The sequence below is a fragment of the Anguilla rostrata genome, chromosome 5 (genome assembly GCF_018555375.3).
Source record: "Anguilla rostrata isolate EN2019 chromosome 5, ASM1855537v3, whole genome shotgun sequence".
Taxonomy (NCBI): domain Eukaryota; kingdom Metazoa; phylum Chordata; class Actinopteri; order Anguilliformes; family Anguillidae; genus Anguilla; species Anguilla rostrata.
Genome location: NC_057937.1, coordinates 15,162,472 through 15,234,560, shown reverse-complemented (window position 1 = coordinate 15,234,560; position 72,089 = coordinate 15,162,472). Strand labels below are relative to the sequence as shown.

At 48.0% G+C, this 72,089-nt stretch overlaps 1 protein-coding gene across 1 annotated transcript; it reads right to left on the bottom strand.

Moving 5' to 3' along the window:
• Positions 1-25,677: 25,677 nt before the first annotated feature.
• LOC135254802 (F-box/WD repeat-containing protein 7-like) lies at positions 25,678-59,527 on the bottom strand. The gene is made up of 11 exons (XM_064335316.1): positions 59,097-59,527; positions 54,079-54,161; positions 49,506-49,647; positions 45,683-45,817; positions 44,778-44,901; positions 44,336-44,472; positions 43,053-43,166; positions 33,463-33,644; positions 32,552-32,777; positions 30,451-30,661; positions 25,678-28,231 (listed from the first exon to the last, which is right to left on the bottom strand). Exons 1-11 carry the CDS (start codon positions 59,133-59,135, stop codon positions 27,963-27,965), a joined length of 1,662 nt encoding a protein of 553 aa, XP_064191386.1. The 5' UTR covers positions 59,136-59,527; the 3' UTR covers positions 25,678-27,962.
• Positions 59,528-72,089: the final 12,562 nt, after the last annotated feature.

Genomic DNA, 72,089 nt, shown 5'->3' with positions numbered 1-72,089 from the left:
TAGTTTTATTGCTTTACTTCAGGCTCGTATAAGGGTATGAAAATGGTCTTCTGTGCAACGTCAGCTCTGTAGCTCAACGCGACCTTACTTTCACCCCTCTGTTCTGTCTCTCCATATATCACCAGCACGCTAAACTTTATTAAGGACCTGTAAATCTACATCAGGTCCATTGCCGAATTGCTAAACCAATTTCCACAATCCTCAGTTTGATTTATCAGCACAGACAACTTTGTAATATAATAAGAGGAGGGGTGATTAAAGTAAAAAACCAAACAAAAATGCAAATTCTATTCAGTTACGCGCGACGAGCACACGATTTGTTGCTCTATTCTCTTATCTCGGTAAAAGCTTTTCCTCTAGCTGAGACACGGCGCCCGAGGCAGATATGAAGAGGAAGGAGAGAAAGTCTACCTGCCTCTCCGGACTCGGTGCTAGGTTACAGCTCACGCTGCGCCAAGGCTGCTCCACGCCAACGCACCGATCCATCAGTTCTCAACGTGGCCCGTGGAATTAACACTACAGGGATGATTGATTCACCACGTATCTATTAGATTCTCTACACCCAAAGCAACAATAGTTTCTCATCAATAAAAGCGTGGCATCAATGAAATATTTTTTCTTCACTGCAGGGTGCAGTACAGATCGGTTTTACAGAGAAATTGAAACGAAGGGCTGGGACTCCTCGATTTCACAGACGTGACAGGCATTATTGATTTTGTGTACCGACGTCCACGACTATCAGCGTGGTCTCATTTAAAAATCCATTTCGTCTCGTCTCTGGCCGAGGCAATGGCGGCTTCCCAAAAGGTTGCTTTGCGTTGCGTTGTTTGTTGAAATAATAATTGGCAACAGGATAACCCGGGGAGTTTTTTTGCACTCTGTTCCGTTGATTTTTATCTCGCGTCTTTCTGCCATTCGCTTCTTGGTGAAGATCCGAAGCTTGATCTGACCGGACAGCCTGCCTTGAGGGCTTTTTCCACAAACCTCCATCCTGACAGGGAACCACGGAGACCGCCCTTTGATGTTAGGTGTATTTTTCTTTCCTTTCTTTTTTTGTATTCTCTCCCAATCCAGTTGTAATTCATCCTGACAAACGAACAGGTGCAACTAGGTGAAACGTCGAATGTTTACCAAAATTTGACGTGAGATTTTCCTCTGTTGTTTTGTCCTGCTGAGTAACAAAACCATGCGAGGACATCCAGGCAGCAGCCATTGCAGAGGTCAACACACCCAGTCCGGAGATCTGTTCAAAGCCCCTGCGTATCCTTCAATTTCTTATAGACCAACAACACAAACTGTCAAACCACCCAAAAACATTTTGGAAACCAGATAATTACATAATTTATATAATCATTCCCGTAAGGTATTTATATTTATAATCCATGCACCAGAAGATTTTAGTAACCAGGAAGGCCTGGACTAATAGTTTGTTTGGTCTACAATTTGTAGGGGGCCAACAGAGACTGCATTTGAACAGGGACGAGAATGTCATGCCAGCTACGCCCCTGGGCGTGTGGCAGTCCTCCTATAATCCTTCCTCATGGGCAATCCTATGGCCAATTATGCATTGCCCTGTGGGTCAGCCAGCCATAGTCTCATGGCTGAGAGCAGACAGTGTGAGGGTTTTCATACACCCAGAAACCCAGGGCTTTGAGCAGGGTGAGCTACCCAGCCTCCCCATCCCTTCCATTTCTCATGCCTATATTTCATCTCCAGTAGTTTTGGTTTGGAAATTCACAATGAAAGCAAAGCGTTGTTTCTGAATTTTGGCCACATTAACCTCCTATCACAGCGCTCACCTGGGAACCGCAGCTGTTCTCTAATTTGGCCCAGGTTTATATTGCTGCTTTTCCCATTGCAGTTGCATAGCAACGCCTGGAAAAAAAAAAAAAAAAACATGGCAGGAAATCAAAGTGTCACAGTCACAAGTTACTCCATTAGGGTAACTAATTTACACTTATTTTCAGGGTAATTCGCTTAGCCAAATACAGTAGTTTTGGGCCATTAGGCTATGTTAATGCACCTTTAAATATGTAGCTGAAAGATTTGAATGGGAAAGTCATAAACTCTATTCTGTCAGATTTAATGGACATAACTAGAACACTGAAGCTTGACTACACAGGTGCGCATGTCTGTGCTTGAGTGCATTTGACCTGTTCTCTGGTAAAAAGGCAAATAAACATAAATGCATAACTGTCAGTATTTAAAGTTAGCAAGTAAGATGTATTAAGCTGTCAAAGCAATAAACTGGATTTTTTTTTTTTTTCTAACTTTGACACTTTAGTAGGATTACAGAAGCATTCTGAGGGCCTGTGTTGTGACATTTGTTTCGCAGCAACATGTAAACAGACATTTTGCCTGTCAAAACAGGTGGCAGGTAATTGCCTTTCATATAAACACATAAAATAGGGAATTCTGCCCAGGTTTTTTTAAAAATATTTTCTTTTGCTGTGGGTTAGGCTTGGTGCTGATTCTGTTTTGTTACACAGTAATTGTCCACCTATATCTATGTAATGGCATGCCATAATTTTAATATCACCAAGATGATTTCAGAGTTATGACGTGCTATATATCCAAGTCATACTGCTCTACAAAATTTTAGCCTTTCTTTTAAGGATTTAATATTTCACTGTCTCGTGGTTCTGCAGTTGATAATACCAATTTACCGTCCATGTCATTTTACATGGCAGAAAGCCATAACAGATGTACAATGTTAGAAGTTACAAAACATCTTCATTTCAGGATACCCATTCAAATATGGATTTGAGTCTTAGGAAAACAATAAAAGACTGGGGATTCAGTCAGTTGTATTGCTATTAATTATGCTTCACTTTCTGAATATCTTTTTTAAATTATTATCACAACTAAAAAAACAATGCACATTTTTCAGCTGACTTCCTGTTTCAAGTGTAGACATCATAAACCATATATATAAGATCTCATCTCCGGTCTTTGAAATAGAATTTTATTGAATTTTGTCTAGTCCACTCTATTTAATGGAGTTCCCTCTATTTTCTCGAATAGTCATTTAAGAGAGCATGCTTCTAATTACCGAAGACACAATAGTTGACTAATGTATTAATTGGAATCTAATTTAGGGATATTGTTTCCCTTTTTAGTCATTGTAATTTAATCACATATTTCTAAAATTAAACCTGCACACATCCTTTCTGCAGCTTCACACCGTATCAAGATCAAAACATCAAAAGATTTTTTTTTTTAAACCTGGATCTAATGGAGAATGTGCAGCAAGCTGTTCCCTCTCTGCCTGCTCTGCAAATGGGACTTTTACTGCCTTTTCTGCAGTAAATTTCTCAAGGACATCCAGAGAATGAGGACAGTTAGTAATACAGAGGGAGCCTTCTCATATCAGTTCAATTATAGAGATGTATTGGTGGGGGAGGTCACAGGGGTGGGGGGGGCATGTGGGATCTATATACACCTGTGTGGCCCCTTGAGGAAATGTTCAGACCAAACACAACGCAACCAGATCACTGATTTCAACAGAATGCCTTGTAATTAATTGTCAATTACTGGTGGTTTGGTGAAATGCCATTTTCTTGCTTGTGCATGACAGTGGATCTGGTGAGAGTATTATTTTTCATTCTAAGAGAGAAGTTATCTTGAGAAGTATGCTTATTGTTTAGAATAAGAGTGAAAATGATTAATTACAACTTCAAAGAAAACCGACAGCTTGAAATTCCTTGTGATATAGGAATTATGAATGCCTTATTATTCCTGAGTTACCTAGCGTAATGTAACTATGTAGCTAGCTACATCCCCAAACCTCTTGCTAAAGAGATATCGTATATGTACTAACAAAAAAAGGCAAACCATAAAATACAGTTAATCAAAGCTCACATTACAAATAAGCTGTTGGCCAGCCCTAATATTTGGTAATATAGTTAATCAGTGAAGTCTCAGTTGAAGTTTTCATGTTGTGTGTGACTAATCATTATAGCCATAATGTTAAAGCTTGATATATAGTGTCTATTTTAAATTTGTTTATTTTTTGGTCATAAAACGCAAGCCTGTATGTGGCCCTTTTTATTCTCAAATAGATTTTCATTTTATTTTCCCAATTGTTATTTTATGAAGATACAAATACACATCATCAAAAAATGATTTACATAAAGAAAAAAGTCCATTAATGGAATATGATGCTTTTTTCATTTTGCTTTATTATTTATTCATTTATTATTCATGACATATATTTCAACATCATATAAAATGCAATAGACTCGAAGCATAAATGATGGTTCTCGCATTAAATTATACCACTGTCCTCTGTGGGCTCCGGCTGCAAGTTGCAGGGAATCAGGAGGAAAAGGACTCCATTATGGCTCAGCGATATTGGGAAGGACATGATTTTCCCTGCAAACCCACAGCACTCCATCAATGTTGCTGTGATGCAGGGGTGATGAGATAAAGTTGCTTCAATGTTATATAAATGGTGCGCAGAGGTTATAGGTTGTGGTAGGGTTATTAAAAGCGTGCACCAGCAACACAGAGCTCGCCGTGGCTGTGTTCAATTAATCTGTGGGTGGCTTTTCTCACATTTTTTTCCTTATGTTTTACGTGGAGAAATAATGAATTCAGGCTGTTAAGTGGTCTGACTGCCTGAGTGTCACGTACTTTTGGGTTGCTGTCTGCAAAAGATCAATAACATATCTTACTACAGTCATTTTAAGTCTATCTCTAATAGGAGCTTGAACTACACTAGGAATTTTCTGGGGAAAAAAATGCATCTGAAAGTGATCCACACTGGATGATGTGACTGTATTTGGTGATTTATGAACAAGCATTTCCGACCAAAAAAATGTTTTCCTGGGGAACATTTGTGATGACAAAATTTGGAAGGAAAAAGAGAGAGAAAACGAGAAATAACCCAGGTTTGGGGCTTTATTTGGTGGACGTGTAAAACTGTATCTGAATTCTGTGTGTTCACATGAGGTCAGAAGGTACAGAAATTAATGTTCTTAAGGGTTGGGAGTCTGTGGACATTGTGGTTATTTTTGTAGGAAACACTGAAGTGCCAAACCCTAGGTGCTCTGTGTGTATGGGCCATGGCCCACAAAGCCATAACTAGGCAGATGGCATACCTGTCAACCAAATAATTGCTTTGTTGTGGCATATAAAATGAAGCTAAGTCACCTACCATCCTTATGACTTGTAATGCAATGATTAGTGCAAATCAGCAGGCAACCTCTTTTAGGGATGGCAGCATTTTATATAGGGTGACATTGCCTGTTGCTTTTCTGCCCACCTGATGAGAACAGGAAGCATAGTTGAAACACTGCGTCTGTTTGTTCTGCGCAAACAGAGCCGCGCTACAAACCGGTCGCTTTGGAAATCCAGCGACGCGTGGGCATCGCTCCACCGTGTTAGCTCTTTTCATTTCCCGCACACCTGGAAACTAATGGCTTTGCTCCTGCACTGCACAGCGACACACTTAAGATCGTCAAAACATCAAACATTATAATCCTTTGATTTTCGCGTCCTTTTGTTCATATGCAACGCTTTCAGCATTTGAACATATTCTAGCTGTTGACGAGTGATTATGAATACGGGTCAAAGTGTCAGTGTAATTTCAGTCCGAATTTAGATAATTCTGTAGCATTCATCCTCTGCAGGAAAAGGGGTTTAGCAGTGACTGGGCCAAAAGAGGACCTTCAGCTGACAACACTAATTCCACATGCAGTTCATATCCATACGAATCTAATTATGTAAATATGAATCATTGTTGTACAATTCAATGACAGCGAATACATGTTCCCTTTAAGATCAGAGTGCACCTCTGGCTAATACCTGCACAACATGTGTTGTGTTTATCTTTTAATTGAAAAGAGGCAGATAAGAAACGAGTATCACACACATTTTCAGCTCTGCGTTCAGGTCAATGGAATCTGCATAGAAAGATCGTGCACGTACTTGAATAATGAATTGCAAAGCTTCATGTTGAAAGAGATTATAGCCGTCTCTCTTAATCTGATTTGCATTTGAATGACGTTGTGAGTTAGCGAGCTTTAAGCCTGGCACCGTCTTCTCGAGTGTGCTTTCGATGCGCAAACCTTGCTCATTCAGTTAGAAATTACAGTGCAGCTAGCATAGAGAATGGCTGTTCTGAAGAAGGCCTTCCATCCCGGAATGAATGGGTGAGAATCAATCAGATTCAAGCGCACTGGAAATAGAAACGTCATGCAGCTTTGTCCAGAAACCACGAAATGACGCATGTGACATTGCTTTTGGGTTTCGGAGGGGCAGCGTACGCTGGCATATTTCTCTCCATAAAAACGGAGAGACAGTGTGTTGTGCAGTCGGCGTTCAGCGGGTGAGACAGCACCGGCAGCCGACAGAGAGACCCATTATAATGATGACAGGCACAAGGACGTCTCTCCGCGGAGGAAATCTCCCTTCTCCTTCGGTGCGCGGCGTGATGAATCCCGCGCACGCACAGCCGCCTCAAAGCCCCACTTTTTTTCAAAGAGAATTCCACAGAACGAGCTGCGGGGAAACGCAGCCTCTCCCAGCACAATCCTGCCACCTGAAATTTCCATGCACTCCGAAACTGTCTAAGGAACTGAAGTCTGTTATGTGTATGTGTGTGTGTGTATGTTTATATATGCACCTAAATAACTGAGAACATCCTTATACACACACACACACACACACACATACATAAATACATATGAGTGTGTGTGTACAGTATGTATAAAAGGATGTTCTCCCAGTTATTTAGGTGCATACTACTCTGTGGTCTCTCTAATATTGACATAAAACCCAGGTTTTCAATATGATTTTCTCCTAACTCCATCATGTGAAATTTGCAATGAATAATTGTGTGGAGATTGTTGAGAGAATGTACGGAGAGCTAACAGAACTATGCAGACTGGTGGGGAGGAAGGAATACAGACGGTTGCATACAGACGGTTGTTGAAACAGAGGCTGTAAGCAGTGCTGGGCTGGAGAGCTGCTGCAATGCTTGATGGGTACTGGCAGCCCGGGGAAGGACAACTTTGGCCCCTGTCAGTGTTCTGCTGGGCCGAGCCTCCACAGAGAACAGCTGTGTGGAAGTACCCTTTCAGTGATGCCGACATGTCCCACTTACCAAGAATGCACTGCTGATGTAACGTTTTCCTTAAAGAGAAATGGAGTGAAGTGCATTATGGGTTACCTGCTGAGTGCGGTGCTTAATGATGTTTGCCTTCAGAGCCGAAAGGAGGCTTAGTAAGAGGCTCTTCATATGAGTTCATAAATTGAGAGCAAATTCCTTCAAATGAGTCTCTGACTGGAGCAAAAGGTATTGTGCTGTGGGCATTGTTTTCACATGGGAATATAGAGCATTGAATAAAGCTTATTTTTAATTCCAACTGCTCCAGAAATGTATTGCTATTGCAGAAATGCAGTACAAAAAATGAATAAAGGCATATATGAAAAAAGACATTCACATTTTTTTGTGGTGGATCTTCAAAGCCATCCTCTGTTTGAACTATTGCCTAGCTATGGCCTGGAGTAAGGACTGTTGCACTGTATGGAGGGAAGTGGGAAGCATTCAGACAGAGAGAGAGAGAAAGTGAGAGAGAGAAAGAGGGAGAGAGAGTATGATAAAATATTATGTTAGAATTTATATTATTTTCAATAAGCTTGTCTGTATGTGAAAAATGAGTCATACTCTCTGACTCTCCCTGATTGGGAGAAGTTATTGTTAGCTTCCTCTAAGTTATGGCAACCAAGGCTGGAATCATGGGGAAGGAGGGGTACAAAACAGTCTGACCGCAATTAAAGAAAGGAAAGTGCCTGTGGGGTACAGTGAACCTGTCCCTCTAATGTCGCCAGATGGTAGGGGACCTCGTCAGGCCCAAAATAAAACTGTCAGCTTCAAGTGGACCCCACAATGAATAAGGGACCGAAAGGAAAAAAATAAACTCAAAAGAACTGTTCAGGAAGCATAAAAATAAGCAGACAGCTGCTGTCGTCAGCGAGGACAGACCCATTCATCCATTATTCACCGAGTGTCAGTTATCGCCGTAATTAATTGGTGTCATTAATAAATTATGCAGCAGATAAACGAGTTTTAATTACGCTGATGTTTTATTGTTCTGCGTGATTATGCTTGTTGGGTCCCAGATATGGTGTGGCTTATGTAAGCTGTCAAATAAGCTTTTGTCTCCTTCATCTGTTGTAAGGAAATGCTACTTGTACCAACGTGATTTTGAATGCATTGGTGTGTATGTGTGAGTGTCCATGCATATATGAGTGCGTGCATGCATGTGTATGCATACAAAAGTGTCTGTCTCATGTATATGTGTGTACCCGTATGTGTGTGCACATGCATGCGTATGTACTATGTGTGAATGTACATAGATACACTACATTTCCAAAAGTATGTGGATAGTCCTTCTAATTGGTGGTTTTGGCTATTCTAGCCACGCCTATTGCTAACAGGTGCATAAAATCATGCTGGCCCAAATAGTGGCAACAGTAAAGTTTGGTGGAGGAGGAATAATGGTCTGGGGCTGTTTTTCATGGTTTTGGCTAGGCCCCTTAGTTCCAGTAAAGGGAAATCTTAATGCTACAGCATACAATGACGTTCTAGAGAATTGTGAAATTCAACTTTATGGCAACAGTTTGGGAAAGGCCCATTCCTGTTTCAGAATGACAATGCCTCTGCGCACAAAGCAAGGTCCATAGAGAAATGGTTTGCTGAGTCTGGTGGCGATAAACTTGACTGGCCTGCACACAGCCCTGACCTCTACCCTATAAAACACCCTTGGGATGAACTGGAATGCAGGCTGTGAGCCGGGCCTTACACTCAACATCAGTGCCCAGCCTCACTAATGCTCTTGTGACTGAATGGAAAAGAATCCCCATGGCCATGTTTCAAAATCTACTGGAAAGCCTTCCCAGAAGAGTGGAGGATATTACAGCAGCAAAGGGGGAGCCCAACTCCATATTAATGCCCATGGTTTTGGAATGAGAAGTTCAACAAGAACCTATGGGTGTAATGTTCAGGTGTCCACAAACTTTTGGAAATGCAGTGTATGTGTACGTGTCTGCATGCGTGTGCCTGCCTGCATGCGTGTGTATGCACGTAGGCGGTGTGGTTGTCAGTGCAGATTTAGATGTTATGTTGAAACTGCAGTCAAGAATCTTTATTCCAGAAAACTGCTAGGTTCTTATTCAAGGCTACAGAAGAGAGAACAAATACCACGGCCTCTGAATGCAGGACTGACAAGAGGCACAATTCCTATTTTATCTCCCTCTCTTTCGACAGGACAGGATTGACCTTTACCGAGAGAGGGAATCAAATTAAATGCAAGAACATACAGTGTGGGATGACTGTATTTCCTATAGGCACCAGGAGGAGCAAACATGGGCATAGCTTTCAAAAGCCATTCATTTCACCTGTGCATATTACATTAGCATATTTATTTGCTTAGCACTCTCCCTTATGCAGCCAAACCAAAACGCTATAAGCACACACAATGTGTGCTTTTTCATTTATAGTGTTTGACATTTATTATACCGTGTCAGGCTAAGTACTGAACCTTTCTCGGGTGCTCAAGGGATAACTCACCTGGGAAGTGAACCTGCAACCTTGAGGTTAAAGCTCATCACCTTCATGACTCCCCGCCCCCATAGCAATCTCCTCTGGCAAGAATGGGAGGTAGGCTTCAGGAATAATGGCGTGTAAACCCTCTCCCGACCTCTCTCTCCTTGTTACTCACAGTAGTTTTGTTGTACTCTGCATTGAGACCGCTAGTGCATGCAAAATAACTACTGCTGTCTGCTACCTTCTCACCCTCTGTCCCAGCTGGCTTGTATTTTAAAAATAGCCAGACTAACAGATAGTTTTAATTTATATCAGATGCTGTGCAGTTGCATCTGAATTATTTCTTTATTTCTTTTTTTAATGGAGAGCCAGCTGAGGTGACAAACGTGATGTTAAATTTGGGAGCCTGTCTCTGAGATGAGGCTTGCAGGTCAGAATTTTGGCTGTTCCCCTGATTTGACTGAGGCTGGGAACTCCATGTGCTCTTCAATGGCTGTGTGTTGGGGGGGGGGGGGGGGCTCAGGCTCAAGAAGCATGCAGCGAAAGGACAGCTGGCTTTCTCTTCCACACCAGTGGCCAATTTTCGCTGGGTTTAAAAAAAAAAAAGCATATACACAATCCCATTCCATCACAGTCATTGGTATGCCTCCTGCACCACAATCGCTGGGGTCACATGACTCGAGATGGTCCGGTTTGGCATAATTTCTGATGATTTCTAACAGGATGGGAGTTTGTCAACAGCATTACAGATCAACCCATCCACCAGTCTCAAAACCGCTATCCAATGATGCTCTACAATTTTTGGAGGCCTTGGAGATAAGGAAATGCAAGAAAAGAGGTATCTTCACCTGTGACACACCCAGCTATATTTAGTGCTGGTTTGACTGATCGTAAGTCTGTATATTGCACATAAAATGGCTTCTGGAAAAAAGCCAGGTTTAGTAGTTCTAAAAGAGAAAGAGAAGAAAGACGACCAGATTCGAGGTGACTGGACACTCTCCCACAAACGAGAAGAGGAGCGCATGTCGCGCGTGTCGAGCGTGTCAGCCAGATCGTGACTCAGATCTGCTTGGCGGCTTGGCGGAAAATGCATGCATCCCCGTAATGCAGCAAGCAAATTAGTGGTCTTGTCTGCAGGCCCCGGGCACTGTACCTTTGTCTAAATACCATAAAAGGCCGTCAGGAGAAAAAAGTCTTTGTGACGCAACCTCTCTGTGTCTTTTTAGGTTATAGAGAAGCTCACAATGGCTCAGCACTTATTAGCCTTCTGTGTCGTCTCCATGTGCTCATTGTTGTTTTGTGTTTAGATTGCTATTTGCATCGATAACCACGAAAATGATGCTGCTACACAAATATATACGTTCCTATTCCTAGTGGTTTCAAATGGATTGGTTTTTTTTGATGACTGGCAAAGAAAACAGATGGGAGCATTTCATTGTATAAATGAGATGAATGTAATAGTACTAGCACGGGGGGGTAGCCAACAAACCTCTTGGTTTCAAATGCTTCTTTAGTTTTTTTTTTCTGTTAGTCTGTGATCAATTCTAAGCCAATAGGCTTTGTGTGTGTGTGTATGTGTGTGTTTGTGTGTGTGCGTTTATGTGCAGAACAATGGAATGGGTAATAAAGAACACATTTTTAAAGAGGGTGCCTTTGGTTTTAAGAGTTCGTAGATTTTTCAAAAGAAATTCCACTTTGATTTGCAATTGCCAAACCAGAACAAAGAAAAAGAAAATGAATGAAAGTAGAAAAGCATGTGTATGACAGATCTCCTGCTGCAACAATCTGTGGGAGACTTATTCTGTGGAGTAAGATTATTGTAATCGCACTGTTGAAAAGGAAATAATTTGCAAAAACAATTTTATAGTTTTACTTTGTTTCAGTTATGGTTCCAGGCATGGCATGCGGCAAGAGATTAGCAGTTAATTAGTTGCTATTTTTTTGTTGAGCTTTTCATCAATCAGCTGCTGTTTTCAGAGGGTAAATTATATTCAGTTGAGTGTCTATTATGCATAAATTTTTCATTCATAACAAAATTGCAAGAATTTGTTCTTAAACAATATTTGTCTACCCCCAAATATATATTGGTTGAAAATGTAAACCACTTTAGAAATGTCAAATGTTAGTCAGATGAATGATGTCATTTGTGCCTTTCACAAGATTTCTCAAGTTTTGATGATATTCAGTTAGCACTTCATCATCCTGCACAGTGTTTTAAGATAATACATGTTCACTGAGTTACAATAGTTACAAAATTTAAGAGAGACTTACTAACTTTTCTGCTTAGTTACACAGTTTTTCCACCGAGTTCTTTAACATGTCACGTAATTTAGCTTAACGTTTAAAATGGTGTTTTCTTATCTTACAATGAGTGACATTTGCGAAATAGCAATTTTTCATTTGGATTTACCTTTGGAGACTTACACCACATAACATTTTTGCACTTTAAATTTGGCAAACCCCCTTGAATTGATTGTGAGCCAAAATAAGCACTTCTGAGATGCACAATGTCTACGTATTTATTGCTCCTTTTGCAAAATATTGCATTCGAACAAAATGTACCCGTCACATCACTGACCTATTCTACTGTTTTTCGAATCTTGCAACATATCTAGTAGTTGAAAATGTTGCTCTGAAATTGGTCTTGTCACAATATTGTCTTAGTTTATAATCGCTGCTCAGATAGCATAAATGGAAACAATGTTTGTTCTTAAGTATTTTCTTTTCCTCCAAGGGAGGATATCACTGTGCTAGACTTGTTATAGTCCTGACAAATGTAACTTATGCCAAACAAATATTTATTATCCTCTATATTGGAACAATGATGACTTTTCCTTCTCCTTAAACCACAGTGTATTCTGTGCTGTGTACATGTACTCATCAAACGGGTCTGCGGTGCACAGTGCGGTAATGACATCATCCACCCACAGCCGCATGCCTCTCCGATGAGAAGAAATGTCTGCCGATAACCACAGCCAGCAGACTGCTGCTCAGAATCCCATCGGCTGAAGTTTTGAGAGACGCGCCTCGGGCAGCCTGAGTGGGTTCGATAAAAACGAAACCGCCTCTCTTCTCTCGGGCGTTGCACGTACGGTTTTTAGTGTGACATCGAAATTGATGACATCACGCTCAAAAGCCCAGAATTCTTGACTGCTGAAGTGAGCGGCAAGAACTCTCTTCCCGTTCGCGCTTCGTTGTCAATTACAGAGACGTACCTGTCCTCAATCTCACCTGCCCCAGAGAAGCATAAACTCAGGCTACAGTAGCTGTAGGGTACCACGAGAAACCTGAAACAAAATACATCTTACTGCAGAAAGCTAGCCAGTGAGCTTAAAACTGGACTGTCTACCACACATTCTGCCATTAATTAGACTAAACCAACCATTTCCTTGCTTATATGGTCATGTCATCAGCAGAGTAGCAGTATTGTGAGCGTATTGAAGAAACAAAGATCAGGCTTAGTATTGAAACCCATGCCCATAACATTCTGTAAGACCAATTTAAATTGCTGGCATGCGGTATGTAGATACGCACCTGCTTCAAGCCAAATATAAAGTGTTCTTTCTCAGAGCTGAATGCACTGTATGTTGCTCAATATGCTTCTCTTGAAATTGAGCACTTTATTTAAAAGAACACTTTCATTATTTGGTTTAATGGAGTTTTTCATTTTTGCTTCTTCAAGGACATCATGTGTTCAAAATCAAGGACAGGCAATCCTTTCCATAGTTCTGCACTCACTTGCATTATTTCCTATTGACCAAGGAAGGTTGCAGTTATTGAGTGGCCAGTGCATGGAAAAACATGACCTGACACGGGTGCTTGTACTAGTCCATACGCTTGTACTAGTCCATACACAGTCAATTCAACATTTGCAGCTGTTTTCAGTGGTTTATCAGCATAAATTCAGTATTTAACAAAAAATATTTTGTAACATTCAGATTAATCTCTTTAGAACAGAGGCAGGGACTCTAGCATAATCCAAAATGGAGCAGAATCGTCCTGGTGGTGAAGTTGCCTTTAATATTGGGTGTCATCAGCACCCCCCCACCCCCTCCCCACACACAGCAGCCAGAAAGTATTCAACCACTATTTGTTGGTTCTCAATATACTTTGTGATTGATGCAGTTCCACTGCCCACAGAATGCAGAGGAACCACACAACCCTATTCATCCTCTCCAATTACATACCTCCCAAACGGTCTCAGCTGGAGCCTGGAGCATGGACCCTTTAATACGCAATCCCTCCGAGTTTCACAGACGGTCAGACGTGCCCGTGTGGTAAACTGGCGGGGGGGCCTCATGCCGTTTGTCTAGACTACGGATTACAGAAAGACGGAGTTCACCAAGAAGATGACGCGGAGCGATGCGGCTGATGGAGGGAAAAAAAACTGGAATGGCGAAAACAAACTGAGTAACTCTGGGAAGTTCCTTGAATAACATTGCCTTTCACACCTGAGTGGTTTCTTACGAGTATTCTTTTTTTATGAGTTTCTTTCTTTTCTCTATAGCTTCAGTGTTTGGAAATAGTTTGGTCGCAAAAAAAACTTCACTGTTTGGTTTAAGTACTCACAGTTTTGGATAACTACTGTCACAAACAATGTGCTTGTGCTCAACAGACAAAAACAAAGGGAAGTTGAGAAAACATTCATGCATACCTAAGCAACACTTTATCCTGAGAATACTACTTTGCAGCAGGTACTTACAGTGCCGTACCAGAATCCATGACATTTCATTCTCACCTCACCTTTTTAGCGCAAGTGAGACTGAGCTTTTTTTTAAGCTGCCATTTACTTTCATGGCTTTTCCATGGGTTTGCATTTAGAGTGAGTAAATGGGAGGTCAGGAGTTCACTGGCTGTTACAGCCTCCTTGCATTAATCCTGCTTCACCTTAAACTGAGAATTTCATCATGGTGAAATCCAATCCATTTTTCTAGGTGCAGGATGAAACTCATCTTATTTTCTCCAACAAGCTTCATTCCGAACAACTCCGCTCCCGTTTGTACTAATACTCTGGTTGAATTTGTGGCCCGTCTCCAATCGATGTTTCATACTGCGGAATTTGTGTCCCTACGTTTCTTGCGTGATCTCTAGTCGTTTAAAGCTGTTTCCATTACCCACAGGTGCAAAGGTCAAGTAGAGCTCCGATTCATTCATTTTGCCTGTGATGAGCCTGGCTGACATTTCGTTTAATTGAACAGACCTCTTCCAATGTCTCCATCATCCAATATAAATCTGGAAACAAATCCGATTGCTTCGATCATTATAACAGACAGAACAGGTATAAGTCTGTACAAACTCCACTTTACAGTGACTACAGCCTAACTCATTTGAAGGAATTTATCTCCTTTGTCTTGCGATTGGTGATTCGAACGGCAAACACCAACCTCCCAATTAACCAGCTGCAGTGTAAACAGAAACCTTTGGCTGGCTCTTTTCCACATTGAACTTAAGTCTATAACAGTTGTTTGCAAACTGGCCTTCATTTTGGCTCTGCACATCTTTGGCTCAGAGCCACTGCTGTTGCCATTATAATCAAAGCCTCAAATTCGTACCACTTTATTGTACATTCAGTCAGTTAAACCCCAAATAGAACAAGAGTCAGAAAACATTACGCTGGGCCCTTTGTATCAAACATAGTGTGGTGACATTATTTTACTGCCAAAACATTTTGATAGCTGAAAAAAACATGGAAATATATAATTGAAAGTGTGCCTCGTAGACCTAAGTCCTAAAATGTGGCTAATACGGGTGTGTAAGTTAACCAGAAACCGGTGCGTAAGTTATAAGGAAAAATACAGCGTAGGGAAAAAGGAACTTGCACATTGCCAGGTACAAAAAGGTAACATGGAATATTCCCTGGTTTGTATCTAGCAGTGCACGAGTCCCTTCCCCATGAAACAACAACAACAACAACAACATCAAAAACACAAATTGTAAGAAGGTAAATTAATCTGTTTAACAGATCTATGGAGCAAGATAAGGTATTGGGAGTGTATAACTGAACATGTCCCACCATCATCCTGTCAATTCCTCTTTCAGGTAGGAGTTTGACCTTTCACTTTTTCTGTTCATGCCCTTCTGGAGCAAGGCAAAATGGACTCCACCCCTCTACAGAGAGAAACCAATGAGGCCTCACAACAGTTCACAACCCTGAATTATGACAACAGGATCAGTATTTATATGCCTTTCTAGTGTGACTTCCAGAGCTTACATTTGACATACGCTTTTATGCAGCCAGATATTTTCACCAAGGAACTCAATGTTACCGTTGCCCACTGGGGATTTTAGCATCAAATTACATTTTAAAGCTGTAATCCTTAATTTATTCATATAAAAAATGCCATATTTGATACCTTTTCACACTGGAATTTTTGTAGCAATAACCATTCAATGAATTTGCATTCTGTAATTGCTCCTCTATAAGCTACTTTCCATTGGTACCATAGGGTGCAACAATCACAGCAAGCATTTGAATGTGATGATGCACACTCTTCCATCATGGTGAATATGGAAGAGCAAGCTCCTAGCAGAGACTTCATGTAATTAATACAACTTTAGATAAAAGATTTTTGATGGGTTTATATTGTGCTGATCAAAATATTGGCTAACCTCCTCCTTTTCTTAGTTTTACAGTTGTGGATGAAAATTTTTTAAAAAGTGACCATATCTGGCCTACTTAATATATCGTACACAGTCTGACATTGTTGCCTAACATTAGCTCCTAACAGTAGCCAAATGAAACTGGCCTTTTGTACAGAAAGCACTTCCTGAGCTTCCTTTGTACACTTAAATTTTTTTCAGATAGATATTTTTAGAATATGTCTGCCATAGTTTTGGGTCCTATGTTGTAGAATAAATATACATTTTGGTATTCTGCTGGTGACTTGGCCCTCTACTTGGTGTCTGTAGTCAATATCAGTCTGTTACATCAACACAGGCACTCACTGTTTGGACAATGCAATTATTTTAAATGATTTTTGAACTGCGCTGTGATGGTAGTGTGGTATTGCGCAGTAATTTATACATTGAACGTTTTGGCAGAATGATAATTTGGCTGATGCAGGTGATTCTATGGAAAAGAGCCTTCAAATGATCTATGAAATGAAATATCACATTCGATTCACTGCACAGAGATCCGCTCTGGGTGTGACACACCTGGCTGCAGAGCAGGGATCAAGGTTTGACTGCCATTTATCTAAAAAATGAATAGCTGTCACCCAGCCGTTGTATGTAATTTATACAATCTTCACAACTAATCTTGTGTGTTTCTGAGCCATTTTAATCACTAGCCTGACTTATGATTGGTTTGGAAACGACGTTCTTGTAAGGGACACTCGGTAGACGCTGCAATTATCTCAAGTGGCCACCACACATGCATGAGCCCGACTGAACTGCGATTGACTAGCATCGCGTTCCACTGCTGCGTGCGTAAATTAACGGAACGTTTCGTTCCGAAGGGAAAAAAAACACTTTCATCTGAACCGAAGCCCCCCCACAAAAGCCTTAAATATACGGTGGGGCTGGAAATAGCTGTCATTTGCAGACATTTCTTCATTATTGCACTCATACCCCCACAATGCCCCTGTTCCTCTTCCCGCCCCTGCAGGTTCTGCTTGACCCGTTTTGCGGCGTCCTAAGTAATGGTTCCAGGTGACTTCTGGCGGCGATGAGCAGACCTGTCATAATGGATCACGCTGATGGCACAGCGAGTCTACGGTGAAGCCGCACCTCCCCTCTCGGGGCGATGGGGAAAGGAACAGTTCATAATTTTCAGCTTTACTCATTTCTTGGTGCATATCAAGATATAAAAAACGAAGGCTACTGAAATAAATGGAGCATTTCGCTTCCCCTTTCACTATCTGCATAGTTTATAGGCAATAAGCTACCCTGTCACCTCCTGAGAGTCAGGCCGAGACCAACAAATTTAGAAATTAGGCTGCAACAGAATATTTTTTACTTCCCTCTTGTATATTCTATAGGTACTGAATGTGCCACTAAATGGCTGTGGCTATTTAGCACATCTACAAAGAAAGATTTTAGAGTTCACTGCTGAGAAGCTCCTCGCCCGGTGGGTGAGTGATTCGAACAGGAACTTTTCAAGGGCAGTTTCCTCCGACGGACTTTAAAAACTTCATTCAGATTACTTGCGGTGCTTGACACACACAATCACACATTTCATTAGTTTGCTTAAAGGAATTATGAGCGAACTCCGGCTTTGTGAAAAACGAAAAACACGCACGGTTTTTAAACCGTGCTGCTGCGTATCCAAGGACTGGAGGACATTCCCCGCAGGCAGCTTCTTGAACACACAGCTTAATTTCAATAGCCTAGATGTAGGCCTAATAAAGCATTCGAAAGATGTATTCTACGCTTGTGGGTTTTTCTTTAATGTTTTTAAAAAAAAACTCAACAGATTGTATTGTGCAAATCCCCAATGTGTGTTCGTTTGTGCTATACCATTAATAAATGCAGTTGTCAGTATGTATCGATAAAAAACGTAGGTTTCATTATGCGCAAAAGTCACTGTTGTTGAATTCCCCGTTTTCCTCTTATGTTCCGAATATTATTGTGAAGAACAGTATAAAAGAAAAACTGTACCCCTCACCTTTCCCCGAAATGCGGCAGTCATCTTACCCATACACTGATTCCCAGTACATTTTGTGTTCAGACTAGTTGTCATTTTAAATAAAAATTTCATGCACGGGGCCCTCGGGTTTGTAATTTTACCACAAGCTTGTTAGGCAGCTCCCACCTGTTGATCTTGTATGAAAAAAAACAGAGTCTCTGAGGAGTTCCTTCACAACACAGCGACACACGCTACTGCAATCTGGTGTTTTTCTCACGATGAGAAAACGCCCTTAAACAGTTAAGAAAACAGCTAGGCTACTTAACATTACAGGCAGAGTGTCGTTCATGCGGGCGTCGTCTAGGGTGAGAGGATTACAAAAATCCTGGTGGACGTGAAATCTCTCACTCAAAAATCTAACTAATTTGACCTCACTGTAAAATTATAATGTGTTCAGAGCAGTAATACTGCCGATTCTTAGATGATTCCAAGGCTAAACAATAGGGCTCGCAGTGGTTTATCCATAACTATCGAGGACTGATGAACGAGGTGCCTTCAGCACCTAATGCAATATTAATGCATTGTTTTTTTTCTTATTACCGCAGTTGTACAGAATGAATGGCCTCTAACCGCACGCTCGGGGAGACAAAAAATAAACCTCTCGCTGTTATTTAATTTGCATTCATTTGGACTTAATGTTATTTCATTTCTTATCCTCTTTCTGTAAACGGATTCAGTAAATGAACTTTCCCGGGGAAGACGGCTCAAACAGGTTCTCGCTCGCTCTCGAAAACGAGCCGTAATCGAGTTTGCATCAGCACTGTTTTTATTGGAGGGGGCTGAGTGATATAAGGGCCCGTTGTCTGGGTTTTCCTAATGCGTCGGTGCTGAATTCCATGCTAAAGTGATGAAAAAAAACCTCACTACATCAAAGTTAACAACCCGAAAATGCAAATGCTGGGAAACAACTGCCTCCGCCTCAAGAGTTGCTTCCATTAGAAGCCATTTCCCTGCGCTTTAATTTCCTAATTTCCCCCTAATCCTTGTGTGCACCTCTTTTAGTCATTAGATCGGTTTCTCTGTAGCTCTTCGACACATATACATTGTTTGTGACAAAAAAATTTTTTTTTAATTATATATATATATATATATATATACATATATATACATACATATATATATACATATATATATATATATATATATATATATATATATATATATATATATATATATATACATATATATATATACATATATATCTTTGTCCCAAACAAAGCACCCACCTGGGTGATGCACAGCAGCCATTTTGCACCAGAATGCTCACCACACATGGTTATGCGGAGAGGGAGATGACATTTTTTTTTTTGCCAATGAAATCTGGGTATGTTTAAATGGCAAGTTTGAGAAAGCCAGGTTGTGAATTTAGCCAGGACACCGGGGAACCCCCTACTCTTTGCGACAAGTGTCATGGGATCTTTAATGACCACAGCGAGTCAGGACCTCGGTTTAACGTCTCATCCGAAAGACGGCATCTCCAACAGCACAGTGTCCCCCCCTCACTGCACTGGGGCATTGGGGTTTATTCGACCAGAGAGAAGATTACCCCCCTGCTGGCCCACCAACACCACGTCCAGCAGCAACTTAGTTTTCCCCGGTGGTCTCTCGTCCAAGTACTAACCAGGCCCACACTTGCTTAGCTTCAGCCATTCGGCAGGAGCAGGGTGCACGGTGGTATGTCGGCACAGTATGCATGCTGAAAGTGTTACGCACCGGCAATAAGGTCCTTCAGACTTTACACTTAAGAAGGTTCTTGTTTTACAACAAAAAAATATTTTGCAATGCCTAAGTCTCAACAGAAGTGCTTTGTCCCCACACCATTTTATGTTGAAAAAAATAAAAAAATAAAAAAGAAACTCACTTTGTGTTTGAGCTTCTGTTACTTTGTTTCAGTAATATTTTGTGTAATTCTGACTCTTGGAAAACAAACTCCCAGGGATTACCTCTCAGAGGAGACCAGGATTATGCCTGAATTCAAAAGGGTTTAGGAAATAGTAACCATTTCAATTTTTTATTTTGGGCATGTCATTTTCTGGCTTTTGTTTAAAAAGGGAGCACTACAAAAGGGGCTAAGAGAACATCATCAATAGTTGATTAACCGATATGAGATATTCAGGACAAAACACCATCAATTCTTATCCAAGGGGACTCGACAAAAGGAAACAACTGTGATCATCTTTCAACCGCGCAATCATTATCAGCCATTATCAGGCAAGTCATTTTCCCCGAAGGTCATGCTAACACAATGAATATTTTGCATCCTTTTGGACACGTTTGAGGATTTATTTCTTTATTTTTAACCAAGTGAGTTTATCACTCATCCCATGGGTAAGCATTCCTTTCCCCATTCACTTTGATCATCTCTTTCAACCTCACATTAGCATGCCAGTGATTTCACACCCCGAAGGTCACGGTTTTGTAATGAGTAGCACTTTCTGACCTGTCCGCATTACATACTAATAAAAGAATTAGCGTGGCGACAGGTTGACATCTAGCACGGGGCATGAGTTTGGCGTCTGATCTGGAACCGGCGCGTTTCTGATACCTGCCTCTATCCCGGATCGGACTGAAAGAAAGGCTCGTTGAAAACTGCCCGGGACAGGTGTCTGACTAAACCCTGAAACACCTGCGGATCAAAAGTCAAACACGGTTCTGACCCGCACGACCCCCTCCTCAGTCGCGTTCCGTCTCACCGGAGTCCGCGAGCTTTGATGTCGGGGGCTGTCATCTCTTCCCCTGCACCTCGTTAATGACGGCGGCCCGAAACACCGCGGATCACAGTCTCCTTTAATGACGAGCTGACGAATCCCCTCAGGTACAGTGATATGCATACTCTGGCTTTCAGCAGCGCCATAATGGATAAACGCACTGTGCCTTTCTTCATTATTACCTAATTACAAGCTTTGCTTAAGAGCACTGCGAGGGCTCCGGAATTCATTAATTGAGATTTGTTACCGAGGCGAATGGAAAAAAAAAAAGGGGGTTGTAAATTAGCCGAAAACAATGATCGATTAAAGAAACGGAGGAAACGCCAAATGCTTAAAAAAAAAAAAAAAAAAATGACAGAAATGTCAAACGCACAATAAAAATGATAATAGAGAAATAATTCACCGCTGATTCGACACGCGGGTCGCAGCGCAGAGAGCAATTTTATATCGCGTGTGGTGAAAACATTCATTATAAGCAGCGGTTTCCGTGCAATTTGGAAGAAACACAACATGGAAAGGTCAAGGGCACGCAGCCTACTTTGCTCTGATGTTTCTCTGCGTTTTGAAGGGCACCTTAAAACACACACACACACACACACACACACACGCACACACGCACACACAAAACGAGACGATGCAGAATATGGCTCTTCAAGGGGAAGATGTTCTGTCCACCGCAGCAACTTGTGTAGAATTGCAAGGGATAGTGTGCAAACTGAAGAGAGAAATATATTCCTCAGAGTCATGATTATGAATATATGATCAGTGTGTTTCAGGGGACTATACATTGCACATTGTGCCACGAGGGTAGAGAATTATTCACAAAAGAAAACCATCTCGATAGATAATTTATGTAGGGTCCCTTGGCTGCATTCTTTAAGCATTTTAATGTGTTTGAGAAAAACAGGCGAATGCAAAGAGAGTTCTCAATGGTGGTAAACCTCGAGCACACACAAGTGCAAAATGTACCCCCCTCCCCTGGCTTCAGGAAGCCTGTATTTCGGTTCAGATGCAGATTGGCTTGGTGGACGGACGGTCTGCTGGCAGTAATGTCAGGTGTAATGGGGACTCCACGCTGTGGGAGAGGTCACTGTACTACGCCAAAGAGAACACACGCAGGCCTGCCCACGCTGCCCCTTTAACACTCCAGACCCCGAGTGATTTAATTATGCGCTAAAGTGTGACAGGTAATTTGCCTCCATCCCTCTGTTTACACAGCCTGAAGGGAAGGGGGGAAGGGGGATGGGAGGAAGGAGGGAATGGGTAAGGGAGGGCCGGAGCAGTGATCTCTCTCTCTGCGCGGTGCCGAACCTGGAACAGGGGAAAAGCAGTGATTTTGGGGCCCGCAGACTGAACGCCTCAGTCCTCACTTTCAAAAGACAGCGTTACACATTCGCCCCTCCTATGGCTCAAGCGCATGATCGTCTCAGCTCTTGCTCCCGGTGAAAACACGGTTAAACCGGATCGCCGTAAAGACCGCGAGACGGACATTATAAGGGTGGGGTTTGAGGTCCCATACTGCACGAGGACGAGGCCAACGATCGACGCCGTGGAACACGGGCGTGCCAGAAAAGACGCTTGAAGATAATGCGCCAAGTAAACACCCCGACTGCTTCCGTTTACACAGTTCCTTAGTCATAGTAAATGAACAGCATGTTCACTGAGCTTCGAGTCAAGAGGAAAATTACACACACGCTCATTAAAGTCCAGGCGCCGGTCCGTGATTGGCACAGAGCTGGGGTGACCCTCCCCTGTTTACTAAACGAGTCCAGACAGCATCACCGCGACTTGGACCAAATTATTCCGGCTGGCCCCGAGCCACTACGAGTATGAACGAACTGGAACGGCCATGTCTGTGTGCCAGAAACGCTGTGCCCTGTCTCCCAATCTGATCAAAAATTCAGGGGGTTGGGGTGGGGTGGGGTGGGGTGGGGACATTTGGGCCACACTGAGCACAGCCTCACAGCGCACGATAAACGGCGCTTCGCATGTGAGCATTTGGAACGCGCGCAGTTAGGATGTTGGATTATTGTCTTGCCAGCACAGCAGGAAATGCCTCTGAAAAAAAAAATGCTAATGGCAACTCTGACTCAATCAGACGTAATCCATCAGAACTCACGGGGGAAACTGCCGCAGATAATTCCTGGATCATATTCACGAGCGATGAAAGAGCATTTAGACGCGCTCAAGCTTTGCTCGCGAGTTGCTGTCACAGAGGTCACTGTCTGGCGATATTAGAGCAATGGCGCGGAACGCGACGGACAGCTGTCGAAGCCATCAGGGCGGCGTAGCCCCGCCTCTGCCTCCTGTGCCGTGGGTCAGGGGGAAGTTCAGCATGGATACATACGTCGTTAGGAAACACTGCCCCTTTCAAACGTTTGTTTTATTCCCTCCATTTTCCACATTTTTGGCCAATTGACTCCAATTGTGTGCAGGCAAGCCCAGAACACGACAGGGTCATTCCGGGGCAAAAGCAAGCCTCCTAGATCACTGAACATTTAAAGGGGGGGTCTAACGTGGCTCCTGACTCACCCTCAGCATGGCTGGCCCTCTCTGCCCTGAGGGCCCCGCTGTCCTCCGTAAACCGACCAACCAACACGCAGAGCCGCTTTTCCCTCGACAACGGCTGCCTGCTCTCCGACACTGCGGCAGCCCGCCTACGCGCACATACGTGATTTACTGTCTCACCGACGAATCAGACGGAGGAGACTAGTCCCGAGCCCTGCGGCCAGTCTGAGTCCTGCTCATGCTGTGGGGGAGGGGGGGGGGTCTGGGGCAGGGAAGAGGGGAAGGGAGGGGGGCACGGGGAACGCTCATCTCCTGGTCACCCACCAATCAGAAGAGGACGTGCAAGAATGCAGAACAAAGGGGGAAGGGGGGAGGAGCATGCTGGGAAACCACCACAACCCCATTTCTCCCCATTATCCCCCCACCCCCCTGCACCAAAACACACTCATCCAATATCAGGGCCCATCCATGTCATACACTTCAGATGAACCCCCACCTTTCAACTCCATGGAGTGTCATCATTCACAAGGCCAACCCCCACCTCCTGGGGGCCCCCTGCCGCTGCCTTCGCCCCCTCCCCCACTCTCGCCTCCCAGCGAATGAAGTGCATCCATCACACAGGCTGCCACAGAAATGTGTAAACTCAATTAATTCAGAGAATAAATCACACAAGACCAGAGAAGAAAAAAAAGGGGGGGGGGAGGAGTGATGGAGGACGAATTAGAATATCAGGCAGATGAATGGACAATCATTGCAATCAAACTGAATAATTCATCAGACATGCGGTGGAAGAAAAGACTAATTTCTCCATAATTAAGTACGCTAAAAATCTACACCAGCTCAAGTAAGAGAGACGCCCGAGCTGATTAGCTACCTCTGCACCCCCTCACTCGCAAACCTCCAGTTCCTGGTTACTTGTTTACAGGCTAAACGTTAAGCCGAAACAATCTGTCCATCACCCCCTCTGGGATTTCCATCGATTGGTCTTGCTGGTCACATGATCCCGTTTGTGCGCTAACCCCGCTCGGCCAAAGTAAAGGCTTATTTGGAAACAAATAAAAGCCAGTAGATAAAGCGGGGCTTTTGGTCCCTCTTCCTACGGTCAGGTCTTTTGTGAGCAGTATGAGCTTTATTACAACCGTGTATCAGGCTGACAGAGGCAGGCTAAAAACTCCGGGACGTCACAGGAGCAGGAAATTAGGATGAGGGATGCCCCCCATTTGCGGTCCGCGCAGAGAAATCCGCAGAAGCCTTATGTGAATCCTTCATCACAATCATTTTGTAATCAGCATTAAGGAATAACACTGGGATGTAATGTTAAGGGCACATACATCAAGCGGTAAAATTCCCAGTGCTGGCCTGACAGCCACAATGCTGGTATGAAATTGCGAACACTGTAAAAGGACTGCACACTACAGCCACTGAGGGTAACCTTCAGCCCGAAATTCATTTATTATGTAAATGTCTATTTTACCGCAAGGGCCATGGAATGCAGCCATCGCTAGGCAACAGGCAGGTGACTTGTCAGCGGCATTGTTGCCTTGTCTGCTGCCTTACAAGCAATCAGGGCCGAGCCATTGAGCCGTATCCATCGGTTACCCACTCGTTCATTCAGTCCTCCCACCGACCCATCCACGCAAGCCCATTCATTCCTCTGAGCTTTGGGCATGTGCACGCGCACCTTCAGATCAAAAGCAAAACTCCACCCCCCCCCCCACCCCCCTCGCTACGCTGTCTGGACCAACAGACCCAATCGAGATGATACTAGTTTCACAGGCTCTTACTCTGAGGTTTTTCAGCACCAAAACATAAAGGAAAGTTGGGCTGAAATGTTGGCCGAATCGGGTGTGTGGGGGTGGGTCTCACATAAAGACTTAAATCCAGACACTCTCCTATTAATTAAGAGTCAAATCTACAGACACTTTTCTATTAGTGAAAATATGCTATGTAGAATGCAGTTAAAGTCACTCTGGATAAATGCCTGTAATGTAATGTAATGTAATGTAAAGATAAATCCACACACTCTTCTAATAGAGAGAAGTTAAATGCACAGACACTCCCCTTTAAGTGTAAAGGTTTGGGCAGAGGAGGAACCACAAGATCGAGTGGATGGACAGCAGTCAAATTGGCGGTTGAATTGTCACAACATCTGTATGATGTTATGCACGCACACACGCACAGACAGACAGACAGACACACACACACACACACACACACACAATAGCCTTTGTGCTGTAGAAGCAGCTGATGGTGTGTGAAAAGTACTAGCTTCATAAAAGATGTAGACTGTAGAGGCTTTATTGAACACAGTGACAAATACAGACACCTGAAATGCTTGAAATGAAAAAAGAAAAACCCACATTTTATTGCACTTAAGTTTTAAGAAAATAAAAATTCTAAGTGAATCAAATACAGGATCCCTTTAAGTGTTCTTCTTCTGTCTGTTACGTCAGGCAGTTACATGAACTGAAAAAACAAAACAAAACAAAAAAAACAACAAAAAAAAAAAACACCCTGCAACATCTGATTTCACAAACCAGATTATAAATTAAACGGGAAAAAAAAATTAACGGAGAGCAAAAAAAAAAAAAAAAAAAAGAAAGAAGAGGATTGTTTAATATACAGTGTTATACCACTTTCACAGTTCAGCTTGAGTTGTGTGACTCCGGGTTGAATGAGACAAATCATTTGGCTACTCTATGATATTCTCAGTGTTGGCCTTGCGATGCCTTTCTATTCGGGACGCTGATACGAAGCGAACGCCTTTTCCGACGTCGACGGCTACCCCGCGCCGCTGCGCGCTAACGCGCTCCTCTTCTCGTCGGCTTCGCGCTTTAGGGCCGACGCGCTTGCGAGGAACCGCCACGCCGCGCGTTTGAAGTGCTCGCGCGCGCTCACAAACGGTCTCATTCGTATGCGGAGCGCTCGCTCGCTCGTATCTGTTCTCCCTCAGCTGCTCTGATCCTTTTCGCCACGGCCCTCAAAGTGTAAAGATTTTCCCCACGGGACAGGCCGGAGGCCTCGTCCTTAGGAATGTGTTCACAATTCGCACCAGAAACGCACACAGGCACACGCACGCGCACGCGCGCACACGCACACACGCACACGCACACACACACACACTCCGAGGAAAAAAAAAAAGAAAAAAGAAAAAAGTATAATCTGCACGCTCATTTCCATCTGCCAGTCTCTGATACTCTTTCCTCACAGCCTCGTAGAGGCACACTGGCTCAATGTCTGAGTGGCAAAAAATAAAAAATAAAAAATAAAAAACTCAAAAAAAAAAAAAAAAAAAAAAAACGTAAAAATTCTTTTCCCATGTTTTCTGGTTTTTCAAAACATCCAAACGAGAGTCAATTTGGAATTTAGCCTGGGACTAAAACGTCACAGCAAAAATAAAAGAGTTCCACCTTTCCTGTCGTTTAGCAGCATCAAGTTTGGCCACTGGGTATACAGTACTGGGGGGTGAGGGGGTGGGGTGGGGGGTGGGGGGGTCAGTAGGGGGGGCGCTATTTCCGTCAGCTCGGGGAAAGGACCGCCTCCCGTTTTTCCGCGTGTAGCACCAGCGGCGAGAAGCGAAACCCGGTCGCCCTGTCCACACCCTCAGGCCCGCCCGTCCACGGCAATACATCCAGCTTCAGTTTGTTTCAACACACACAAGAAAAATATATATAAGCAAGAAACGGCAAAAACGGAGAGAGAAAAGGGCTTAATACTGGGACTGATTGTGGTTGGCAACAGCAGGCAGAAAACTCTGAACGTGAATCTCTACGCTGAATCTCGCACACGTACAAACAAAACCGAAATTCACAGCCTTATTTACCTGTGGCATTCAAACCAGGAAACAAAAGAAAGAGTGAGAGAGAAACTGCAATAAAAAAAATGAACAACAAAAGGGCTGCACTGAGACACGGGGAATCCTGGTCTGACAATCAGTTCTTGGCAAAAAAAAAAAAACAAAACAAAACAAAAAAAACCTTGTATTTCTCCACAATAAGAAGCTCTTTCATTTTTTAAAAGTTTTAGTTTTTAATATTTTTTTTTTATACACTATTTACCATTTCTTACACGGCAACTTCCGTTTCCTTCCCTCTTGACTTAAATGTATACATCAGCGATTTCCATAAATTTGCTTGGCTGTTGTGGTGGGGGAAAAATATATATGTATATATATATATTTATACATCTAAAGAGTTTGGCCAGGCTTGAGCACGCAAGTCTCTGAGCAGAGCTGCCGGAGTCACAGCAGGAAGTCCCTGGGGAGCTTTGACAGCGCCATCCACGCTCCTCCTTTCTCTCCTCTCGTTTTTTGCTTCCTCCTCCCTTCTTTCTCTTCTCCCCGTCCCGACGCTCCGCTGTGGTGCGGAGGTAGGCCTGCCCCGCCCCCCTCCCCATCTGCCCCGCCCGCTCCGACGGCGGGAGCGAGGAGGGGGAAGGGGGCGGGGCGACGAGGGGGGGGGGGGAACGGGGCCCGGGGCTCGTCGAAGCGTCCGCGACGTCGCGCGTCGAGAACCCCCCCACCCCCCCCGGGGTGCCCCGGCCGTCGTGTCTGCCCCTCCCCCTCCGCTCACTTCAGGTCCACGTCGAAGTCGAGCACCAGGAGCTTGGTCTCCTCGGTGCCGTTGCGGCTGCCCACGGCGCACACCAGCTTGGTGTTGGAGGCGCGGATGCGCCACACCACCCCCCCGCTGCCCCCGCTCTCCAGGGTCACCAGGTTGCGGATGAACTCGCCCGTTTTCAGGTCCCACAGCTTGACCGTCCCGTCGTCCGAGCTGGTGATCACAAAGTTCTTATTGAACTGCAGGCAGGTGACTGCGCTCTGGTGCTTATGGGGACCTGTGGGTGAGAACACACAGGCAGACAGACAGAGACAGAGAGAAAGAAAGAGAGAGAGAGAGGGAGGAAGAGAGCAAGAGATAGAGACCATTAGACCATGAACGACACAGCTTCCCACAGTGTGACCACATTAAGACTAACCAGATGACTAATTCCTGCGTTCCTTCCGTCCTCTACTTCCTAACAACAGGAGGTTCTGGTGCTACATTACAGTACAGAACATCCACACTGCCACAGTACAGCACTTAGCCAAGCCTCTACATGAATCTACGTAAGATGTATGAATTTAGAACGGTTTCACTTTCAGTGGTAGAAGGACAGTAAATTTAACCATATGAATACAGAGTTGATTATCTGGGGGCTCTAAAGAATCTGTCGCACGTTAGTCTGAGGCTGCTTATGGGGAACCGCAGCGGTGAACGGGGATTGGAAGCCTGAATTATGACGCCACAGAGGGCGGGGTTGCCGGGAGATCTCCCACAGCAGCGTCAGCGTTTCCGGGCTGTGGCCCAGCCGCGCCGGGGCCGGGCATAAACCCGTCATTAGAGTAAATGATGAGAAGCGGGGCCGTGCGGGGAGGGGCGGCGGCGGCCGAGGAGCGGCCCATCGCGGGGCAGACTGTGCCGGAGACGCCCGAATGGGGGCTCAAACCGAGGCACTCAAACCGCGACGCTCTGCACCGCCGCTACAGCTGCTGCCAAGGCGCTCCGCTGCTGCCAGCTGTGTGTGTGTGTGTGTGTGTGTGTGCATGCGTGCGCGCGTGTGTTTGTGTGTGCGTTACACGGTCCATCTCCCAAAGTCCTATACATATGTCTGCGCACATTCAGTACGTCAGTAATGATCTTTCGCTGGTCTGAGTGTTTATAATGAGGATCATACACTAGCAGTGTATGACGCAATAGCAGTCTGAGCTCTGTGAGCTGGGTGGAGCTCTCCTTCTCTGGGTAGTGATGTCAGGATCAGGGATCACAGTGTAAAAAAAATACCTTGGATCACTGTTAACTGCACCACGCCCACAGACACATTAACACACGTGCTTCTTCATACACATATGCATGCTGAAAAATATGCAGGCTCAGACGCTCACACACGAGCACACACACACACAGACATATACACACACACATGCTTGCACACACACACATGCACTAGCGCTATGCGCGCACAGCCTCGTTTCGTACGAGCGCGTATCTGAGGCGAAAAGGCTCCGATTTGCACTTCAAAGCCGTACTGAGTAATCAGGGATCAATGACTGCAGCTCTGAGGCGGGGTGGTGGTGGTGGTGGGGGGATGGGGGGTTGGGGAATTGGGAGCGCCTCTCGTCCTCCGGCTTTCCCCGACTTTCATCTCGTTACCCACTTGACCGGTCTGCCTGACGCCGTCTCCCCAGCCCACAGCCGCCCCTCCGCGGCGCCCCTAGCGCTCTTTGTTCCAGCGCACTGGCCCCGCCCCTTATTTACTGTACATATAATAACTCACAAGACCCTGCCCGGTGACCTACTTACCAACCTGACCTACAAAAAAAACTCAGCTGACCCCCCTTATCTCCCTCACAAACCCCCCAGCCCCCCGGCTCCCTCCCCCACCCCCCCTCCTCATTATCATCACCTCTCCTTGTTTCTCCCCAATGCGCACACTGGGGGGGGGGGGGGGGTGGGGCCTTTGCCCAACAGAGCATGTGCAGCACTGATGTACGCGATTATTACAATTCCAGGGCATTTTGGGGGAAATTAGCGCTGACAGGCAGACTGCTTCAGGAGTGCCAGTCAACGCGGGCCGCGTAGGAAGCCTAGCAAAATGACACAGCAGACGCTCCTATCCAGAGCTACGCTCAACGTGGGAGAGCGCGAGCGCGAGCGGATACGCGCTACACGGGCTACAGTGAGACAGACTGGGCTATAAAACAGCGCTTTTAGCCAAATTGTGTAAGCTTGTCGTCATTAAAGCGCTAATATAGGCTAACCGTCAAACAGAGCTGTGACACAACTGTAAATACATACTATTATGGAAGTGATAAGCACCAGCTCTGTGACATAATACCGAATTAAGGGCTAACATGGAGAATGAACAGAACCAGGGCACATTCTGTTTCTCTTCCAAACGGGTTTTCACAAAGGCGAGGGGGGGGGGAGGGGGGGGCGGGCAGGGGAACAGCTGGCTGCAGGTGCTGCACTGAGCAGGATGAATCGTTACCCTCTCTCTCTCTCTCTCTCTCTCACCTTGCAGCGTCTGGAGGCACTGGCCCGTTTTGATGTCCCAGATCTTGACGGTGGAGTCGGCATTGCCGGACACCAGGATGTTGTCTTTGAGCTCCATGCCGCTGGTCAGGGACTGGTGGCCGGTCAGCGTGTGGATGCAGTTGCCCGTCTCCACGTCCCACACGCGGATCGACGTGTCCAGGGAGCCGCTCACCACGTGGACGCCGTCAAACTACGGAGAGACCAAAAAGAAACTTACATCACTACTGGGAGCACGGAGCCACTAGTGACAAATCAGAATTGTATACACACACGCATGCATGCGCACACGCACACACACACACACGCGCACATGCAAACACGCACACACACGTGCGCACGCCACACATACGCACGCATGTCACACACACACTCACCCAATCAAAACAAAACACCACATGCATAAGGGAGAGGGCAGACTATCACACAATCTCATGACTGAACAGACCATTACTGCTCGCACTCTGAAATATTACTGGCGAGATGTCGCTCGGTCTGATGCCCTGACTGAAACGTCGCTGGCCCTCGGGCGTTCAGCGAGACAGAGACGCGGGGATAAAGAGCGAGACCTCCGCTGCTTCATTACTGAGGATTTACCCTTCATTACCGAGAAAAATATTAGCTCTGCTGCTCGCAGCGAACGCTACTGCTGCACCTAGGCAGAATGAGATAACCGTGTTAGCCTGATAGCGCCGCCGCTTTATATTCACAACAGCGCAAAGGTTCACACACTGCCTCAGACCGCGGCGCATTTTAGAACACTAAAGTCCCGTCCTCTCGCGTCCTTTTCTGTTACTGCGGGAACGTTTATTCAGTTTACTGGGCGTTAAACGCTGGCATCTTTATACCTCGTAGTCAAAATAATTACTCCTAACCACTCACGAAAAATATTAAACACAAAACAAGCCCTGTCGGTGCCGTGCGCATTTGTAATGAATAGACTGTGGGTGTACTGCGTGTTTATAATGAATAATTTTGGGTGTACTGCGTGTTTGTAATGAATAGATTGCTGGTGCATTGGTTACCTTTAATGAATCGATCCTGTTGGTGTATTGAGGATTTATAACGAATAGCTTGGGGTGTACTGCTCACCTGTAATGAATAGACCCTGTTGGTGTACTGTGCTTTAGTAATTAACAGTTTGGGGTGTACTGCTCACCTGTAATGAATATACCCTGTTGGTGTACTGTGCTTTAGTAATGAACAGTTTGGGGTGTACTGCTCACCTGTAATAAATCAACCCTGTTGGTATACTGTGCATTAGTAATCAATAGTTTAGGGTGTACTGCTCACCTGTAATGAATAGACCCTGCTGGTATACTTTGTGTTAGTAATCAATAGTTTGGGGTGTACTGCTCACCTGTAATGAATAGACCCTGTTGGTATACTGTGTGTTAGTAATCAATAGTTTGGGGTGTACTGCTCACCTGTAATGAATAGACCCTTCTGGTATACTGTGTGTTAGTAATCAATAGTTTGGGGTGTACTGCTCACCTGTAATGAATAGACCCTGTTGGTGTACTGTGCTTTAGTAATGAACAGTTTGGGGTGTACTGCTCACCTGTAATGAGTAGACCCTGTTGGTGTACTGCTCACCTGTAATGAGTAGACCCTGTTGGTGTACTGCTCACCTGTAATGAGTAGACCCTGTTGGTGTACTGCTCACCTGTAATGAGTAGACCCTGTTGGTATACTGCTCACCTGTAATGAGTAGACCCTGTTGGTGTACTGCTCACCTGTAATGAGTAGACCCTGTTGGTGTACTGCTCACCTGTAATGAGTAGACCCTGTTGGTGTACTGCTCACCTGTAATGAGTAGACCCTGTTGGTGTACTGCTCACCTGTAATGAGTAGACCCTGTTGGTGTACTGCTCACCTGTAATGAGTAGACCCTGTTGGTGTACTGCTCACCTGTAATGAGTAGACCCTGTTGGTGTACTGCTCACCTGTAATGAGTAGACCCTGTTGGTGTACTGCTCACCTGTAATGAACAGTTTGGGGAGTACTGCTCACCTGTAATGAGTAGACCCTGTTGGTGTACTGCTCACCTGTAATGAGTAGACCCTGTTGGTGTACTGCTCACCTGTAATGAGTAGACCCTGTTGGTGTGCCCCTGAAGCGTGTGCAGGCAGGTCTCGGTCTCGGGGTCCCACACTTTGACCATGAAGTCGTAGGCGCCGCTGACCACCCTGCGCCCGTCGTACTGGACGCAGCGCACCGCCGCCACGTGGCCCATGAGCACGTGTAGACACTGGCCCGTCTCGATGTCCCAGACCCGCAGCGTGGCGTCCCGGGACCCGCTCACCACCCTGGGGAGGCGGGGCAGAGGAGGGGAGGAGGGGCGCGGTCAGGCGCCGAGTTTCCGGAAAAACACACCCTCCCCGTTCCCGAAATCTCCAGCAACATAAAACACTGCGTCCCGAAAGCACCCGCTCCTTTTTACAAATTACCATTTTGGCATTTAGAAAATGCTTTCAGTAAAAGAAGGTGCATTTCACTTGGCAGGAAAACCGCTTCTATGGCCATAAATAAGTAAAGCTGCACTGTTTTCACCAAGAGAAGGAACAGGCCCCCTTACAAAGAGCACAAATGACACTCCAATGGCATTCCAGAGTGACACGAAGCTCACTGAAGTGTGAGAAGCTCTTACCGGATACAGGATACTGTATGACAGAACCCCTCCCACCCGTTAACCCTACGGCTAAATGTTTTCAGCGCTAAGCACACAAAAGCAGATGAAAAAAAGCAAAAAAAAAAAACGCTCTTAATTTGCAATGCGCCTCCCGGCAATACACGGGCAGACATTTTGCTTTCTCTCGGGTTCCAGTCCGCTCCGCGTAGCCGCCGTTTACACAAAGATAAATGTCCCGGGGCGCTGAGAACGTTAGCGTCTCGTAAACGGTGGGCCGAGTGCCTCTTTGCGGAAACCGTCGTCTGTTTCCCTACGGGACCCCCGCCTCTCCCCCCCCCTCCCCCGCCCGTTTCGAACCCTACCTCTTCTCGTGCAGGTGCATGCAGCGCACCGTGGACGTGTGCCCGTACAGCGTGTGGATGCACTCGCCCGTCTCCGCGTTCCACACTTTGAGCGTCCGGTCCGTGGAGCCGCTGATGATGATGTTGTCCCTCATCTGGGACGACCACACGCCGCCCGTGTGTCCCACCAGCGTCCTCAAACACTGCAGGGGGGAGAGGGGGGAGAGAGGGGGTCCGTTAGCACCTCGTAGTGCCCTTGGCAACAGGAAGACTTAAGAAGCGCGAGGAAGAAGAATGACTGCCTTTGTAAAGAACAACAACATTAAGGAAAAAGACAGTTGTTACACAACGTGAGTTACACACTCATGTACAATGTACTGTGCAATAATACAGTATTAATGAGAACATGTACTAAAACAATGACCTTTGTGGTCAAACAAAGCCTATCAAATAAAACCCACTTCTTCATTCTTGGTTGAAAAGTAATGGCTTTGACCCAATACGCTTATCTGGTGAATGATCTAAATTAGTGTAACCTTCTAAGAGCCAATGCTCCTCACGCCCACATAGGGTATCACTCTCGCCCCGCTCCGCTACACGTGCGATTGCCTTGGCTTATCAGCACTGAAAACGGAGCGTCTGCATCCATTTAAGGAGAGGGCGGCCGGTCTTGCTAAGGAAGAAGCGGCTCCGTTTTAATTTGAGGAGGTAAATGAGGTATCGATCGCCCGGTGATTACGAAAGCCTTCAGCGCACCTTCAGTTAAAGCTCGGACTGCGTCGGCTACATCGTTTAATTAATCCACCGGAAGAATAAAGGGGCTCCTCTGAGGGTCGGACCTGTTCGTGGGAGTCGGGCGACGCCTCCGACGCGGTCGCGCGACGAGAACGAGCGCGGCCAGTAGGAGGCGACGGCGAGCCGCTGGACGGAACGCGGGGCTGGGCTTGGCGCAGCGTGATCTCGCGGCGACAAACGGCCGCGCTTGGTTGACCTGCCGTCGTTACGCGCGACCCCTGACCTCTCCCTCACCCGTTCATCTGGGGATCAAGCTTTTGTGGGTCGATTCATTGGGCCCACCGTATCTCAGGACCATGAAGAGCCAGCGACCGTTATTAATATGACCAATGGGAAGAGATGGTAGACTTTGCATCGGCCAATCGCGCTCCAGGAAGTAGGATTTATTTTATTGTCAACCAACATGTGGCAAATATGGCAAAGCACAGATGTTCTAGGCAAGTACAATTTTTCTTTAAACGCTAACTGTAAAACTAATTAAAAATGCAACATTAAATTAACAGAAGCATAGCAATTCAGAACGTAGTTATAACCTCTCTCAAGGGAGCTCTCTCAGTCACAAGGTCTCACCAACAGTATTTTTTGTTTAACCGCACAAGTCCTCACAGGCAAAACCGATGTAGCGTTGCTTGCCTGCGGCTGGGCTTACCTTAAAAAGAAGCCCCTATCTCTATAGGACCTCCCCGACTGGGTTAAATAAAAAAATATATTTTAAAAAACTGATGGTTAAATAAATAAATTTAAAAGGTGTTCATTAGTATTCCCCTACTTTGTATATGAAAATGTGTCATACCACAGTTCGTAAGGAACGAATCACAGCGCAGATCTGTTTGCAGATTAAGGATGTCTCGCAGAAGTTAAAAGTGTTTGAGCGTCTCAAGCCTGTTCTCTCGTCCCTCGGGGCGACTGCAGCGGAACGGAGGACCCCTCCGAGTGCCTCTGAAATGAAGGGGTTTAGGTGTCTGCTTATCTGCCTGTGGACCAGGCGTGAAAAAAAAAAGGCAGCGGCGCTGGTTGCCTGGAGCCGGGGATTAGCGCCTCGTTCGGGAGCCGTCGCTGCTCCCTGGAGACGGAGAGGCGGGGCTGATTTAATGCCGTCCCCTCCGCCGCGTTTTGTTTGTTTGTTCCCCCCCTCAACCCCCCCCCCCCCCGAACGCCTCTGGGGGAGGCTTCTCGGACAGCGCTAAGGGGACTTAGCATGCACGCCGCATTCCGCATTGTTGCAGTGCGCCGGGGAATAGCGGAGGTTATGGTAAAAAAGGGGTTAAGTAAAATGGATGCCGGTGAGTAAAAAGACCGCAGAGCGCCGGGCCCGTCCCTGCCCGCTGAAGGCTCTCATTGACTAACTGTTGAGCCGAGAGCCTCTGATTGGACGGACGGCCCCGGTCGCTGCATTAACATGCTGCGTTTGGATAGCAGAGCTCACTGCTGTTACCTAACGAGGCAGCATGCCTGCAGCAGCTGCTATGGGTCTCTCCCTCTCCCTCTCTCTCTCCCTCTCTTTCTGTGTGCATCTCATTTTCTCCCTGTACATCTCTCTCTCTCTCTCTCTTTCTGCGTGCATCTCATTTTCTCCCTGTACATCTCTCTCTCTCTCTTTCTGTGTGCATCTTATTTTCTCCCTGTACATCTCTCTCTTTCTGTGTGCATTTCGCTTTCTCTCGCAGTACATCTCTCTGAATTGTTTTCTCCTCTGTACGTCTCTCGCTCTGTGCATAATGCTCTCTCTCTCCATACATCTCTCTCTCTGTGCATCTCACTTACCCACCCTCTTGCTCTGAATCTCCATCTCCCACTCCCTCTCTGTCTGTGCATTGCTCTTACCTCTCTCTCTCTCTCTGAATCTATCCCTACTCTCTCTCTCTGTATGCATCTTGCTTTCCCAACCTCTCTCTCTCTCTCACTCTCCATCTCACCGGCTATGCATCTCTCACTGCATTTCCCTCGGCAAATCTCTCCCCCGCTCTCTCTCTCTCTCTCTGTACTTCCGTCCCTCATGCTCTCCCTTTCTTTCCGCGACTCTTCCTTTTTTCAATTGTTCCAGTTCAATTCAATTGTATTTCCCTGGCAACGCAGACCAGATCAGTCCAGCGGAAGCACTCGCACACACGACAGGACGCTAACTAGACGCAGATACACCAGGAACGGCAGTAATGTATAACAAATATAATACAGATTCTCAAGGTAGATACGAGCAAATACGACAATAAATATGAAAAATGACAAGCGCGCGACTGATAATCAAATCGAGTGTAGCATTTAATTAAAAGGAGCTCGGCAACCCGGAAATATTTATTGCCTTCCTTCCCTACGGAGCGCGCTCAGTCGTGAGCTCCTGCTCGCGCTCCCCGTTCTCTCCCTCTCCCTGTTCCGTCGTGTTTTATTGGCAGGGTGAAACCAAAGCCGTGCTGCCAAGGCGGTCTCATACATTACACAGTATGAAACATAGCAACGTATGCTAACACACGACACAAATATCTACACGGGCAGATATGTCGAAAGTAAAGAATAAAATAATATACAGAAAACATGGCTATTTGACAACCCGTGGCAGCATCAGTAGCACACAGTAAAAGGTCCAGTGGCAATTCAACTCCAACATTTCATCTCATTCTCAACACCAAATGTAATAACAGATTACATCTGGTCCCACTCTGGAGTTGAATTAACACTGTAAGTGTTGATATTTAGTAAAAGCGTTGTTCAGCCCTCCTCTCTGCCCTTGTGCAGAGCTCCACCAATCTCTGTGCGGCCAACATTTCTGTAAAGGTCATGCTCAAGAAACGACGGAGGAGAGCAATTACCTTTTTAAATAACACTTCGCTTGCTTGGAAGTATTTATCATAACGCATTAGAAAGTGAATCCGTCTCAACAGCTCCCGACTCAGTGATTTTTTCATTTTTCATTTTAAGAATTAATTTATTTTTGCCTTTGCTCGCCCTTTTCTTAGCCACGGTGGCTACGGCGGCCGAACGCAGGTCTGCTCTTCCGTTTGGTGGTTTATCTGGATTCTGGAGTCCATTTTGTTTCGCGCTTTAGCGTACATATCCCCGCGGTGTAGGAGGGAGTTTCGTTTGAGACGTGATAATTGGACAGGTACTGCAGCGCTGCCCTGAAACAGACCTACGGTGCTGCTGTTCTGCTCAGGACCAGCAGGGAGACGCGGCTCCTGCCATTACTCAGCTCTGCAGTGGAAGAAACGGCCATTATGGCTCAAGCCTGCACCGACTATTCTTTTCACTGGCCCTTCAAAATGTTTCTTTTATCTTCTGCTGTTGCTAGGAAATTATTTTTCTCGTTTCCTCAATCTCTCCATCATAGCTCTGTCTCTCTATCTTTGGGGTCCCCCTTTTTTTCCAAACCTCTTTTCAATCCCCATGTCAGGAAGGCCCTTTCAGGCTCTTCACACAGTCCCCGCCCCCGCCAAAACCCCGCCCTCCACTGAGCACCAGTCCCAAGGGCTTAACGACCGCTCTCCATTAAATCACTTACTTCCCTGGGAAAACCCCTCTGTTTAGGGAACGAGGGGGCCGCCTCCCCCCAAAACTGCGCACGGCTCCCTACAGCTGTAGCACCATCACAGAGAACCCGAGGTGAGCCAACAGCGCCGCGTGGGAAAACGGCGGCTCCGACACGCCCGCGACGGCGGCAGGAGAGAGCCGTGCGCGCCACTCGCTGGAGAGACCGCGGCGCGTGCCTCTCCACAGGTGCCCTGTCAGGAGGAACGCTTTCCGGCACTTTCTGCAGACGTTTCTGGGGACTGGGCTGTGACCGGTGAGGCCGGGGCGGGTGGGGGAGGCTGGGGCGGGTGGGGGAGGGGGGGGGGTGTCGTGCGTAGTGGCGGAGGCTTTCGAACCCGAGCTGAAATAACCGGCAGGGTTTGTTTTCCCGACGCCACACGGCGAGCGCTGTGCCGTGAAAACTCCAGGAGTGTGGAGAACGCGTCTCAGCGGACACCCCACAGCTCCCGCCGCTCGAGCTCACGCCGCTAATGCAACCGCAAGCGAAACGTTCCCGCGCGCCGGCGACTCAAAGCCCAGCCGCCGTTAACTCAGCGAAGGTACGGATTCAAAGGTGCACCCGCGTCAGTAACTCAGCGCAGGTACAGACTCAAAGGAGCACGCTCGTCAGTGACTCAGCGAAGGTACAGACTCAAAGGTGCACGCTCGTCAGTAACTCAGCGAAGGTACAGACTCAAAGGTGCACGCTCGTCAGTAACTCAGCCAAACGAAAGGCGCGTGTTCCTGCTGTTCCGTGCTGGCGTCAGTGAGCAGGCTGAGGCCCTGGTTTCAGAGACCCTGCTTGGCCCGCTCTGTGTCTTTTCCCCCGTCGCTGGGGAAACGTTCCTAGCGTAGCATTCGCCATCTCGGCGCCCGAGAGGCAAATTCCTGCAGAGGAGCTGTACATCACGCCCGAGGAATTCTGCACTAGGGTAAAGCTGATCTTCTGAGAGGGAAAACACTTAACAGGACCAGGTCTAAACCTGGTATATGGCTGGACCGGCCGACCAATGGCGTGACCTCATAACTCGGCCGACCGATGGCGTAACTTCATCACTCAGTGACTCAGTCACAGACATTCGCGTTTGTAGGGCTGGCCCCGCTGCTGCAGGTCCGGACGAGAGCATAACCGTGGAAACGGTGACGCATCCGCGCGAGGAACGCGTGCGATTTGGACGCGCCCTCTGTCGAGAGGTAAACTGGAGTTGAGGAGCGGGCCTTTCTGAGCGAGGAGCGGTAAGATCCCAGCGGCGGTGCCATTTTCCCTTTGCGCGACAGAGCGCATGCAGCTCATATACAAACGAACGCTAGCTCGGTTCCTCTCGTCCTCCGGCCACAGATCGGTGACCTCGTCCCTCGTTAGAGGACAGGAGAGCTGAGCTCCTGAGAGCAACGTCCTCCATTAATGTCCGCCATTAAGCCGTGTCCTTCGCTCGCCGCGGTACAGCGCGAGTTTAAAAAAGACTAAGAAAAATGACATCACAGAGTCCCCTGCTGTCCGGCCACAACCAAGCGCTCGAACCGCCATGACTGAACCGCCATTTATCTCAGCGCTGCGTCACGGGGCGCGACTGCGTCGACTGCGTTTCAGGGGGCAGGGAGGGGTGGGGGCGGGGCGGGGCGGGGCGGGGTAGCGCGCTCTTACGAAACGCGGAAACGGCGGTGACCGCTCTCTCCCTGCATGCCCGGGAATCCCGCTGACGGAACAGATGGGAGGGAATTATAAATTCACACTTCAACCTCTGCGGAGAGGAGGATGGGAAGCTCTGCAGACGGGGGGAGGGGCGGGGGAGGAGGGGAGGGGGGGGTTGTTGAGGAACGAGCAGCGGCCCGGGTTCGACTAATAATCCATAATCTCATTCCAGCGCGTCGCCCGCGCCGCTCGGAAGCGCACCGCCGCGCTGTGACCTGGGCGGGGGCCGCAGGGGCCGCAGGGGCCACAGCGCCGTGTTTGCACAGCAGACAGGGGGCAGGCTAGAGCGTGGAGCCCAAACCCCTTAAGGAAATAAGAGACACTGTAAACATGTGAACTTGTGAAAATACGCATCGTAGAACTGTTTCGCAATAGTTTGTACTGTAAATTTCCGAATACACAGTGAAAACTTATATCTTGACAATATTATTAATACCTTCTTAGAATGTACCATTTCCGTAAGGGATGGTCAGGTCTGACATGGTCCCAGTGTTATGTTACCCTCAGAACAGACTGGCTGAAGTGGACCTCAGAGACCTTGTGGGGGAAGGTCGGAGGTGGTGATACTGGATCCGAACTTGGACCGCGGTCCATTCACCCGAGGCAGCGTTCACACAGTGACCGTAACCAGAATCCCTTTTAAAAAACCTTGAATCTTGAGCTTTCCTCCTCCGGCCCACCTCCCCTGTAAACATTATCGCTGCTGAACGCTACGTGCAGCACCGGAGGGACGGAGAAATCTGAGGGAAATCGATTCCCTGAGTCCGGATGACTTACAGGCGGGCGTGCGGGGGTTCGGAAAGTTCTAGAAGGAGTGAAATAAAGAGGCGACCGCTCTGGGCTGACCGCGCTCTGACTGCGGTGGGGATTTCCCCGGGCGGGGAGTCTGGGGGTCACGCCCGAGGAGGGAGGTCCGGCGGCGCTGGCGGGCAGTCCGACGGGCGCGGAGTGGACCGCGCGTTTATTGGGGAGTAAATCACGGTCGTAAAGGTGTCCGGGCTGAAGGGCCCGTAAAGGTCCGTTTCGGCAGGGGCCTTTTTACGGCCGTCCCGTGGAGGTGATCCCACGCCGCACGTATCCCACCGTCCTTTGCTCCGCGGCCCTGCTTGTGCGATCTTTGAGTCACCGAACCGGATGAGCAGTGGGGGGGGCGGGGCTGGGGAGCCCCCCCGGGCGGCGTGCAGATGGAGCTGGCTACGCCGGTCGCCGTAGCGACACGAGTGCAGGTGTGTCCTGCCGAGAAGGGCCGTGGGGTGCGACCTTGTTTTTGGGGTGAACAGCTGTTCACGTCTGCTACATTACTCAGTTAACTACAATACCCATAATCCTGCTAATTACTGTAATGATTGACGGGGGGAGACTATGCACACAATACGCTTTAATTCCTTTACGAATTCACTAAGCCTCTCTAGTTGTCTACCTTTACTGAAGGTGATTTTGTGATCACAGAGGGAGAGTCCTTGTGTAATTTCGCACCAAAAGGAATCTGATTGAATGTAGGGATGTGGGTAGGGTTGGAAGAAGAATGTGTTTGGGGGGAAGAGGGCGAGAGAGGAATCTGATCGGATGGGGGAGAGAGGGGAATCTAATTGGTTGTGGGTGGGGGAAAGAGGAGAATCTAATGAGATGTGGGAATATGTGGAAGAGAGGGGAATCTGATTGGTTGCAGGACAGGGAACCAGATTGAATGGGGGGAGGCGGCGTAGAGCGGGGAATCTGATTTGTTTGGGGGTGGGGAACCTGATTGAATATTGGGGGGGGGGGGGGAATCTGATTGGATGGGGGTAGGGGAGAGAGGGAAACCTGATTGGATGGGGGGTGGGGGGAGAGATGGGAATCTGATTGGATGGGGGGTGGGGGAGAGAGGGGAACCTGATTGGATGGGGGGTGGGGGGAGAGGGGGAAATCTGATTGGATGTGGGGGTGGGGGAGAGCAGAGAATCTGATTGGATGTGGGGGTGGGGGAGAGCAGGGAATCTGACTGGATGGGGGGATGGGGAGAGGTGAACCTGATTGGATGTGGGGGGATGGGGAGAGGTGAACCTGATTGGACGTGGGGGGATGGGGAGAGGTGAAGCTGATTGGGTGTGGGGGGATGGAGAGAGGTGAAGCTGATTGGGTGTGGGGGATGGGGAGAGGTGAAGCTGATTGGGTGTGGGGGATGGGGAGAGGTGAAGCTGATTGGGTGTGGGGGGGATGGGGAGAGGTGAAGCTGATTGGATGTGGGGGATGGGGAGAGGTGAACCTGATTGGGTGTGGGGGATGGAGAGAGGTGAAGCTGATTGGGTGTGGGGGATGGGGAGAGGTGAAGCTGATTGGATGGGGGTGGGGGAGAGAGGGAAATCTGATTGGATGTGGGGGTGGGACAGAGTAGAGAATCTGATTGGATGTGGGGGTGGGGGAGAGCAGGGAATCTTACTGGATGGGGGGTGGGGGAGAGTGGGGAACCTGATTGGATGTGGGGGATGGGGAGAGGTGAACCTGATTGGGTGTGGGGGGATGGGGAGAGGTGAACCTGATTGGATGTGGGGGATGGGGAGAGGTGAAGCTGATTGGGTGTGGGGGATGGGGAGAGGTGAACCTGATTGGGTGTGGGGGATGGGGAAGGTGAACCTGATTGGATGTGGGGGATGGGGAGAGAGGTGAACCTGATTGGGTGTGGGGGATGGGGAGAGGAAGCTGATTGGTGTGGGGGATGGGGAGAGGTGAACCTGATTGGGTGTGGGGGGATGGGGAGAGGGGAACCTGATTGGGTGTGGGGGGATGGGGAGAGAGGGGAATCTGATTGGATGTGGGGGGATGGGGAGAGAGAGGATGATTTACAGTCCCGTGTGAGCTCTCTCAGAAGGCTGCTGCTAAGAGGCCCCATAAAACAGAAGCACAAGGTCCATGTCAGCGCATCAGCTCCAGCCATGAATACTCAAAGCCACCCTTGAGCACACACTCCACCCGCGGGAGAGGCTGACTCACAGGCCTCGTAGCGCTCTGAATTACAACACTGCTCGCGCACAGGTACTCTCCCCGCGCCCATAAAAACGCAGTGTGTGTGTTAGCGCGCGCCTGTGTGTGTTAGCGCGCGCCTGTGTGTGTTAGCGCGCGCCTGTGTGTGTTAGCGTGCGCCTGTGTGTGTTAGCGCGCGCCTGTGTGTGTTAGCGCGCGCGCGTACGTGGCCCGCGTGAACACGCGCGTGATCTGTGCCCGCGTGACGCTCTAACGTCCGTGCGCCTGCGCGTCGTGACGGCGCGTGTGACTTCATCGGTGTACGTCAAGCTTCGGTCTGTAAATTTACTGGCGTCGCGTTCGCCAGGTTTGCGCCGATCGGTCGGGAGAGCTCGGCTCTCCTTTAAAAACCAGCGGGGACCGCAGCAGAAGCCGTCCTCTGCTGGCAGCCGTCACCACGGCGATAATCGAGCCGCCGGGACGACGGCCCGAAAACGGGATCCGCCGATGAAAACACGGGCGTCCACCCCGACGGCCGCCAAGCTACCCGTAACGGAGGCGATCGATACGCGTCAGAAACGCCAGCGTCAGAAACGGGGTCTAGCGGCTGTGATTCACTCTCCGTTACGGCGGGAATTTCAGGGGCGTGGCGGCGGGAATTCGGCGGAGAAGAGCCGCTCACCTTGCCCGTCACGGCCGACCAGACTTTGAGCGTGTTGTCGTCCGAGCCGCTGACGATTCTGGCGCCGCAGAACTGAAGGCAGGTTATGACGTGGTCGTCATGACCTTTGAGCACCTGAGAGAGAGAGTGAGACAGAGAGAGAGAGAGAGAGAGAGAGAGAGAGAGAGAGAGAGAGAGAGAATAAAATATATTACAATTGATCTTATAATAAGCATGTCTGTCTGTGAAACACTCCATCAACACACTGGCTTTTCTGCCAAAAAAACAGCATTGAATCGAAATGGAATTGGGGAGTAAGTATGCGCATTAGCCCTTTTTTAATGTCTCAGTGTTTCGAGTAAGAGGGATGGATCTTTTCTCCATCTCTACTGGGACTCTCCCTGATTGGAAGAGGTTACAGTCAGCTTCCCCTCCGAGTTAGGGCAGCCAGGGCTGGAGCCATGGGGAAGGAGGGGCACAAAACCGTCTGACCGCAATTAAAGAAAGGAAAAGTGCCTGTGGAGCACAGCGACTCAGAGACTGTGCGCATCCATGGTTTTAAAAGGGGGAGTACATCCGATTACCACAAAAAAGACATTTAGCGATCCATATAAAACGCAAACATGGGGGACGGGGCGTCGAACGAACAGCCCGGCTAACGGAAAAAAACCAGATCTCTCTCTTGACCGAGGGGAAAGGAGGAAATGGGTTGGCCCGGCGGAGTCTGGCAGCCGGCACGGAGCCCGGTGGAACCGCCGACGTGGTGAGATGACACAGCGGTTCGGGAGCGTTGCCGGGAGACCGCCGCCGATCGGAAAGGCAGCCGGCGCCCGCGGTGGCGTCATCGCCGGCCAGGCGGGCCGGAGGGCGTATTAAAGTAATTGGGAGCCCTTTCTGAGGGGGGGCGGGCGCCGGAGACGGTGCCGGCTTAATTTCGTCTGGTTCCATTTTTCCGCGTTCGGGACGGTGAGAGGCCGGGGCGCGCGAGATGAGAAGGGGGTCGGGGGGGGGGGACCAATTTTCACGCTGCTGAAAGGAGAGGGGAATTACAGGAGTGGAGGCTCGCCCCCTGGAAAATCGATGCCCTCCCCGCCCCCCCCCAGCCGTTCCTCTCCAGCACAGCCAACCCGACACACTCGCCCAGTTCCTTCAATCAAACCGCCACTCGGGTGCGTAAGCCCCTCTGACAGGCCGGCTTATAGCTCCGCCCCTGATCTGTAAACCCATGGCGTCTGCAGCGGGAGATAACTACAGCATTCTGGGGGGGGGGGGCGGGGGAACGGAAGGAGGAACGGAGCCGTTACCTTGGGCGATTTGAGGTCTCCTCTCCTCCAGTTGGTGTCTATCCGGTGCTGCCTGATGTAGGCGCTCTTCCAGGGGCTGTGGGTGAAGCCAGGCTTGAGGGGCTTCCTCCTTTTGGGGGGGAGGGGCTCGTCGATGCCTGGGGGGGGCGGTCACAGGGTTCAGGGGCTCAGTTTGTGTTCTTGTGATGATTGCATCCTCCACATATCGGTGAAGAGTGAACACCACCCTAAAGGTCAGGCATTCCTTGCAGCTTTTCAGGGGCAGGGTTATGAACCACTGATTAAAGAGTAAATCATCTCTCTCAAATTTAAACCTTGTATCAGTCACAAGCGGCATTCTGTACGTTAACAATGCAGCCTTGACCTAGTGGGCGTGTGGTGTGAGTGCTGCTGTGGGGCGGTGGGGGCGTGGCCGGGGGGAGGGGCCGGGGGTGGGGCTTACCCTCCTCCTTGCACTTCTCCCTCCACAGCAGGTTGTCCTCGGCCAGGTAGCGCCAGTTGCGGCACGTCTGCGCCGCCTGCAGCAGGTCCTTGGGCTCCAGGAAGGAGAGGACGTAGAGAGCCAGCTGGAGAGAGAGGCGCACACACACACACACACACACACAGCGTCAGTTCCCACAAGGCACACGGCCCTGAGTGCGTGTGTGTGTGTGTGTGTGTGTGTGTCCATAGAGCGAGGTTACACCTTCAGGAGCAGCCTTTCAAGGTTCGCTCAGTGATTGAAAGCAAACATTACGGTGAGACGTGTGCCACAGAGCTGGCGTGAGACTCGAGCTGTTTACAAATAAACGTCTCTAACTGTAAATACACCATACGATACCATGCAATATTAAATCGTGCGTGTGTCACTGACCAACTGGTCTAAGGGAGAGGGGAAAACATTATGCTCTATAGACAGCCCAACCCCTCCCCCAGCCTCTCCCCCCACCCCTGCCCCAGCTCCTCCCCCCACCTCTCTCTGCAGGCCTTTTTTTACACACGCCCTGGCCCAGCAGCCATTCCTCACAGCCAGGATATAATAAGCCCAGCCTAATAACCCTCCATCTCGGGCTACGGCAGGCGGGCAGGTCCCAGCACCTCCGCCATCGCCATCCCCGGTGCGGCGCTGACATTTCCCATCAGCCCCGTGGCTCTCATTCAGCGCTAATGCGCCCGGCGCACCCGGGGCCTGTCACATCCAGCGAGCGGACATTACCGGGGAAACCGTCAACCAGAGAGTTCCCCCCAAACCACCCCCCCCCCGCAGGGTGGAACTGCAGTCTGTGGCTGATCGGCAGGGATGGGGGCGGGGTGATTGAGGGGCGTGGTCACAAATGGGGGCGGGCCAGAAAGGGCGGTCTTCCTCACCTCTTTGGGCAGCAGGGAGATGAAGTCTCTCTGGAACTGCGGCTCGATCACCTGCATCATGTGCTTGACCTGCGTGGGCTCGCAGCTGTCGATGAGCTCGTCCAGCGCCAGGAGCTTCTCCGGACCGCTCCAGCTCTGCAACACACGCAGAGGAGGGGCTTACAAAAGAGCGTGTGTGTGTGTGCGTGTGTGTGTGTGTGTGTGTGTGTGGTCCTACTGTATTCGCTGTGGGACTTACAAAGGGGTGTGTGGGTGCCTGTGTGTGTGTGGTTGAAGTGCATCTGTTGGTGGGGACTTACAAAGGGGTGTGTGGGTATGGTTCACATGTATCTGCTGGGGGCCTTACAATGTGGAGTGTGTGTGTGTGTGGTTCAAGTACATCTGAGGGGGGACTTATAAAAGGACTTTGCGCGTGTGTGTGTGTATGTGTGTGTGGTTGAAGTGCATCTGTTGGGGGGGACTTGCAAAGGGGTGTGTGGGTGTGCGCGTCTGTGGTTCAAGTGCACCTGCCAGTGCATTTAAACACTTTTGTTCGAGCGGTGCTAGCCGCCAGAGCTGAATTCACAGCTACGCGGCTAAGCTGCGTGCTAGCCGTAGCAGAGGACAGCCAGAGGCCAGTACCGTCCGGCACGCCGGCGAAACCGTGTCCCGGGCGAGCCAAGCCGAAGTAGGCGTACGCGTCCTGTACGGAAAAACAGACCCGCAGCCCGAGAGCTCCTTTTTTAGCGCTCGGGCTCGTTTGCTCACGGCTCTGGGAAGAGAGCGTGCGCCGCCCCTTCCCCTTCTCCGACAGAGCGGCGGATCTGCGCGCAGTCTGCCGCCGTCTCCGTAGTTACGCGCCCACAAACAGAGACGATAAACAGCCGCGGAGGAATTCTCCCTCCGCGAGCTAGCAGGCTGCCGCGCTCGGAAACATCCAGCGAGGGCTTTCGCTCGGTTATTAAAAACGAAAAAAAAAGAAACGTGGACGAGGTCAGGCGGTAGAACCGAGTCAGTCCGTCTCTAAGCATATTATTGCGTTGGTTGAGCTAGTCCAGTATTAGATGCGTTATCGCGTGAGCGGACATTTGCGTCGAATTGAACCGATTTTAATGGAAACTCCCGCTGGCTTGCAACGTAAGAGTACAGGAGGCTGCTGAGTAAACCCTGTGGAAAGACTAGCCAGGGGCCGCCTGCTCACCCAGAGCCCTACTGTTCTGGACAGACTCACAAGGTTATCGGCGCACTTCAAATTTCATTAGTGCTTCAGTGCAACTGCGGGGAGGGGATTTCACATTGCCAAATATTAAACAGACACCCCCCCAGCCCTCGTAATTTTCCCTGGGCTGGGCTGGGCTGGGCTGGGCCGGGCTGGGGGTGAACTCGTATAACTTCCCTTTGAAAATGGGAAATGGCTTAATTGCCCAAACGAGAGAGAGCGAGAGAGAGAGAGAACGGTAAGGAGATGGACAGTGAGGGGCGGGAGAGAGAAAGGGAGAGAACGAGAGAGAGTGAGGGAGACAAAGGTAGAGAGAGGCAGAGAGGGTTGGGGAGAGAGAGCGGGAGAGAGAGAGAGAGAGAGAGAGAACGGTAAGGAGATGGACAGTGAGGGGCGGGAGAGAGAAAGGGAGAGAACGAGAGAGAGTGAGGGAGACAAAGGCAGAGAGAGACAGAGAGGGTTGGGGAGAGAGAGCGGGAGAGAGAGAGAGAGAGCAACAGAGACAAAGACAGAGACAGAGAGAGTGGAAGAGAGAATGAGAGAGAGAGAGAATGAGAGAGGAAGAGCGAGGCTGAGTAACAAGCCGTTTCAGAGCATCTGTAATTTGGCTGCCGAGCGCCCGCAGTCTGCAGGGCTGGCGCTAGGATAATAAGGAGTTCAAATGGCCCCGATGAGGCGGCCACCTCTCTGGGCCCGACGACGCCGGCGTTAGTGTGCGCCTGAGCATTAACGCTGTTCGGGGTCCCCAACAAACAGCGCAGGGGACCCAGAGAAGTAGCGGAGCGCGAATCTCCATCAAAGGCGTCTTTCTTTCCTCCTGCTTTTTCCTTTGCCTTTCTAAATGGCAGAGGTGCCTCCCCTCCACGCATTCTCCCATTCTCCCATTCGTACGGGGCAGGGTGGCAGCCCGAGGCAGCCATGCACCGAGCAAGCCAGGACAAGATTCAGGGTGTGTGTGTCTGTGTGTGTGTGTGTGTGTGTGTGTGTGAGTGTGCAGAATGTGTGTGTGTGTGTGTGTAGGTGTGCTGAGTGTGTGCGTGTGGGTGTGTATGAATGTGTATGTGTGTGTGTGTGTGTGTTGTGTGCGAGTGTGTGTGTGTGTGTTGAGTTTGTGTGTGTGTGTGTGTGTTGTGTGTGTGTGTGTGTGTGTTACGTGCGTCAAACGGTCGCACGTACATCAGCCTTGCGTCACACAGCAGGCTCTGACGGCTGATATCCACGTCTTACTCTGACGCGTTTTCACTGAAAAACAGCAGTGAAGATGACGCTTGTCTTCAGAGCTCGTCTTTTGTTAAAAACCCGTCTTTTGAGGTGCCATATCTCCTTTAAGGGCAACAATTCTCTCATCTTTGGCAAAGTCATTGTCGGGGGAAACATTAGGAGCTACACTATAAACATATACGGAGTATTGTTATACGTAGAATACATGTATGTGTGCAAAGCTACGCATACATACACAGACCAAAATATGTTACTTCAAGGAAGCTGGTAACATTACATTACATTCATTTAGCAGATGCTTTTATCCAAAGCGACGTACAAAAGTGCATTTTCATGATCGTAGACAACTGCTGAACACGGGTTCAGTAAGGTACAATTACTTATTTTGTACAGCTATTTCTAGCCGAGAACAATGAACACTATCCTGGTCTAACATCTGCAAAGCCAAACTAGGCAGAAGAATAAGCTACAGTATTAGGACGAATACAATTTATGTACAATGGTAAGGAACCATACATAAATCAGACAGTCTGCAGTGCAGTGTTTGGCAACTGGTTTGCAATAAAATAAAAGTGTAACACCCTCACAAACCCCAAGGATTATTTTTCCCATACAGGTTTAAGCCGATGGTATTAGCAGACTTGAAAAGTCAACTGAACTAGAGCGTCGAAACCATTTTCCAAGACTCAAAAAAACAAACAAAAGACGACAGGGGGAAAAAAAAAATCAGCATAAAAGCTCACGTCAACGTAACAGAACTTCTTTGTGCTTGTTTGGGTAAGTGGGGGGGGCGCTGAGGACGATTGACACGGGCGATAACGAGCCGATTCCGGTGCCCTGGGTAAACAGCCGCCGTGCGTCTGGAGCGGACGGCTCGCCGTGACGACACGCAAGCACAGACGCGTTAGCGGGGTGGAGGACGGAGCTCTGTGGAAACTCCTGGGTGGAGCTCCGCTCCTTTTATTAACTCTGGCGTCCAAACAGCCCAAGTGCACCGTAGGCAAACATCTCCTCGCCAGGCTGTCAGGCCTGAAATACAGGTGGATTGAGAGGGGGGATTACCTGAACAAAGCTAGCGCCTGTTTGGCCACGGACCTACATATTGCACTTCCCGGGGAAAGAAAAAGAAAAAAAAAAAGCTGGGAAGAGAGATACGGATTGGCTACGTGCTTTGTTCCCCGAGTCAACTGCTGCTCGCTTTGCGGGAATGGGTAAACTCCACGCAATGGAAAACACGACGCGTGTGGAAGGTGGAATTATCCGGAAGCACGTGTGAAGATTGATTGGCAGGCACATCTGGGGGAAGGGTCTGAGGGAGACTTGTGTTGGGTGGGGTTGGGGTGGGGTGGGGTGGAGGTGGGGGGGTTGGGCGTGTGAGGACTTGCGAGCGGGCGGGGCCCTCACCTGGAAAGTGCGGAGCCATTCCTGGAGCCCGGCGGGCGGCTGGATGGAGGTGATGCGCCGTCTCTGCTGGCCCTGCCCGTTGGCTGCCCGCAGGTCCCCGAACGTGGTGGGCGTGGCCGGGTACGGAACGAGCCCTGTGGGGCTGCGAGGGGGGAAGAGACGGATTGAGTCAGAGGGGGGTGAGAGAGAAAGAGGGTGAGTGGAGGAAAACACAGACAAAGGGACAACAAACAGAGAGAGACAGGAGGAGAAGGAAAATGAAAGGAAGTAGAAAAGAAAATGTAAAGGTAGCAGTAAGAGGAAAGAGGAGGAATAGATTGTACAGGTAACAGACTGAAGCTTTCTTTCATCAAACAAGAATTATGGGTAATACAGACGGGAGCAACAACACAGGTTTGCATGTGGGAGTTCTGTGGAGAATACACTCCAATACGAGAACAACAAGGGACCCAACCAGGGGTTCACAATCGAATAGGACTGTTCTGCTTAAAAACACGTGGAGAGAGGCATGTGGTATGCATCTCCACTCACCTCCCTCCGCACCCTGAGAGGTAAAATGGCCGCCTTTTGGATGCGTGCCACTCATATAACGGGCAAACTCGTTTCTTCTGCGCCTTTTCACGTAACACCAAATTAATAAGGTAAAGGGTGAACCGGGCAGCCACTTTTTAATGGCTGTGGCTACTTTACCGGGCCTTTCCAGATTTCAGTGTGGAACCCTGGAGAGCCCCATGGTCTGCTGGCTTTCGTTGTTACCCCAGAACTTGATTCCAGGTAACCCACTTTGCCCAGTCTAAATCGGTTGCTGATTTTAAGGTGAAAACAAAAAACTAGAGGACCTAGTGGCTTTCTAGGACCAGGGCAGTTCAGCCTCAAACTTCTGGGGTATGAGGTTTATTCTGGGGTTTACTCGCAGTGGGGAGCCAGTCAGGCAGGGTGCGGGACACCACTGTTTTGCAGTCCTCACGTTATTAATCAGAAACAGAGGAATACGAGACTAATGGCATTTGTCACAAATAAACCCCTTTTTAACTGCCGGGTTGTTAAAAAAAAATAAAGTAGATCTTGCTAATAAACACATGCGGCTTTGAACAGAAGAATGCGATGTGGGAGCCTGTGCTTCTCCATCAGAGCGCCGTTCCCCAAGCCTTTTCCCGCAAGGACTCGGAAGGGCGCACGCTGTTCTGGAAAATTCCGCCAGACGTCAGACGCGACCCCCCAGGGCCGAACGCTTGCGCTGCGGCGGGTCGCTCGCGGCGCGGAGAAGCGGGGGGCCGCGATTTCACGCGGCGGCGTCCTCCGCTTGGCAACAGCCTCGTTCGAGAGCGAGCTGCAGGAACGCGGGGGGGCTGGGCTTTCTCCACAGACTCGCTTTTAATAGGGCCTGTAGGAAAGAAAAGCCCAGGTGTCCACCAATCACCAGGCTGTGCAGCCAACCTCCGTCACGAACGAGGCGTCCCTCTGCGGGGGGGGGGAGGAAAGCGTTCGCGCCCGAGGGTCGCGAGAGCGGGACAGAGAATTCGGCGGAGCCGAGCCGAGAGCGCGCGTGTTCCAAACGCAAATCCCCGTACCCGCGCGCCGGTGCCAATTCTCCAGGGTTAAGCGACGGATGAATCACAGTTCATTTACTAAACGCAATAAAAATGTGAAAAATCCACTGTGAAATTCGCTTCACGGACGGGCGGGGCTCCCACCGGCTCGCTCGCTAGTCTCCGAACGGCTCGTTTCCGCGCTCCAATAAAAACGCCTCCCCGCTCCGGCTAACCCAGCGCGGGGCCGCTGTAGGCACGCACAACCCACGGCTTCCCCTAGGCTTCCCCCGCACAACGCACCCGCCTACAGTTCCTCAGCGTCCCACTCCCAAATGGAGACAGTGGGATGAGGGCCATGCAGGGACATAAAATCACTGGTGTAAAACGGGAAAGAGCTCAGCCGCTCGGACCGAGGAGCACGCTGGTAATAACCAATAAAACCAATGCTGACAGTGACTTTCGGACACGCCGTGCCTATACCTCTGGGTTCCCTGCAGATGTTGAGCGAGAAACGGTATCCACCAATTGCTGTAGGGCGTTTTTCCGTTGGTTGTTAGCAACGTGCTCCGTGACTGGTGGAGCCGATCTGTTTCCTATCAGCAGGGTGACCTCACCACCGTCTTGTCCTCATTTCCCTCACCTCTGCCTGAAGCCTAGGATCTGGCCCAAGCTCATCTACCACCATGCACAACTAAACTGTTCCCTGTACACTGGTGGGACTGGGGGGTGACCAGGGTCACCAGCCCTTTGCTGACACTATCAAAATGTGCCAAGACCCCAGGTGAGTCTAACATGGGGTGTGTTAAATCTCCCTCAAGCCCCTGAACAATGTAGGGACAAGTGGGACTGAGAGCAGTTATTCAACATTATAACAGCAGTTATTATGCATTATAACATACAATAACCTCCGTTATTATACACAGTAACAGCGGTTATTATACATTGTGACATTAAAACATACAGTACAAGGGCAAAATTATACAACTTCTTGACTTTCTCTCCCCACAGGAATGTACACTTGGCTGGCATGCAGAGATTCGAGTTGCTGTAAATACCAGTGAAGGCATGCTGTGCATACTTTAGGTGGAATCAAACAAGCAGCTAACTCCAGTCCTGCTGCGCCAGCCTTATGGCCATATTTCCATATTCTATTTTCTCTTCGCTGGGATCCGGGGGGGGCGTCCAACGAGAAGGCTGCGATTGGTCGGTAGCTCCCGGCCCTATAGCTCCAATAGGAATGGCGGTAATGGAGTCCCGTTCTTAAAGCCAGGCGCACTGCGGGCCTTCTGTTCTGCCCTTGCTGTAGTTTTGGACACCCCCCCCAAACCCCCCCCCGGCCGTGAACGCCCACGCCCTCCTCGCGGCCTCACAGCCGGCCTGTTCCTGGCCAGGACGGCCTGCCCACGCCGTCCCGTCCTGGGACAGCCCCTCTCACGACCGCTAAACCTGGCCGACATCCTTTTACTGGGCTCTGAATTATGCTTCTGTAGTCTTTTTATTATCTGACCGTATTTCCTCCTAATTTGGAGAGTCAAGGTTGTGTGTTTGCGCTGACGGCGGCGATCCCCTGTGGGGTAAACATATGCTCGCCTCTGAAACAGGTGATTTCCCTCCGCTGCTTATTTTCAGCCGCCCGATAAACAGAACAGGGGTCTGAGGAGGAAACTGAGGAGTGGCCTGTGAGGCCATTTGATGGAGTGGCTGCTGGTGACAAGACGCTGGCGTCCCATTGGCTCAAACCATTCCCTCCCCGGGTGACATCACTGCAGATCAAGTGTCTGCCTGCATCTTCGGCATCACTGCCTTTCTCTAAACATCGCTTTGGCGTACAGCAGTAAGGCGTTTCACGATGAAAAACCAAGGTTACTCCTCAATTACTCCTCTAAATAGACAAACGCGGCCGATTTTATTCGCGTTTCACTTTTGTTTTTACCGTTTTGACTGCAAGCCAGCCAGTCATGCTGGGAAAGTTCCCGGCTGAGAAAAGTTGAGCTCAGCCAATGAAATGCCGCACCACCAGTCGGTTCAGTTTGCATGACGATATGAGGGGCGTGTGCCTAAGAACAGTCCAAAAAAACATTTCACGATAAACATCCACTGATGGGAAAAAAGTGCTTATCAATTTAGAATCAATCGGAGAGTGTTGCTAAAGAGCACGCCTGTAGGGGTTCATAACATGGTTCGTGCACAGGCATGTGAATGCTTTCAGCCGGGAAGGCACTGACGGCCAATCAGCTGGCTGGCTGGCTGCCGAAATAAAAATGATATTGGCTGATATTTGCGATCTGCGTTCGCTTCAACGGTACAGAATGTTTCATTCGTGATACACAGAAATCATCAATCAATCTTTATCACAGAAAGACTGCGTGACCCTATCAGACATACTAAGATATACTGGGAGTGTGTGTGTGGGAGAGAGAGAGCGTGTGTGCGTGCTTGTGTGTGTGAGAGAGTGAGTGATAGAGAAAGATAGAGAGAGAGAAAGGGAGATTATATGCATTTGTGTGTACATGTCAGTGTGTGTGAATGAGGAAGAGAGAGGGAGATTATATACATTTGTGTGTATATGTGTGCGTATACATGTGTGTGTGCGAGACAGAGAGAAAGGGAGAGAGAGAGATTATATACGTTTGTGTGTGTGTGTGTTAGAGAGAGAGAGTGAGATAGATCATATACATTTGGGTGTGTGTGTGTGTTAGAGAGAGAGAGGAGAGAGAGAGTGAGATAGATCATATACATTTGTGTGTGTGTGTTTTAGATAGAGAGAGAGTGAGATAGATCATACACATTTGGGCGTGTGTGTGTGTTAGAGAGAGAGAGGAGAGAGAGAGTGAGATAGATCATATACATTTGTGTGTGTGTGTTTTAGATAGAGAGAGAGTGAGATAGATCATACACATTTGGGCGTGTGTGTGTGTGTGAAACAGATTGCAGTTGTGGGAACCTGGCTGTCACACCCAAACTAAGACGGCAGGCAGGCAGGCAGCCCCGGGGTTCTCATTGGCTGCTTTAACAGAGGCGCAGTGTGGGCGGGGCTTTACCTCGGGTACTCCGGCCCTTTGCAGGGCTTCTTCCCTGAAGGAAAGGATCGGACCTCGGGGCCGTGGTCCAACTTCCTCTTCATCTGCGGGGCCAAAAAGGAGAGAGAGAGAGAGAAACGTCAGCGCTCTGACACCGGCGAGCGGAGGGCGACCGCAGAGAGCGCGTTGCAGCTGGCCGCGGGACCGCGGGGGGGGGGGGGATAATGAGACGTTCTGTATTCAAAGCCCCGGCTTCTCCTCCGCTACGAACACAAACAGTTAGGAGGTCTCAGACCTGCTCCGTGCCATTTGAGATCCTGGAAGCTTTAATCAAGGGCTTGTGTCGTCTAATCAGGCCTGCTTTGCGTACGCGTACGTCCCGAATCACGTGTGTGCACGTGTCCAAGTGTGTGAGCGTGCGAGTGTGCGTACCTGTGTCTGGCAGGCTGCTAGCATGCATTTGCATGCGTGCGTGTGTGTGTGTGTGTGTGTCAGCTGAAGGGGGGGGGGGGGGCACATTTGAGGGTGTGTTACACAGTGATGAGAATTATAAGCCAACATAAGACCTTTTTTGACAGGACCTCATATATTCCCGTCTGGCCAGAAGTTACTGCACAAAACCGGCGTACGCATAAATGGCCAAGGGACAATCAATCGGACTGATGGAGATTAAAACCAAGGCTTGTATCTCCACCTGCAGCACTCTCCCCTCTCCCCATCAGTTAGGCCACCCCTGTGAGCCTGACGCTGCCACTCATAATGCCTCGTGATTGGCTGCGAAAGGAAATGAGAAACTCATTTCTACTGGCTGTGGGCCAGAGGACTGAGCTCTGATTGCATCCTCAGCACCAGAGGCCTGTGTGATTTATACTGCAGCTCGGGGAGAGAGACAGAACGACCGCGTTCTTTACTACGCATATACACACACATACACAACCATGTGCACGCATATACACACACATACACACACACAACCATGTGCACGCATGCACGCACACATACATACACACGCGCACACACACACACACATACATACACAAACACAGCCATGTGCATGCACGCACGTACACAAGCATGCATACGCGCACGCACGCATATGCACACACACACAGACACACACGTACGCGCACACACACACACACATACACACACACACACACACACACACCACACACAACACACACACACACACACCACACACACACACACACACACAGACACACACGTACGCGCACACACACACACAAACAACCACAACTACTTCTGCTCGGGGTGCATAGTTTGAGCCTGGATACAGAGCATCCACTCACTAAACAAAGGGGTCATTGTCCAGCGACGCGCAAGTCCCACACCGCATTTGAATAAAACTATTTCTGGGGACGAGCAGAGGAACGGAGGAATCTGCATGCATTATGATTGAAATGGTCTATTTGGCAGGATACTCAAGAACTGGCACACTTCTTGAATTATACTCGACTTTATTTATTTCCTTATTTATTACTTACTATATTTGTCGAGTCTGATCTACTTTAGTTGAGGTTGTTGTGCTCGGCAAATGGATTCAATTCATATATACTAAGTGGGCACTGGGATTCTTACATGGGGAAGCTCTGTTCTGTCCACGACACCTCTGGACCAGCCAATTTAATCAACATTCAGCACGTCAACTACCCACGTGTCTAACGGGTCTAAACAAGACGCCTTTTTTCAAAACATGAAACGGTGTGTGAACTACCACAGTGATGCACGAAGCCGCATCCCCAACGCAGAGACCGAAGCTTAATCAGAAGCCTTAAGGTCAGAATGTGAAATATTCGGGGTGTTATCAAAACTGCAGCATTCTTTGCTGTTCGAGGCCTTGAATGAGCGCAGGAGGTTGATGCAAAACGCATCTGAAATACATACGTGTATTTTTTTTCTACAAGCAAAAGACAAGTGGAACGCAAATTAAACAAAGCAAAAAAGAAAACAAAAAAAAAACTACAAAAACAAATCAACACAATGCTTAATCAGTGGCCAAAGGTTAGAATGTGAAATATTTGAAGCGTTATCAAGAGCTGCTCCATTATGTTAGACACAAGGCTCTGGCTTGGGCGGCTAATTTGTTCCTTCACAGGAACACGTCCACAGGACAAACGTATTTTGATAAGACGAGGCTTTCAGTGGGGCACAATGAAAGCCACTGATCTTCATATTTCTGAAATAGAGGAAGGTTCAGAAAGGGAAAGGGACATCTGCGCTTTTTGTATGAAGTACTGCCCGAGTTTAGAGCTTCTAAGTTTTTAAAAAGCGAGAGTCTGTGCCTGCATGCACCCAGACGCACACACACCCACCCACGCACGCACACATGCACACACACACACAAAATCATCAACAAAAAAAAAAACAATTCTGGACAGCGGCTGTGCACAGAACAGTGTCTGCTTTTAATAAGGTTAAAAGATCTGTTATTTTTGTTCCAAATTCTTTCTTTTTTTCATTTCGGAAGTGGCTTTCTTTCATGAGTCTCTTCTCTAACTGCCGAGATCTGTCCATTCAAACCCATCCCCATTTCCAAGGCTATGATCTCACTACATAGGCAGCTGGAGTGTGTGCACTTGTGCGTGCGTGAACGTGTGTGTGTATGATTCATTCAGAACCTCAAGTTTATTCAGTTGCTAGCATTTCAGCCAGAGAAAGTAACCCTAGACACGTAGACAGCAGTGTCTGTAAACCTCCTATAATCAGCAATTGCATGCCTCCTGGCCCCTGAAATCACAATCGCGCGCGCACACACACACACACACACACTTTGAAAAAGAGGAATGGAGCAGAGGAAGCCCAAATATTTATTCAGAAAGATCAGGCACACACCACAGAAAGCGAATGAGCAACAAACAATTCCAGCCTCATCTGCTTCATCTTCCTGTGGAAACTCTCGATAAACAAATACTGCTGTCTATATCGATCACATTATTTAAAAGCGGTTACACCTGTGCGTAAAAGACGTCTCATCTAAAACAAATGCGCTACAACAGGGAGGATGCCCATAAACACTGGTATGGAATTACTACTTGGACTGAATGGAGAGATTCATAGCCCTCACTGAAACAAAAACAATAAATAAATAAATGAAAAATAGGGACACACTGGCAAAAGCCTACATTTTACACTTCACCAAATGAATAGTTGGCTGAACTCTGGCTGCAGGAAATGAATAGAAAATATTTTTTGACCATGGCTTAAAAGCCGCTACTTTGCCATGTATATTTTATCATTTCACCATTACAGGCAGTTAAGGATTAAGCATACTTCGTCCCACATGGTTAAACACGGCAATTTAAGTTCGAAAGGAAAATGTAGCCTACGCACTGAAACTACGGAAAGAAGGATTTGTGCTGTGACATCTGCGGACATAGAGCTGTACAATACAGATTCTTCATGAGCATACAACCAAAAGAAAGCACCGTCCACTCATTTCCCCACAGAAAGACCAACATCAGCATTTCTGCCTGGCTAAAAGCCGTCTTTGCTGCAGTGTTCAGGTTCTTGAATTGGAAAAACGTTAAATGAATTGAGCGAGATCTTTCAATTCGATAATGTGGGAGGATACACAATCACCAATTGATTCTGACGGTAGGTTCTCATTAAGTCGTGAACGTGCAGAAAACATGTATAGCCTACATTGGGGGGTGGGACAGGCGCAGAGCACGCGGACGTTAGCCATCCTTTATTCCGCCAGACTAGTCCATAACCAAGCGATTAGATAGAAAATAATACGAGTCGGTGGCATTTTGCGTAGCGTTAAGGAGGCACGCCGCGTTCATCGAAAGCCCATTAATCTTTTTACTTAAATGTTAAGCACATTAAAATCCTTCCATAATTCAGTGAACGGTAAACTCTGGGTGACTGCGCCGAATGACAGAGTTTGGTGCTAACTAAAAGGTTTCATCTTCAAAGGACAAGATACACGCCCACACTGGCACAGTAACCCATTATGTTTGTGTGGTTCCCAAACGCACAGCACTACACGACTACAAGCATCGAGCTATACCGCAATCAGTACCGTTCAACAGGCTGGAAAAGATTGCCGTTCGTATCTGAAACATCATTTACAAAGTATCAACTGTTCCTCTGTCATAGAATAAATTATACAATTTCGTCACTTTCTTTAAAATATCAATATACACGTATTCAACTTCCATACTGAAAAAGGCACACAACCCCGGCACTAATGCAAGATATGAACAGCATATATGCATTTTAAAAATAGCTGAAACCTGTGTAGCACTACGAAAAGCAGCAAATGATTTATAAATGTGAACACAAATAAGCATAATTACAGAATAATGTCCGTTCGAGACTCGGTTTGATTGCCATTGTACAAATAACGTAAAGCATTGATTTTTTTTGTTGGTTATTGAAGAAACACGCGCCCGCCCCAAACCCGTTGCCTAGTGTGAAATGAAAGGCTAGAATCAATGCAATAAAGCCGTAAGCCTGCCGGGATAATGTGCACTGATCCCCACTCTCGTGTACAGCGCACGCAGGTGCAATAGCAGTTATTCCAAGAGCGGATAGCTTGGAACACAACGCGACGGGAAAAAAGAACCCCTCGTGTTGCTTAGCAAATTCTCAAATATTCCAATAAAGCCAAGGCCAATGTGATTCGGACATTAACGATAGGACAGCGAGGGCGAGTTGTATGGCGGTGCTTCAGCACCAAATCAATACCCTTGAATTCAGAAGAAACATCAACCCCCGCCAAGCGGTGTTTTCACAACAGCCTGAAATTTGCGGATAATTCTTTTTTTATATACAACCATTTCACGCGAGCGATTTTCAATTCATTTTTCCCGCAGTGGTCTGAGAATGAACGTTAAGCGCAGCGCGACGCATCTGCCGTTTACATCAAACCCTTTCACTGTCAAATAAAACCCAGCTGCGCAAAGAAAATAGCTGACCAGTAGAAGCATAATTGCGGTATGGTACTGCTTTGAGGACTACAGCTCATTTCAACGACGAAAAAAACAAAAGCAAAACCCCAGACCTATACTCACTTTATAGAAAATCATCTTTAAAGTGCCGTAGAACCCCATCGTTGTAGTCCTGTGTGGTTTCTTCACTGGCAGTTGCTAAAGTCCCAGTATCACTGAGCAGTAGGTATCCTCTGACAACGCGCGATCTGCTCACTCTCAGGTAGATCCGACACTATCTCTGATGTGGACATGCTCGGGCACGTCACAGGACGAACGAGCACGGGGCAGAGCCGGCGACCAAAGCTCCGCGGGTGTCACACCAAATAAGACTCAGTGACAATTCGATTCGGCAGTGCTCAGTGCTCACATAACCACCCGGCCCCAGAGGACTACGAGAGAATAATGAGAAAAAGGGGAAGTTGCGCTCGGAGGAGGTGGAGGAGGAGGAGGAGGCAGGGAGGACGGTGTCCTCCGCCAAGCCTTTACAACGCTAGCGATTGCTAAGGGATCGGATTACACCGTCCCCGGTGGTGAGGAGGCGAATGGTGCAGTCCGAGCTCAGCTCGAACCTTATGCGCAGTGTAGTAACGTGAGCGAAGCGCGAGGCAACGAGCGCACCGCGGCTACGGATGATCCCGCAGCTGGGGGCAGGACGCCTATTTGGCGCAGGCGGATTAGAAGCGAATGCAGCCCCTCACTTGTTGCTTTGCTGCCCCCCTCCGTGTCTTGTCCTTTCCCCACCATTGAGCAGGTGGTATTTTCGCCAAGGGTCTGTTTTTGTATCCGCTGCATAATCAGGGCTTGCTCTGTTGAGGGCAAACATTTTTTTCACGACTGTAATTAAAATAACAAAAGTAGTTTCAAGCAAAAGTTGAAACGTTTTTACAGGAGCTCTGCATCTTTAAAATTTGTCATCTGAACCCCTGCAAAGTTAATACTGCCCCTACACATAAATCCTTCATATTCCACCTCTAGGGAAAAAAAAAAACAGACATTGTTTCATATGTTAACAGAGGCATTGGTGATGCACAAGAAATACTTGCGTGAGCATGCTAAAATTACACAGATGCTCAACGACAGTGGCCGTGCAGTGAATTCCTCCATCAATACTCCACTCCCAATATTTCTTACTCATCTGAGGTGTGCTGTTATTAGCCAGATAGGATGTCTCTATAAAATGCAAATGTGTGTTTCTGTGTAAGTGAGAGAGACAGAGAACGAGAGAGCGTGTGTTTATGAAAACCCACACATTCTGTTGCACCTGGAGATTGTTCCTAAATCTCTCAGCAAAGGGCATTGTCTGAATACATTCATTAGTGTTCTGCTACTTTCCAGAGCAATACAGACAAGGGCCTGCTACTGGGATATTTATTTATTGGAAAACAAACCTTCTGTGACAGGTACATTGGCTTCAGCTAAAGAAAGCATACATGGGGGAAATGATGTCACTTCCATCTATTTAAACAAAAATAAATGGGGATCTCATAAAAATTCAAAAGGAAATACTCCACAAACAAAACAGAAACGAATCTGCAAGGAGCTGGGACTGTTTCAGACATGGTGCTGAAGGCACTGAAACTGTTCCACAGGCTGACAAAAGACACATTCTGGAGCTTCGCCAGAAGTATGGCCATATTTGGTGGCTGAACTACACCCCCCCCCGATTAAGATTGAAGTTGAGCTCCAGGGGCTGTAGGTGACTTTTTATTCATTTTTTTTCTCCATCTACTCCACAATGGCACCAAAGTCCGAAATGTCACACGAAATGAACGCTCATTTCACGCGGCGAAGGTCAGCCGCTGGCAGGCAGCGGTTTGCAGCTGCTCTGCTGGTCTCGGTCATTAAGGAGCTGGCTGCGCCGCGGTCCGGTCTCCTCTACCCACACATTCCTCGCCCCGGCTTCGGTTACCGTCGACTCTGGAGACCGCGCCTTCGCGGCCGGCGAAGCGGAACCGAACAGAAAGGACGGCACGGGAACCCTCGCCTGAGGAGAAGGCTCTCCACGCAGGTGAAGACCGGGCAGCGCGAACGCTAACGTGCTTCGAGCGCCTGCAATTACGCAAACGTTCAGGTTTTTTTTCAGAACCGCTAGTCGGCCGCTCTGAAGGAGAGCGGTTGAGTCCTCCGCCAGCGAGCCTTCTCGTTCCGCGCGTTAAGTGTCCAAAACGGAAAAGGATGTTTTGCGAAAGACAAACCGTTCCGTAAAAGCCACTGATTAGCTTAACGCCGAAGGAATTCGATCCGTGTGTGGTTTACGGCTGGCTGCAGTCACCGGACGGGAAACGCGATTCGGAGCTGAACGCGCGAGGAGGCGTTAGCGATGCACTTCGGAGAGCGCGTCAGACTTTCAGCGGCTGAATGTTTGCGGTGCTGAGAGACCACACTTCTGTGTTCAAGTCCCTTGGGTAAATCACTCGACCGCAGTGGTGACCTGAACCATCATGCTAACCGGTTAGGAGCGGACGCGTGGGCTGCAGGAAGGCCCACACTGGGAAACGAGCCGTCAGTTTCGCTGGCAAACACGCTCAAGACCTCTTCCTTCAGTATGGTCACCAGGACGTGTGCAGGTGATAAGAACCACAAACAGTTCTCAGGAGCACACAGTGATAAGAGAATGGCCTCATTCAGAGTGTAATGGCTACTGTCTGCTGTGGCCTGGACAAAGGCAGCGATTCCACAGCTGACTGGTTGACATTTCCTGTCACTTTTTTGCCCAGGAGTGTTCGTGTTGACCATGCCACCCTACCCATACTCGTTCCTACAGCTTTGGTATGAATTATAGACACAATGTGACTGTGTAAGGATGCAAACAGCTGTAGCCAAGATGAACACCAAAAACACCTGCGCAGCATCATACACCTTACATACCTATATATACACTGAATACATAAATTAAATAGAGCCTGACTACATTAGCTAAGTACTGTTGCGCAGTGCCGAATAAACTTCAACAAACAAAAACAAAAGTGCGGACGCTCAACTGAACCGCTGGTGTGAAGATAACAGGGCACCCCTGAGGGAACAAAGGAAAACAAACTCCAAACAGGCCGGCTTTCAGATGTGCCGGCCCCTGGTTAAGCATGCTGCCGGCGTTTCGGCGTATTCACCGCTGCTCATTACGCCCCGGCACCTCGGGGCTCCTGCCGCAGGGCATCGGGCGCGAGCTCCGAGGGGCCTCTGGATTTTCTCTGCAACCGGCCTGACTCCGCCCTCCCCCCACCCCAGCTTTCCGCGATGCATACTGATGAGCGTCCGTACGCGGTAAGACAAAAAAAAAGGTGGGGCGCCGAATCAAAGCGTTCGAGGGGCCTGGCTCACCTGCATCTCGAAACGATGAATGGGCGCAGGTGCAACGGCGGCTAGATCTCTCTGCAGTTCTCGCCCCGGTCACTATGACAACCCTCACTCATTCTGTTGGGAGTGGAGAGGTGGGGCGGTGGGGCGGTGGGGGGGCGGGGGAGTAGGGGGCCAGATGCTGGCTCCCGTGGGACCGGGGAGTTTTTTTTTTTTTTCTTTCATTCTTCTTTTTTTGTGAGCGCCCCTCCGAAGCGAAGGCTCCCAGCCCTTGAGCAGACCTCTGGAATGCGCGGCATGCCGGAGGGTCAGGCCAGATGCTTTGATGAGCGCGGAGCCCCATTGTTGCTAGCCTTCCGCGGCGCAGCAACGGGCTAACAGCCGCACAGCGCGCAAATCGGAGCGAGACTGAGAGCCACGCGTGGTTTTAAACTAAACGGTCATGTCTGAGGGAAAAACGGCAATTTCAGATTCCATCTTTTCACTTGTTAGATTTAATCGAGAAGGGGCAGAAGATTTAATCGTGTGGGAGAGGGCGAGGGGGCTGACTGATTGCAGTATACAGAGTGTGAAATTCTGATAATTGGATCATTTAACATTGGCAATAGACTCAAATGCACTTAAATTGCAGACTCAGAAAATGTCTGCAGGGCAAACACAAATACATATGAACGCACACATATTGTGCTATCTATGATACTGCTTCAGTCTCAGGGGAAAACACTCAAGCTCAAGTTATCCACAAAAGAGCTTTCAAAGGAGTTTACAGTACTGCGGGGTCAAAACACACCAAAGGGGTAGTTTCAGGTGAAATGCACGGAATGAAAATCCAACACAATCCTGATGCTCAAAAGAGTTTATCTACCCACTCTGATAAGACGACAGGCTATATTTTTCACTCATTCATTGTAAAGTTCTTCTTTTGAAAAAGAAAAGCTTTGTGGCTTTGTGTATGAGATGTTTTTAAATGCTTTTTTGTCACAATGCGGACCGCTTAAATAAGCAATTCGCAAGGCTTCAGAAAATCTCCAAGCTTTTCAGACCGAATGTATCAAGCTGAAATTAGATTAGGTCAAAGTTTTGCAAACAGATGTTAAAAGGAACACGGGCCTATACGGCAGATGTTTAACAGTGGGTAGTGAACTCTGGATAAAATGGAAGTTTGAAAGGCACTGGGGAATTTTAAAACATCGATTCATCATTGTCCAGACTGAGATAGCAAAGGGGGGAGTGTGCGCTGGTGACCCGACGCATTTTAATTCAGCAGTGGAGGGGGATGGGGAGGGGGGGACTGGACAGATGACATGCCTGTTAGGGAGGAGTTAATGAATGCAGTCTCGTATCAGAGAAAGCGCTCCGCAAAGCACAATGATGCCATCTGCTCATGATTTCCGTTTGTCAGAACGTTTGTCTTCTCAAAGAACAATGACCCAAAAGCTGCCGCTCAATCAACTCCAGAGGAAATCACGCCAAAGAATCTGAACGCTGCCTCTTCAACGCTGCACTTCAATTCCAAACAACACTCACAGTCATCTGGAGCAGGAAGAAGGCATGTGAAGGCCCACATGTACAATCTGTCTGAAGTTAAAGAGGAAAACTGAAAAAAGGAACAGCTGTAAGTTTGCCAAACATCGATTTGTATTGATGAAATATGTTCTGCAAACTTTACTTTGATATATTTGGCTTTATGAACACGAAACGCCAAGTTAAAGACCGCTGATATCCGGCTTTCTGGGATCAGTGGCATGTTGAGACAAAATAAAGAGAATGTTTTGAGAGGTACTCTGCCTCACTAAGAATGGCCCTATGGGGTGAATGTTTTGATAACTGTGATTGCTGCTAACTCATTAGCCTCAGTCGGCAGGTACCGGACAGTATTTTTTCCAGCGCTGTTTGGCTGCTGCCTGGTAGCACTGACCGAAGGCCTGACAGACTCATGGGAGCCCAGCTGGCCCATCTGAGAAAGCCTGTGGATTGGAGAGCTATTGAGCACTGCACAGGCTTTTGGTCTTGAATAGTGCGCTTCCGAATACCTCCTGCAAGCGTACCACAACAGAATGCTACTGTGCTGGCAGCCGTGCAACAGTGGGAAGCAGAGGGGACATACCCTGCCAGCTTGAGTCCTAGTGTACCTCGCCATCTCAGACATGCTTCTACTATTCCAGAAAGAGCAGTTCATAGGTACTCAAAGAGCAGTTTTCACATTCACTCGAAGGATAATAACATCAACAAGCTGTGTGCAGGCGACAACTATAAATGTCAGAACCTACAAACAATAGCCTAAATGCGGCAAGCTTGTACATATTAATATCATGGTGTGCCAAATCATGGAGTGTTTCCCTGGTTTTAGAGCTGAAATCTTATCAGTTTAGCATAGATTTTTCCTTTAGCGTGCACATTTAATCGGAGGCTTCTGGACAAAAGGAACCTCTGGGAGAGCAGATATACCGAGTCAATGGGCCTCACTAAGCGGAATTAATAAAATGCTCAGTGGCTGCACCCGAAGGCCTTGGCGGCTTTTACAAAACAGAGTGCTCGAGCGAAGCGTGTGTGCACGTGAGGCTCCGCCTCCAGTGGTAGTAGCAGGGGCAGGAACAGGAGCGAGTTCCAGAAAGGTGGGCGGCTGTGCTCAGTCGATAAAGCAGATCGGCGGGGGGGCTACAATAATGCAGCTATAAATTACTACGGCAAAACTAATACTGCGCTTTATTCGTTGTTTATCTTCTCTCTGCATCTAAATAGATCTTTTTATATCTTCGCTGCAGGCGAGGAAGGTCAAATTTTATGATAACATTGTGGAGGGTTTTTTGGAGAAATGAAAAAAATAAAATACACATTATTTCACTCCCCGAGTGCTGGATTTCCATCAGTTCCCAGATAAATTAAAATGAGAAAACATTAAAATATAAAGCAAATAATTTCTGATAACGCTGCTTAACACTGGCCTGTGGTAATGTCTTTCAAAATGACTGCAGAAAGTCCTCACTTTCTTTTTTTTTTTTTTTTAAACAGCCAATGGGAAGAACCGGAGGGGATGGAGTGTTGCTGAACTGGAAGAGACTGCAGCTCACATGCCTCCACTTTACCTAAACAACCTTCTGAAACTGCCACAGCGGTAGGTGGCGAGGCATTGTGGGATAGGTCCGACTGCAGTCCGGTAGCTACCTGCCCGAAGTACCACTGCAATGTGCTACAGGACAGTTGAAGACCATGTGATCGGTCTCTAAGTTTACCTCGGCCTTCCTTTGTGGAGCCCAGCCATGGCTTCTCCTCCAGGTGTAGTAGGCCGAGTTAACAAGACAATCTCAGGATAAAAGGCATCTCAGCGTGAAAAGGATGAGAATGAGGGCAATTAACCTCAAAAGAAGCATCCGGCTAAAGGTGCTGACAGAAAACGGATATGTAATTAACCCCTCCGCCGTGCTTGTTTGCATTCATCCGCGGAGGGGAGGGGGGGCAACGCCGAAAGCCAAACACAAAAAAAAGGCGCACGCGCGCAACACGCACACACCCTCCCCCGTGACCTTCTGCGGGCCATGAAAGGCCGCTTTCTTCAAAAGGCGGGTGACCTTTGGCCGTGGCGAATTCGCAGTCAAATCCCGCCAGCTCTGTTTTAGAGCGGATTCCACTGAAAAGCCAAAGCGCGATTTCAAAAGATTTTTTCCAATCAGTTTTCAAAAATCGTGCAGCTAGGCTATACGACACAACAAGTACAGCACCGTAAAAACAGGGTCCTCTGCCTACTTCATGGACACGCAGGCACCAAGTTCTGTAGAGGCTTTTAAATACCAACACGATTTTCAGTTCGCAATCAGGGAATCGGCCTTAGGGATGACAGGGCCTTGAAAAAAAGGAATGATAATTATCTCACGTTTATCTGAACCAGGTGCTGTTGGAGTGGTCTGTAGGGAAAATGCTGTGGTTCCCATATCAAGTGCATGCATTTCAGAAAATTCTAATAAAAAAAAACCTTAAGGGTGAAGATCAAAGGCAATGTTTCATGACTCATTTTCAATTAATGTAATCTGTCAAGTATTAACCTTTACCCGCTTAATATCATAAAAAGAGAATATTGCGCAACTTGACTAGAGGACATTTGGATGGTACATATAGTCACACCAAGTTCAAATGAAATGAGAAAGATGTTATGCCTATATCATCCCAATGTCCAAGTGTTGTAGTGCTACAAACCACAAATTGCTTCCACAGACTTTGGACATTGCCCATACCCTCATTGCACAAACCAGTGCAATATCTGGAGAACAAGCTCTCATGCTATACACGAGACTCTAGAATCCAGACATCTGCAAGGAATTCAGATTCGCACCTACTACTATAGATTTGAATAAGTGAAGAAACAGATTTCTCACATTCTAAATGTGAATGCGAATGGACATAATAGAAGTATAATACTCTATATTATAATGCTATATATAGGCTGTACAAATAATAAAACTATAAGGGCGGTTAAGATGTCTTATGGTAATTAGAAGTCCTTCTTAAACTGGCCAATAAAAATGTTAAAAAATCATACATTTCCAGGACACCTTCATGCACCTGTTTAATGAGACACCTTGAAACATCTTCACGGTGCCTCCAAACGGAGCTGCAGCCTCTCTCTGTTGCTTCCATGGAACTCTACGGGGAGCAAGCAAGAAAGGACTCTTCCTAGAAATGAAACAGGAGGGCCCATTTAGTTTCTGCCTCATCCTAATTGGATCAGAAGGTTCTAATTGTCGTTCCCGTCCCCGCATGATGTTCAGGGGCGAAACGAGGCGTGCGGGGTGAATGCAGAAGCCGTGTTCTACCTTCCATATGTAAACATCATAAAACGTGTACCAGACCGCTCCAGCCACCTCTGATCTGTCCTGACATTTATCGTGCGCACGGAACCCTCCAATGAGAGAAGCCACTCTCCTCATAAAGCAGCTATCTCCCGCCTTATACGCATGGAGGTTCCAGAGGCTTGATTTGCTTTTATAATGCCATCTATCTGCGCGGCTTATCTAATTAAAATCTGACCTTTCATGCAGAACTTTGCGAGGTGCTTCGTTGGAACAAGTTACTTTCCCTCCCCCAAGTTGGGAAGGCAATGTTTGTTGTACAGACCTCCGTACACGCCTACACCCTTGCGCTCGGGAAGATGAGCTCAGCTCCTCTTTTTAAAAATAGCTCCTAATGACAGCCCTGCTGCACAGCTAACAATGCGGTAATAGAGACTTTCTGGTGTGTGGCACCACAGGGAGGTTAATGTGGGGGAGAACAATCGTGGAGGCAGTTCCATCTCTCGAGGGCGATCCCACTGAACACGTGCACTCGCTCTCTCTCCCTCTGTGCAAACCTAAATCCTCAACGTAAGGACAATTCCGTGGAAATAAAGCACGAGACAGACGAGCAGCTTCCCGGTGCTGGCACCGAGTCTGAGGGCGTCCAGTTTGAGAGGAGGAACGTTCTGGTGTCAAGGAATTCTGGAGAATAGACAGTGAGTGATATTGAGAGTGGGAATGGCTACAATCTGACAGTCACATACCAGTGAAACACGAATATTTTGAAGATGGAATTGAAAGGAAAACTTGCTAATGCAAAATATTTAGCCTCTTGCAATTAATATTTTCAGGGAATTCAACACCAGGTACCACTAGGATTACCACTAGCAGGATTAATGCTCTGTATGAGTTAGCCAATTGGTGTCTTTGGGGCGACTTTGGGAATAATCGCAAGGACAGGTGAGTGGGGAGCGCACTCTCAGAGGAAGGACCGTGCGCTGACCACCAGTGGATTTCAGGCTTTCCCCTCAGGCTACACCAATGAGGTACAATACTCATTATGTAACAGTTATTCATAGCCATGAACACATTAAGTCCGGTTCACACAGTAAGCATAGGCTAGTATACCCTCAGGCTATACCAGCAACCAAATCAGGGGGGAGAACATGCCTCTTTCACCATCAACCTCCACATCTTGCCCTTCAGAAGAACGCCTTTGCCCACAGGGCAGTTCAAGATAGCATGTTTCTGGCTTAGCCACCTTCAGCATCACTTGTACTTCCACTGCACCATGCCTAACCTTCTACACTCTTACAAGAAGGTTTGGCTCACTCTGGATAAGAGCATCTGCTAAAGGCAAAACCTTAAAGGTCCACGAAAAGTACAGGCTCTCATTGAAGGTTGGACCAGCCGAGGTTCTCCTGGCTTGGACCTTGGTATGGTTCCTCAAGTTCAGCCTATGCAAGACACATGCACAGCTCTGGATTGGACCAGCCTTCCTGTTCCCTAAGGAGAGTTTCTCTCACTCCAACGAGTATCCGCTTGTGCATGGGTAGTATGTCACGGCACTGTCTATGATGACTTTGCAGCAGGAGTGTACAGCACGACTGCGCTCAGCGAAGTCAGTCGCAAGGGTTTCCCGCCGTCTCTGTGGATGCACCCCTGCCGAGAGACATAAATAGCTGTCATATTTGGAGCGGGGATGGAAAGGTGATTTATGGTTTTCTTCTCGAAAAGGTTCTCGGCAGAGTTTGGTGCTGATGCAACGAGGCTGCAAGCAGTTGGCCGGTCAGAACCGCGAGGGCACCGAGCGGGCACAGCCTCCCTTCGGGGGGGGGGGCCCCGGAGCGCGCCGAATCGTTCCTCCCCTCCGAGTGCAGGACGGTGGGTGTGAATGTTTCTGCGCGCTGTGACACGCGTTCGCTGGTCTCTTTCAGCTCGACTGCCTGAACACTGATGGAGCTCAGCTGAGCCTTTCGAACCCGCGCTCCGTCTTCTCCTCGCGGTTCCCTCCCTGTCCACCTCTGCCAGGCTGACACAGGCTTTGCTTAAAGGTGGTGACAGGAGAATGAGGTTTCACAAAGTTTATGAAGGGCAGGGCTACAACCATCTGCCAACTGTTGACTGGATGACTTTTGGATCAATAAAAAGATTCTGCTATCCACAGTAAAGGGCACTCATTGGTTGAGATAAGCGAATCACTGGCATCATACGATAGCTCCAGAGCAGCCTAATTCTGCCACCACCACTGAACGATCAAATTTTAGGCCGTGCAAGCCCAAACAAAATGCTCTCATCGAATTAAAGCAGAATACTATCTCTGCTTGTACAGCACATTTTAGCTCTACCTCCGATTTACATGAATAAAGGGATCTGAGAAAGAGAGAACAACCTTCAAGACGCGTGCACGTAAGGCACAAAGACAGAAGAGGCTCGTTTAAGCTGAGCTGATGGCTCCGTGTTGGCAGTCCCGCCTGAAGCTAAACGGATCTGCCACTCAAGGAGGATCCCGTGGGACTCCAAAGGTGGGAAGCACTGTCAGTGAGTCAGCCAATGAGCGAGAGCCGTACAGGCAAGGCAGGGGGGCCGCCGCTCTGCACGGGGGATTCACCCCCACGTGCCCGCGGGACCTGTTTTTTAACGAGGGCGGGAAGTGCGGCTTACACTCCCAAGGCTCTCCGTTCACACAAACAGGTGGGCTGCTGCACAGGCTCCAAAGCGCACGCACAAGATGACAAATTAGAACGCTGATTCTCTTACAGAAAGCTGGTAAAAAATCTATTTAACAAGTGAAATACTGCAGGCATAAAACAACTGGAGCCGCCAATGACCTTCGTCAGCAGAAATTCGAACCGCCATTTCGGCTCCCGTAAGAGGGGCACACATACTGTACAGCTCAGTTGGGTCAGTGGAAACTGGGCTGCAAGGGACCACTGCGTCCTGGCCACCGTTCTCAGAGGAACTCCTCTGTAATGAGACGGCAGGAAGAAGCAGCTGCATTTCCTGGGCAGTGCAAAAAGGCACCTGGTCATCTCGGGCAGCCCAACCACACAGAGACTCCAGTCAAAGGAACGTCTTCCATGCAACAGAACAGAATGGCAGCCCCCGCTCACACAGCACTTTGTTTGTTTTGCTAAAGCAGAGATCGCTTTCCTCGTGGAACAGGTAATTCCGACACTCTCCGTGATTCCCCTGCCCTGTGCCCCCCCAACCTTCACAACCCCCCTGCCAGCTCAGGTGCACAGGCAGCACTGTCAATCACAGGAGCTGCAGTTTTGAGCCGACAGAGAACACAGCTCTGATTGGCAGCAGACAATGTGGCAACACCTCCCCCGGGTTGATATTTACAACAAGAAGCAGCAGGAAATGTTGCTTATAGCACTAAGTGGTACACAACAGAGAATTTAGAGTAGCAATTGCTCAAGAAGCATTTTTACAACAGGAGGCCGTGTGAAAGAAAACAGAACATTTACAGTTCAGAAATAGCACTGAACCAGTATTTTACAGCGAGACGCTGTAGAGAACAGAACATTTACACCAGGAAGCCACAGAAAAGAGCACTTACAGGAGGAAGGGACAGAACAATGTTTACAGCAGGAAGTCACAGAACAGAGGGTTTATGGTAGGAAGACCCAGAACAGACATTTGCAGCAGGAAGTGACAGAACAAAGCCTTTATGGTAAAAAGTGTCAGAACAGGGGGTTTATGGCAGGAAGCGACAAAACAGCTTTACGACAGAACAGAGGTTTATGAGCCAGAACAGAACAGGTTTACCCAGAAATGACAGAAGAGGTTTCAGCAAGTCACAGAACAGAAGCGTTTACGAGCAAAAACGCGTAAATGACAGAACAGAGGGTTTACGGCACAGTCACAGAACAGAGCGTTTACGCCAGGAAATGACAGAACAGGCATTTGCAGCAGGAAGTGACAGAACATTTACAGCAGGAAGTGAGAGAACAGAGCCTTTATGATAGGAAGTGTCAGAACAGAGGGTTTACGACAGGAAGTGACAGAACAGGCATTTGCAGCAGGAAGTGACAGAACAAAGCGTTCACAGCAGGAAGTGACAGAGAATGGTTTACAAACGTGAAGTCAGAAGTGAAAGAGAAGCCACTGGCAGTGACTGGGGCTGATGTAGAGGGAGAAAACATGGAGGGAAGGATGGATACAGCAGTGATTTCCACACAGATGTAGTTTTTCTGAATTGAATTTGTGGCAGTGCGGGATCTCTGAGGTTTTATGTCATCTCCTGTAGAGGCTGAACAGCACCTGGGCACAGCTGCATGTTCCCATCTCTCATTCCGGCAAAGGAGAGAGGAGGGATCTGGTTAAGTGGAGGAGTGCCTTGCTTGCCTGTCCCTGGCCAACAGAGGAACACATCCATCCATCATCCATCTCTCTTTTCTTTTGAGAGCAGGAGACTTTTTGCACCTCATTCATTTCTTACAAATCTCAGTTTGAGAAAGTATTCCTGATACACAGGAAGGATATTTTTGAGTGACGCTTCTTACTCTGATAACTGCAGCATAAAAAATACACTGCGCTTCCTACCATTCTTTGCATTACTGTGGAAGACAGTAAGCCACAGACTGGCCCCCAAATGTTAACAGAGTTGCCCCTCTGGGAGACGAAGGTCAAACATGGAAGAGGCATCTGACATGTGACTACCCATCTCTGGCATATGAAACATTATTTTAGTGTGGAAGATAAAAAAAAATTAAAACTTTCATTGGTGCAAAACAAAAATAACCAAAACATATCGCAGTGCAGCGTTTGTGCAATATTTCAGACTTTGATTAATCACTTTCCTTAAAAATGCAGAGACCAGATTTTACCATAAAACGGGAAAATGTGTTCACGCACAAGTCATGTTGTGAAGACACCCATAACCAGAAATATATTAAAAACGACAAATTGCAAAATGCGGAGAGAAGTGGGTAACTCAACTATGAAAAGCAGTGGTAATTGTGTTAGAAATGTATTTATTTTTGCTGTAATTTCAAAGTCTGCCTGC

Bases quoted from the DNA above. Each gene is read 5' to 3' on its own strand.
- LOC135254802 (XM_064335316.1), bottom strand. From the start codon at position 59,135: ATGGGGTTCTACGGCACTTTAAAGATGATTTTCTATAAA. The intron at 44,902-45,682 runs GTGAGGAAGACC...CTCTCTCTCCAG, and splicing joins TCTCCCTGCTGCCCAAAGAG to CTGGCTCTCTACGTCCTCTC. The intron at 43,167-44,335 runs GTAACGGCTCCG...TCTCTCTCTCAG, and splicing joins GAGACCTCAAATCGCCCAAG to GTGCTCAAAGGTCATGACGA.